This window comes from Bufo bufo, chromosome 6, assembly GCF_905171765.1.
Source record: "Bufo bufo chromosome 6, aBufBuf1.1, whole genome shotgun sequence".
Classification (NCBI taxonomy): Eukaryota; Metazoa; Chordata; class Amphibia; order Anura; family Bufonidae; genus Bufo; species Bufo bufo.
The window spans coordinates 129,773,336-129,845,424 of NC_053394.1; the positions used below are offsets into that span (position 1 = coordinate 129,773,336).

Genomic DNA, 72,089 nt, shown 5'->3' on the forward strand with positions numbered 1-72,089 from the left:
ACCCTTACCCCTGGCCCTGCCTACTTGCCTCGCGAGTCCTAATGACAGGGGACAACTGGACGGCAATCCCTAACTTGGAGTAAGTGCAGGGATGACAGACAGACAAACAACAGGACGTGAACGGACCGAGTCAATAACCAGGAAAGCTGCAAAGTACAAATGGAGCAAGCAGAGAATTGTCAGGAGAAGCCGGGGTCATAAATACCAGGAGAGCAGATAAGTATTCAGCAGTCCAACAAATACCAGGAACCTAGAAATTAACAGGCAACCTGTAGCCAGCAGGCTGCCTGTATTTATAGTGGGGAGTGAGGGTCATGTGACGTGGCCAGCGTCACATGACCGACAGACCAACCAGTCGAGCACCGAGTGATCAGCTCGGCGCTCAAGGCAGACTTAGGAGCAAGGAGCCACCCAGCTAGTAAAGCCGCCCTGGGAATGAGGTCAAACACAGAACCTCATTCCAAAAGCTAAGCAACAGTTCTGCGGGCAATGGGGGACCGAGTGCACCTTCGGAACCCCGTGACAGCTATGTACACATATAAGTACACGGTGGGTGAGATTTATCAGAACTGGCTTAGTTGCCCATAGCAGCCAATCAGAGTCCTCCTTTCATTTTCCAATGAAGCTTGCGGATGCGATTTTTCACGCAGCCCCATTCACTTCTATCGGGCCAGCGTTGCGTGAAAAATCGCAAAATATAGAACATGCTGCGATTTTGATACAACGCAAAAGTGATGCGTAAAAACCACCGCTCATGTACACACACTCATTTAAATGAATGGGTCCGGATTCCGTGCGGGTGCTATGTGTTTGCATCACGCATTTCACCCACGCGGAATTCTCGCTCGTCTGAAAGGGGCCTAATATGTCAGTTTTTTTTAATATATTTTGGTTTTACACAATAAGAGCATTTTTGAAACAAAAAAAATCATGTTTTAGTGTCTCCATTTTCTGAAAGCCATATATTTTTTAATTTTTGGGTGATTGTCTTAGGTAGAGGCTCATTTTTTGCAGGATGAGATGACTGTTTCATTGGTACTATTTTATGGTACATATGACTCTTTTGATCACTTTTTATACCATTTTGTGGAAAGTGCGGCGGGCAAAATTGCAATTCCATCATAGTTTTTCTTTATTTTTTTATGGCGTTCGCCGTGCAGTAAAAGTACATGATCCTTTTATAGATCAGGTCATTACGGACGCTGCGATACCAAACATGTTTAGTGTTTTTTATTTTTTACATTTCTAACCAGTTATATGTGTGGATATAGGAAAAAGTTAATTTTTTTTAACTTTTTTTTTAAACTTTTTTAACTTTTTTTTTTACACTTTTCTGACTCAGACCCACTTGGTTCTTAAAGATCCAGTGGGTCTGATGCCTCTACAATACACTGCAGTACACTGTATAGTGTACTGCAGTGTTTTGTCATTCACAGTAAGCCTGATCAGGCTCAGCTATACCGAGGCAATCCGGATGCCTGTGCCATGGTAACAATCGAAGGAGGGTGATGGCTTGTATGGGGGTGAGGACGGCCATCCTACATGGTGGGGGAAGGGGGCAGGAGAGGAACGTCAGCGGCCCGATGGTTAGCCCCTTCCATACAGCGGTCCCTAAGGACCATGGTTATGTCTGCAGTTTGAAGCAGACTGCCAGCTGTATGTTACAGCTGACAGCAGAGGTCGCAATACATTTTTTTCCAGAAGAGTAAAAATACTTCTCAACAATTTTGAGGAGTATTTTTAGCCGAGGAGGAGTACAAATTTTGCGGTAATTCACATATGTAATGCATAGGCCCACATAACGTTATGAGGCTGATATTTCTGACATTACCAGTCTCCCATGCAGAAATAAATGTAGACAATTTTACATTTATCCAACATCATACACTAAACATAAGACCACTGCTGCCATACACAGGGCCCACCTGACGCTGCCATACACAGGGCCCACCTGACGCTGCCATACACAGGGCCCACCTGACGCTGCCATACACAGGGCCCACCTGATGCTGCCATACACAGGGCCCACCTGACGCTGCCATACACAGGGCCCACCTGACGCTGCCATACACAGGGCCCACCTGACGCTGCCATACACAGGGCCCATCTGACGCTGCTATATACATATTACATACACATGCCCATTGTAGTTTACTACACTGAGCAAAAATATAAACGCAACAATTTTGGCTTTGCTCCAATTTTGCATGAACTGAACTCAAAAATCGGAAACATTTTCTACATACACAAAAGACCCATTACTCTCAAATATTGTTCACAAATCTGTCTAAATCTGTGTTACTGAGCACTTCTCCTTTGCCCAGATAATCCATCCCACTTCACAGGTGTGGCATATCAAGGTGCTGATTAGACAGCATGAATATTGCACAGGTGTGCTTTAGACTTCCGACAATAAAATGCCACTCTGAAATGTGCAGTTTGATCACACAGCACAATGCCACAGATGTTGCAACGTTTGAGGGAGCGTGCAATTGGCATGCTAACTACAGGAATGCCTACCAAAGCTGTTGCCCGTGCAATGAATGTTCATTTCTCTATAAGCCGTCTCCAAAGGTGTTTCAGAGAATTTGACAGTACATCTAACCGGTCTCACAACCGCAGACCACGTGTAACCACACCAGCCCAGGACCTCCATATCCAACATGTTCACCTCCATAGGAAGCACAGCAGGCTGTAGAACAAAAAGGAAAAAAGATAGATAAATAGAACCATTTGGAGAAATGATTTTCTCCACAAAATAAATTAATTAGTGTAAAAAAAATCCATATCCTTTTAAAGTCCATATCCTTTAATGTATTTGATGCCTATTATGGGCTAATGAATAGTGTTGATCAAGCACCAAAGTGCTCGGGTTGAACACCTCTGGATGCTCGGGTGCTCTACCGAGCTTCCGAGCACAATAGAAGTCAATGAGAGAACCCGAGCATTAAACCAGGCACCCCCTGCTCTGAAGAGGGGAGGGTGTCTGGTTCATAGGAAAAGGTCAGAAATTCATGGAAACCTCACCAAAATGGTTTGGGAACAGCATGGTGAGAATGTCTGGATGCATCTTGGACTTCCAAGTCGCTGCTGGGAACGATGTTGTTCGAGTACTACGCCACTTTTACAGACTGACAATAATACGCACAAAACCAAAGATAAAATTGATTTTAGAGGAAAAATTGTTAGGAAACATTCTTTCCTGTATATTTACATGTATATAAAGTGCAAGTGCTGCCAAAAATTACAAGGAAGAGGCACTCCAATACAACCTGTATATCACATAATGGAGGGCCTCATTCACATTGTGGTACAATTGTTCAGGTAGTGGGACTCCTACACTCATGAAGCCTATGCACTAAGTGAAAGGGCTTCCAAAATTACAAGGAACCGACACTCCAATACACCCTTTATTACACATAAAGGAGGGCATCATACACCCTTGAAAAAATTATGACTTATGGCCTGCTGGTGATTATCTAAAACATTAAGTGCGAGGGCCTGATGCTGAGCTGATAATCTAAAACATTAGGCGTGAGGGTCTGCTGCAGAGCTGACTCTCTAAAACATTAGAGTGGAGTGCCTGCTGCTGATCTGAGCATCGAAAAAATTATGGGTGAGTGCCTGCTGCTGAGCTGATCATTGAAAAATTACAGACGAGTGCCTGCTGCTTAGCTAACCATTAAAAAAATTATGTGCGAGGGCCTGCTGATGAGCTGACCCTGTAAAACATTATGGTTGAGGGCCTGATGGTGAGCTGACCCTCAAAAACATTATATGAGAGGGCCTGCAGGTGAGCTGACTCTCTAAAAGATTGTAGGCGAGGGCCTGCTGGTGAGTTGACCCTCTAAAACATTACATGTGAGGGCCTGCAGGTGAGCTGACCCTTTAAAACATGGCTGAGGGTCTGCTGGTGAGCTGACCCTCAAAAACATTATATGCGAGGGCCTGCAGGTGAGCTGACCCTCTAAAAGATTGTAGGTTAGGGCCTGCTGGTGAGCTGACCCTCTAAAACATTATATGCGAGGGCCTGCAGGTGAGCTGGTCCTCTAAAAGATTATAGGCGAGGGCCTGCTGGTGAGATGACCCTCTAAAACATTATATGCGAGGACCTACAGGTGAGCTGACCCTCTAAAACATTACATGCGAGGGCCTGCAGGTCAACTGGCCCTCTAAAAGATTGTAGGTGAGGGCCTGCTGGTGAGCTGACCCTCTAAAACATATGCAAGGGCCTACAGGTGAGCTGACCCTCTAAAAGATTGTAGGTGAGGGCCTGCTGGTGAGCTGACCCTCTAAAACATTACATGCGAAGGCCTACAGGTAAGCTGGCCCTCTAAAAGATTGTAGGTGAGGACCTGCTGGTGAGCTGACCCTCTAAAACATTATATGTGAGGGCCTTCTGGTGAGCTGACCATCTACAACATTAGGAGCGAGGGCAGACTAATAAGCATGTTGATATGATGGAAGAGGAGGAGGACGAGAAAAGAAGATTGAACCATATACCCTTTTTCGTGGTGGAAGGGGTGCATGGGAATACAGTGTATTCAGTACATTATAAAAAATAAATTTAAAGTGCCTTTATGTTCAGCCGCTTTCCTCTGGTGGAGTAGAGAATCCAGGCCTTGTTTCAGTTGACAGGCGGATGCGCTTATCAGTTATAATGCCCCCAGCAGCACTAAATACCCGCTCTGACAAAACGCTGGCGGCAGGGCAGGACAGCACATCCAAGGCGTAGAGCGCCAGTTCATGCCACGTGTCCAGCTTGGACACCCAGTATTTGTAAGGCACAGAGGGATCATTGAGGACGCTGACACGGTCTGCTACGTACTCCTTCACCATCTTCCAAAATATTTCCCTCCTTGTGACACTAGGCCACGCATCACGGTGAGGGTGCTGGCGGGGTCTCATGAAACTGTCCCAGGCTTTGGAGAGTGTTGCCCTGCCTCTGTTGGAACTGCTGTGTGTTCGCCTCGTCTCCCCTTCTCAGTTGCCCAAGGAACTATGTACTCTGCCACCAATATTGTCAGCTGGAAATTTTTGGAGCAATTTTTCCACAAGGACCTTCTGGTATTGCACCATTTTGCTCGTCCTCTCCACCACTGGAATGAGGAAGGAGAAGTTCTCTTTGTAGCGGCGGTTGAGAAGGGTGAACAACCAGTAATCCGTGTTGTCCAAAATGTGTAAAACGTGTTGCTCACGGGAAAGGCAGCCTAACATAAAGTCAGCCATGTGTGCCAGAGTCCCAACAGGCAATACTTCATTGTCGTCATCAGGAGGATGACTCTCAATCTCCTCATCTTCTTCCTCCTCTTCTTCCAATCCACGCTGAACAGATGGAATTAAACTTCCATGGGTACTACCCTCTGTAGCGAAGGCAACCGTCTTCTGCTCCTCCTTATCATCATCCAATTTGCGCTGAGAAGACTAAATGAGGGTGGTCTGGCTATCACCCTGTGAAATGTCTTCCCTCATTTCCACCTCTACCACATGCAAAGCGTCGGCCTTAATTATGAGCAGCGAGCGTTTGAGTAGACACAGAAGTGGGATGGTGCCGCTGATAAAAGTGTTATCGCCACTCACCATCTGTGTTGATTCCCCAAAGTTTCTTCACAGAGGTCAGACATCCATGTCCACTCCTCGCTTGTGAAAAGCAGAAGCTGACTGGAAAGGCGACAACCATGTTGCAGCTGGTATTCCACTACTGCCCTCTGTTCCACACAAAGCCTGGCCAACATGTGAAACATCGAGTTCCAGCACGTGCTCACATCGCACAACAGTCGGTGAGTTGGCAATTGTAAGCGCTGCTGCAGCGTTGACAGACCGACGGAAGCTGTCAATGACTTGCGGAAATGGGCACACACGCAGCGCACCTTCACCAGTAGCTCAGGCAAATTGGGGTAGGTTTTAGGAAACCGGTGAACCACTAAGTTGAGGATGTGGGCTAGGCATGGGATGTGTGTGAGCTTCCCGAGCTCCAAAGCAGCCAACAAGTTACGGCCATTATCAGACACAACAATGCTTGGTTCTAGGTTGAGTGGCGAGAGCCACAGCTCAGTCTGGTCTCTTATCCCCTGCCACAGCTCTGTGTGCTGTTTGTCACCTAAGCAGATCAGCTTAAGCACGGCCTGTTGATGCTTCCCCACTGCAGTGCTACACTGCTTCCAGCTACCAACTGATGGCTGACTGGTGCTGCAATAGGATAATTCTGAGGTGGAAGTGGAGGAGGAGGAGGAGAAGTAGGGGTTGGAGCCACTAACATAGGTGGTGGCGGAAACCCTGATGGAATTAGGGCCCGCAATCCTTGACGTCGGTAGCACCTGTGCCATCCCAGTGTACGACTCGCTCCCGGCCACCATAACGTTCACCCAGTGTGCCGTCAGGGAAATGTAGCGTCCCTGGCCGAAAGCACTTGTCCATGTGTCAGTGGTTAAGTGGACCTTCCCAGTAACTGCGATGGTCAGGGCACGGGTGATGTTACGGAACACATGCTGGTGTATGGCGGCGAGTATGGCACACCGTGAAAAATAGTGGCAGCTGAGGACTGCGTAACGAGGGACGGCCGCCGACATCAGGCTACAGAAGGCCTCAGTGTTCACAAGCCTAAATGGCAACATTTCCAGGGCCAGTAATTTGGAAAGTTGTGCATTTAGTGCTATAACCTGTGGGTGGGTGGCTGGATATTTGCGCTTGCGTTCAAATGCCTGGGGTAAGGACATTTGTACGCTGTGCTGGGACACAGAAGTGGATGTGGTCATTGATGGTTCTTGTGAAGGTGCAGGGCAGGAGGCATCCGGGCCTGCGCCTTCAACAGTGGATTGGCCAGCACGTAACACAGGGGAAGATGAGGCAGTGGTGTGACCCGTAGACACAGATTGTGGACCCAGGCGTTCGACCTACCTATTACGGTGCTTTGATGCCATGTGGTGGGTCATGCTGGTGGTGGTGAGGTTGCTAGCGTTCACGCCCCTGCTCATTTTTGTATGGCACAGGTTACAAATTACAATTCTTTTGTCGTCCGCACTTTCCTTAAAAAAGTGCCAGACTGCAGAACACCTACCCCTTGGCAAGGGAAATTTCCGCAAGGGTGTGCTCCGAAAAACAGTTGCGGGCCTGTTTGGTGTTGCCCGCCTTCTCCCTTTTGCCACCACACTGCCTCTTCCAACCTGTGCTGCGGATTCCTCCCCCTCTGTACTGCTGTCCTCGCTCGGTTTGCTACTTTCCCAGGTTGGGTCAGTGACTTCATCGTCCACCACCTCCTCTTCCACTTCCTCACTCTGCTCATCCTCCTGACTTGTTGACCTAACAACCTCAGTTACTGACAACTGTGTCTCATCCTCATCATCAACCTCTTGAGACACTAATTGCCATTGACTTATTGGCAACTGTGTCTCCTCTTCATCATCCACCTTGTGAAACACTAATTGCCGTTCCCCACCGTCTTCTTCTTGTGACTGTGGATGCTCAAGAGTTTGGGAATCAGGGCACAATATCTATTGTTCCTCTTCAAGCAGGCTTGTCGAGAGGCCCAAATTAAGGAATGGTGCTGAAAAGAGCTCCTCGGAATATCCGAGTGTGGGATCATTTGTTTGGCAAGACTCTCCATGGTGGGAGGAAGGAAGATCAGGGTGAGGATTGTGTTGACCAGACTCTTGGCTACTGAGACTGGACTTAGTGGAAGACAGGGTGGTGCTTAACCGACTGGAAGCATTATCTGCTGCAATCCAACTGACCACCTGGTCGCACTGGTATGACTTTGAGACCGTAGTCCTGCGCCGCCCTGCAAACTGGGACATGAAGCTAGGTATCGTGGATGATTGTTTTTTTTGTGCTCTGGCAGCAGGCACAGTTTCAACGCGCCTAGGGCCACGGCCTCTGCGTGTACCATCAGCATCACGGCCACTTCCCTGTCCATTTCTGCTCGCCTTCTTGATATTAAATGTTATATATGCTTGAAAGTATGTCACACGTACAGTAGCGTAGGATTTGTAAGTGAGGTTGCTGTGTGAAGCAGGGACAGACTGTCACAAAAGTCCTTTTAAGGACTGGTATAGGTGTGCTATCGATAGGTGTGACATACAGAGGGGTGTGATATACTTATAATATACTTTCTAACATAGAAAGTATATTATAGTGCTTTTGTATTGTGCAGCAGTTGTGTGCGGTTCTGCTGCGATACTGCAACTAAATAGAGGGACGAACGCTATTCGAATAACTAATTGCAACTGGTGTGATATACCTGTTCCCCCCCAAAAAAAAGATTAAGGGGTGCGATATACCTGCTTCCACAAAATACTGATTGAGGGGTGTGATACACCGGCTTCCATCTAATATAGATTGAGGCCTGCGATACACCAGCTTCCACCAAAAATTGATTAAGGGGTTTGATATATCAGCTTCCAGCAAATACTCATTATTGGGTTCTATATACCTGTTTCCACAAAATACTTATACAGGGTATTAATATACCGGCTTCAACCAAATATTGATTGAGGCCTGCGATACACCAGCTTCCACCAAATATCGATTAAGGGGTTTGATTTGCCGGCTTCCAGCAAATACTCATTATTAATTTATTAGGATCTATATACCAGTTTCCACAAAATACTGATACAGGGTATTGTTATACCGGCTTCCACCAAATATTGATTGAGGCCTGCGATACATCAGCTTCCACCAAATATTGATTGAGGCCTGCGATACACCAGCTTTTACCAAATATCGATTAAGGGGTTTGTTTTGCCGGCTTCCAGCAAATACTCATTATTGGGTTCTATATACCTGTTTCCAAAAAATACTGATACAGGGTATTGATATACCGGCTTCCACCAAAAATTGATTGAGGCCTGCGATATACCTGCTTCCACAAATACTGCTCTTCTATAGAGACTTTGTCACAGGGTTATTTTAAAAATGACAGGCAGAGGAAGAGGCAGGCCATTTCGCAGGGGTGGTAGGGATCGGGCAGGTGCACCAGGCCAGAGGCTAAGTGGGAAATTGCAGAAGGTGCGTGCGATTACATCAAAGGACGCACCAAACTTGGTTGAGTGGCTCATTCAGCTTTCGCTTTTGCACCCTCCTCATCCTCTCTATCTGCACCCTCTTCACTCTCTGCTGTGTGCACCCCCAAAGACACCACCAATTATTTTCTCATCCATTGCAAGACCATACCGATGTGCAGCCATTCTTGGCATCTGATCAGGAAGAGGAGGTCACCACCCAGCAGTCTGATGACAGTACCCAGATCAGCCCAAGGAGGGTGGTCCCCACTGTTGCTGCCTACTCCGAGATCTCTAATGTCAGCGGTGGTCAAGGTGACGATGATGATGTGTCGATGGACTTCACATGGGTGCCCACAATAGAGGAAGAGGAGGGGAGTTCAGAGGGAGAGACGGAGCAGCAGATAGGGAGGAGAAGCAGGCAGAACTTACAGTGCACAGGAGACAAAAAGCAGACTGCAAATGTATCTGGAGCGAGCCATCCACCATGCACAGTCACATCTGGCACTCCCAGGACGCCAGCACATGACTCCGCAGTGTAGGCTTTTTTAATGTGTCAGCTGCTGACAATAGTGTTGCCATCTGCAGCCTGTGCTGTCAACGCATAAGTCACGGTAAGCCCAACACTCACCTAGGGACGACCGCCTTAAGAAGGCACCTGGCCTTCCATCACCAAGCCCAGTGGGAGCAACACCGTCAGAACCCACAAAGCCACACTCCAGGCGCTCCACGTCCTGCCTCTTCTCCTTCTCCTCTCTCCTCCCATTTGTCCTCCACTCCACCTTCCACCGTGCCGTCGTCGTGTTCATCTGGCAAAAGGCAAGCTTCCGTGGCTAAAATGTTGATGACGCAGGATAACTCTCTTTCCCAACGGCCTTTAGAAAATTTGTGGCCATTGGCACACCACAATGGAAGGTCCCCAGAAGGAAATATTTCTCCTAGAAAGGGAATCCTAGAGCTATATGGCCATGTTCAGCGGCAAGTGACTGTATCTCTGGCACAAAGTGTTGGTGCCCAGATACATCTCACCACAGACACATGGTCTAGCAAACACAGGCAGAGAAGGTACATAACTTTTACTGCCACTTGGTGAACCTTCTGACGGCTGTCAAGTATGCAACCTGTGGCACCTGTGTGGATTTGGTGTTACCTACACGGATTGCATGCAAGCCTGCCTTTTCTGCTCCTCTCCTACTCTATCCTACACTGCTACCGCCTATTCCGCTGCACCCCCCAGCTCCCGAGAACCTATTCGATGTGCCATGTGAGACGTTGCCATGCTGTGCTGCGGCTGTTGTGCCTGGAAGCCAAGAGCCACACCGGTCCTGCACTTTTTTCAGCTCTGCGGTCACATGCCGATCAGTGGCAAACCCCGCTCAATTTGACAGTTGGTAAAGTGGTGTGCAACAACGGTGCCAATCTGCTGAGCGCGCTAAAAGAGGTCAAAATGACACACGTGCCATGTATGGTACACGTCCTGAACTTAGTCGTGCAGCGATTTGTTGCCAAATACCCCAGGGTCCAGGACGTCTTGCGGCAGGCCAGAAAAATCTCTGGCCATTTTAGAAGATCTTACACGGCCATGGCTCGCCTTGCTGACGTTCAGCAGCGACACCACCTGCCCGAGAGATGTTTGATTTGTGACTGCCCGATGCGCTGGAACTCCACCATGTATATGCTTGATAGGCTGCTCCAGCAGAAACATGCCGTTAACGACTACCTGTATGAACTCTGTGGCAGGACAGGTTCTCGGGAGCTTGTTTTTTTGTTCACCGTGCCAGTGGCTGCTCATGTGCGACACATGCAGACTTCTGCGGCCATTTGATGAGATCATCAAACTAGTCAGTCGCAGCCAGGGCGCTATCAATGACATTGTACCTTACGCCTTCTTTCTAGAGCCGTCGAGGAGTAGGAGCAGGAAGATGAGGAAATCGCAATGCTGAATGAATTCCCAGGGGGGGCTACTCCATCTGAGACAAGTCAGCAGGAGTCTGAAGATGAGTCAGAGGAGGATGGTGCCTGGGGGGAGGAGGAGCAAGAAGAGCAGGCTTTAAACTTTTCTGGGATTCCTGGTGTTGTCCATGGATGGGGGGTGGAGACCGAGAACAACATTCTCTTGGGCTATGAGCAGGAGCCAGGGGGGGCCTTTATGCTCCAGTGTTTGAATAGGGACCCCGTATAAAAAGCATAAAGAGCATGTACTGGGTGGCAACGTACTTAGACCCCCGGTACAAACACAAAATGGCATACATGTTACCAGCATCACAGAGGGCTGTCAGAATGCAGAATTTCCAGGCCTTGCTTCGAGAGATGCTGCATTCTACTGTTGCGGGCGCTGGCAGAGGAATTTCCACCCACAGAGAAACAGTTGCGGGTACCAATCCTACAGCGCATGCAAGAAGAGGGCGGTTTGACGATGTGTTGGTCACTTCGGATATGAGATCATTCTTGCAGCCAACCCATTGACAGCCGTCCTCCGGATCCAGCTTCAGGGAACACCTAGACCGGCAGGTGTCCGACTACATCGGGTTAACGGCCAATGTGGACGTTCTGAGAAGCGAGGAACCCCTTGACTACTGGGTGTGCAGGCTTGACCTGTGGCCAGAGCTGGCACAATTTGCCATGGAACTCTTGGCTTGCCCCTCGTCGGGTGTCCTGTCTGAAAGGACGTTCAGCGCAGCAGGGGGGATCGTGACTGATAAGCGCACTTGCCTAGCTCACGACAGTGTGGACTACCTCACATTTCTAAAAATGAATGAGGCATGGATCTCTGAGTAATTCAACACTTGTGACGACCACGTTTAATTGAATTTCCTTATGCCAGCCCACACATATCCGCCACCACCTAGAACAAATAATGGTCCCTGTCTTATGTAAATTTAGGGGCATAAAAGAGGGGGGATTTCGTTAGTCATGTTTTTAATCCAATTTTATATTTTGTTCATATATATATATATATATATATATATATATATAAATGTATTTGACATATATTTGTACTGGCCTGCAGTAAAATAGATATCCAATGACTGTCTAATATACCTCCAGCCACATAATCACTTGATCTTTTATGTACGTTGAATGCATAACTTTTGGGGCCTGTAATCTAACTGGCCAACAGTAAAATTGTTATAGTATGACCACCTAATGTACCTCCAGCTACATAATCAATTGCTTTTTTCTGTACGGTGAATTAATAATTTTTGGGGCCTATAGTCCACTGGCCTACAGTAAAATTTATATCCATTGACCCTATAATATAACCTCCAGCCACATAATCACTTGATCTTTTCTGTCCGGTGAATGAATAATTTTTGTGGCCTATAGTCCACTGGCCTACAGTAAAATTGATATCCTATGACCGTCTAATATACCTTCAGCCACATAATCACTTGATCTTTTCTGTACGGTGAATGCATAATTTTTGTGGCCTGTAATCTAACTGGCCAACTGTAAAATTGTTATACGGTGACCACCTAATGTACCTCCAGCTACATAATCAATTGTTCTTTTCTGTCTGGTGAATGAATAATTTTTGGGGCCTATAGTCCACTGGCCTGCAGTAAAATTGATATCCATCGACCGTCTAATATACCTCCAGCCACATAATCACTTGATCTTTTCTGTACGGTGAATGCATAATGTTTGGGGCCTGTACTCCACTGGCCTGTATTAAAATTGATATCCAATGACCGTCTAATATACCTACAGCCACATAATCACTTGATGTTTTCTGTCTGGTGAATTAATAATTTTTGGGGCCTGTAGTCCACTGGCCAACAGTAAAATTGTTATACGGTGACTGCCTAATGTACCTCCAGCCACATTATCAATTGTTCTTTTCTGTACGGTAAATGCATAATTTTTGGGGCCTGTAGTCCACTGGACTGCAGTAAAATTGATATCCATCGACCGTCTAATATACTTCCAGCTACATAATCACTTTATCTTTTCTGTCCGGTGAATGCATAAATAATTTTTGGGGCCTGTAATCTAACTGGCCAACAGTAAAATTGGTATACGGTGACCGCCTAATGTACCTCCAGCAACATTATCAATTGTTCTTTTCTGTACGGCGAATGAATTTTTTTTTGGGACCTGTAGTCCACTGGCCTGCAGTAAAATTGATATCCATTGACCTTCCAATATACCTTTAGCCACATAATCACTTGATGTTTTCTGTCCGGCGATTGCCTAATATTTGGGGCCTGTACTCCACTAGCCTGCAGTAAAATAGATATCCAATGACCGTCTAATATACCTCCAGCCACATAATCACTTGATGTTTTCTATCCGGTGAATGCCAAATGTTTGGGGCCTGTACTCCCGTGATCTAAAATAACATTTTTATAGGCTTCAGCAGGGCACATTTTTTAGAGTTCCCCTTCAAGACGCATAAAAATGGCCCCTGATTAAAACTGGAATTTTTGCAACTGATCCCCCTCTGGTATGTCACTGTCCATGTTGTGGGACGATTTGTGCACTTCTAGTAAGTATTTGGTGGCTGCAAATATTACAACGTTTTTTCAGGTTCGCCTGCCATTAAAGTGAATGGGGCCCGCCGCGAACTTGCGGTTCGCGAACATTTGTTCGCGTGATCGCGTTCGCGAATCATCCCGGCCGATGTTCGTCCATCACTACTTACAGTTTAAAAAAGCACTCCCACAAATATGTTTATTCTCTGGACTTTTGCAAAGGTACATGATATAAATTATACTAAAGGTAATCTTTTTAGCGATGACCGTATTTGTGCCTTATCTACTTTAGGCTCCATTCACACGTCCGCAAGTGTGGTCCGCATCTGTTCCGCAATTGTGCGAAACGGGTGCGGACCCAATCGTTCTCTATGGGGACGGAATGGATGCGGAGAGCACATTATGTGCTCTCCGCATCCACATTTCTGGAGCGTGGCCCCGAACTTCCGGTCCGCAGCTCCGCAAGAAAATAGAGCATGTCCTAAGAATAGGACTTCTCTATTTAGTGCTGGCCATGTGCGGCCCGGTGTATTGCGGATCCGCAATACACCACGGACGTGTCAATGGACCCTTATTCTGGTCCTCAGCTGTGTCATGTGACCAACAGCCTGATTCCTCAACTGACACAGCATCTTATGCGTGAACAGAAAGTCAGTTTCTCCATTCATTTCTATGACAGCCTCGAGGTCAGTCTTATAGGAATGAATAGAGAAACTGACTTCCTGTCCACACGAAAGACTCTGTGTCAGCTGGGGAATCAGGGTGTCGGTCACATGACACCGCTCAGGATAAGAAGGGAGTGGATATCTCATAACTGAAGCCATCAGTAAAAAGATTCACAGTTTGTATTTACTGGAGGGTTAACACATAGGCTGAAGCATGCTTTCTTTCCACAAAACTACTCACTGTTCTCAGTTTGTCGCTAGAATCTCTTAATTTATTGATCAATTTGTGCAGAGGCGTGATACGTTGCGGAGGGTCAGCGATGTAAAGACCTTCAGTACTCAAAATTGGATTTGCTATTGCTGGAAAGAGAGATCATTAAATTAAGAAATTCTAAAAAAGAACTGTGAACAGCAAGTAGCTTCCGGAAAGAAAGTATGTTTCAGCCTATGTGTTAAATTTGTGATTAATATAAATTGTGGATAATATTGGAGTGGACTCGCAGTATTTGGAATGATTGGTCGAGGTGCATGCTGCTTTATTGGATCATTTAAAAGATAACCTTCACTACAATTTATATCATGATTCAGATAAATGTGGTTGACAGTTGTTACAAGCGCACAGTCTACTGTATACCTAACAAACAGTCAAAAAAAAATATATATTTGAAATGACTGCATCAAGTTGCAATGTCTGGAAGTTTGTTTTTTTATTATATCAAATCTAATATATCCCCAAGTATTGTCTAATATATTACAAAAAAAATGGTATATCAATATATCACAATACAAATCTTTAATAAAAATCATAAAATAATAAATCAAAAAGATAAAACCTAAGACAAATGTATTCCTGGTTCAATCAGCTGCCAGTTTGGGGGTCCACGCACACTATGGCTTTTGTTTTTTAAGAAGGTCAACTCTTTCAGGCTTTTAAATAAGAGGAGGAACACATGAATAACTATGGCTCTTCTCTTCTGTTGTGGTTGGTTGTGTTCTGCCAGAATTAAAGAGTTTGTGCAAGAATTTGGTGGTGGTGTGGGAAGGGGAAGGGGGGGGGGGTGGAACTGACCAACCAGGAAGTCAGTTTTTGTTTTATAAAGAAAAAACTGACTCCCAGGTCCAGGAGCAAAATGGTAAATAAATGGTTGAATTCAGCTGATCAAGTCATACACATATCATTTCGGATGACCATGGCTGAAAATTTCCAACCTAGCCAATTCACATTTTCATCTTTCAAAAGCCTGGATGTTCATGCAAGCTTTTATCTCCTGACACAAGATCAACTTAGATACACTGGGGCACATTTGTTAAGCTTTTTACTATACTTTTGTGGCATAAAAAGTTACAAATTATGGGGCACTCCATAATTGTACCATAATTTGCAAAATGCAACATTTTAAACTCAACACTTTTCAAAAGTGGCAGAAAAATGGGTGGTGCTTAACATGAGGCGGTGTGGCCTGTGCAACCCGTCAGGTTTACTATAATTTACGCCAGCAACTGGCACAAATTATAGTTCAAATCGACGCTAGCTCATTTTGCGCTGACAGACTTTATACTAAGACTGGCATTTATAATATATCTGTCTGACAGTATCACCCAAGACAAGCAATAGTGCAAAACTTTCACATAGAAAAAGTAGCATGTATATTAGCACCCTAAGGCCAGTTAGGTGAGGACCATTGCGTACGTCTGTTTTGGCTGCATTGAAAGTGATGTTAAATGTTTTCCACAAGAGCTATCCCACTGACATCTCTATTTGAAGGTAAATCCTGCTTCTCTGCTGTCTCCCAGTGATTTCATCCATAATTGTAATGATTCTTACCCCGCTCTCCTCCCTGAACCTGTCTTAATCGTATGTTGTCTGCAAATACAAACATCCCCTGTTTCACCATTAGAGACTAATTGGCTGTTGCTGTAACAAAGTGTTTTCCTGCTGCTAGACACAGAAGAATCTCTGCAGGCGTTAAAAGCTTGTGATGATGAAGCTTCTGATTGCTGACGAACATAAAAGAATAAACATGAAACAGTAGAGGAAGTACTATGAATTTAAACAATATAGATGATGTCAATACCTCCCAGAAAGCATGATGTAGGGCCTATGTATAGAGCGTTGTGTCCCAGGGGCATCCACACTATAGCTACCAGCCTTGGACTCCACCAAGCAATGACTCCCTATCCTTGTTTATGATAATGGGCTTCTTATATTCATGACAGTCAGAGAAAAGAAGACAGAGAGATCGGTGGCGCTGCAAGGAGTCTGGAGGAGCACTTGTATGATGAAGAAATCAACTTTATTGAAGTCGTACATGTCACACATGCACTGTTGATGTGTTTACCTGAAGAAGGGATCATCCAACCTCGAAACACGTTGTATCACATCAATAAAGTCAAAATGCTCCTCCACACTCCTTACAGTGCTGCCGATATCGCCGTCTTATTTTCTCTGACTCTCTAGTGTGATCACCGGCACTTCAGTACCGGCAGGAGGGTGTAGAACAGCAACTGTTTGCTTTAATACATGCATGTTTGGCGGTTGTGCCCCCAGCACAACATCGCCAGGTGAGAGGCTTTCTTTTCCCCCTCACCCATTTACACTTTGATCCTACACTACCAGCTCTCTTCTTCTTTATTAGTTCTTGTGATATTCATGACCAGAGGGTCAACTTGGGTATGTGCCCGGAGTGCTGGTTGCCAGGAGGGTGAAACAATAAGGCACATTTCCTGTTCTAGGGTATTTGGATATGGGGTGATGGTAGTGAAATGAACCTTTGCCCTAGGCAAAGGACAGCCTAGTTACATTTCTGTTCATGCCTTAGCCCCATTATTCTTCATGTCTCCAAATTATGGGCCATTATGGCTTGTTTTATTGTAAGAGCACTGTCTGTCTTAATTATGGTAACACTGTACCTGGCTCTTTTATTAAGGTACTAGGTCTGGTACCATTGTAGGGCACTATGGAAACATGGGTGACCTAGTCTGCTAGAACTGTGGCAGTCAAATGGCTGTTGACCTCGGCTGGAGGGGAGATGTACTTATTTTTTCTGTGGGTAAGAGGATCTGTTAATAACTGTTAGGATTTTTTCAGCTTCCAAGTACAAAAAGCCATTTTGCATAATCTGTAATTATGCACTTCAGTGGCTGATGTAATTACTGAATAAATTGTCATTTTTCAGTTATGCATGGTGATAAACAAACCATGCAAAAGGTCATTAAATCTTATAGGTAAAATACAGGATTATACACCCGCTGGAGTCACAAACTGCTGTGCATGATGAAATCTTAAGGAGATATCATACACAGAAATTACTTGTTTTGTATAGTTTTTTAAATCTTTATTCAAATTACAGTAGGTATACATGCCTAAGCCCGGAAGGGGAGAGGATAGTAGTGATGGTAGCAAAAATGGTGGTTGTAGTTACTCACTTTGACACTCCCTTGGACAGTAATGGGAAGAGCACACCTTTATTCCCTTCAGGGCACACCTCAGTATTGGGGATTCTCCTGCGGATGGTGGGTTGGGGTGCCCTTAATGGTGATGAATTGTGAAGTGCAAGACAGGGTCCCCTGCAGCACTGGAGGCAATTGTGAGGCAGATTTGCTGTAGCCCCATCAGCTGCAGTTCTCAGCATGCATGGACTGTCAGTTCTTACACAATGTGCAATATCCAAAGTTCTCAAAGATTACGTGGCTACAGTAACAGTAAATAGGCCAATATGTCTCCTTACAGCAATTTTTCTGACACTGCAGTTTTGTAGCTGACTTTTGCATGCAAAATACGGGTCTAACACTTTTCACTTTGCAGCCAAGGGGTGGACCTCAACGTCAGATTTAGGCTACTTTCACACTAGCGTTTTTTGCGGATCCATCATGGATCTGCAAAAACACTTCAGTTACAATAATACAACCGCATGCATCCGTCATGAACGGATCCGGGTGTATTATGTCTTCTATAGCCATGACGGATCCGTCTTGAACACCATTGGAAGTCAATGGGGGACGGATCAGTTTTCTATTGTGCCAGACTGTGTCAGAGAAAACGGATCCGTCTCCATTGGCTTAAATTGTGTGCCAGGACGGATCCATTTGGCTCCGCTTCGTCAGGCGGACACCAAAGCGCTGCATGCAGTGTTTTGGTGTCCGCCTGCAGAGCAGAATGGTGACTGAATGGAGGAAAACGGATGCATTCTGAGCGGATCCTTTTCTATTCAGAATGCATTAGGGCAAAGCTGATCTGTTTTGGACCGCTTGTGAGAGCCTCTCTCTGTCAGCACAATGTCTGCTATACAGTCTCTAAGCTTCTTGTTAAGCAGTTTATATCCACAGGGCTTCGACTCGCACCTTTTCTTGACACTGGTATACTTTTCAAATATATAACTTCTTTTCTCTTCACTTTAGTTGATGTATAAGCTTTCTTTTGTGAGCTATTTTTTTGTCAGGGCATACATGACACAGACACCCACTGTCTCTACACTAAATGCTTTGACTACTCCTTATAAGGTGAGTGACAAAGCCCAAACCTAGCAACTGGTTGCTGAGGCCTATTAACTCTTAACTGCATGGTACACAGAAAATGCATAAATACACATACATAAATTAAAATTTCAATTTAAACCCATTTGCAGGGAGACCACTGCCTTATTTAACTCCATCTTCATTCTTTTACTGCCCTACCTCTAAAAAAAAAAATCACACATTTTTCCCAATCAATGGGTGTTAATCCAGTGTTCCCACAACTTGTCAAAATTCTTTCTTTGTATAATATATCCTTTTATATTGTAGCAAATTTTTTGTATAGCTGAATTCATGTGGTTTCCATAAACAGACTTGATCGACACCACAGCTTTCCTGTCCTTAGAATGGACTGATGGAGACCCTGTCGCTCGCAGTCTGCAACCTCCAACTTGTCTGCTGCTCTATTCAAACAGGAGAACAAAGACTTCCATTCTATAGTGTGAGATAGAGTATAGGGCAGCTTACTGACTAGTGTTGTTCCTTGCAGCCAGGGCTATCTTTTTGGGGTGTTCTCCCATTGCATCTGTGCAACTCCCACACTATTATAATGTAATGTTGGGTTATTTTGGCTTGCTATGAAGTTAAAGGGGTTTTCCTATCCTCTGAATAGATCATCAGTATCTCACTGGTGAGGGTCCGACACCTGGGACCCCTGGCTATCAGTTGTTTAAGAAGGCACCGTCACTTACAGTAGTGTCATGGATTTCTCTCAGCTCAGGAAGCACAATTCTGTACATTGGCTGTGAGCAGTATCGCAGCTCAGTGTTACGCTGAGTTCTCCGGGTCCCCTGCTGGCCTCGGAGCGCTCACAGCGTATGCCCCCAGGCAGCACTCCAGCGTCTCGGCGTGTGCGTCCTCGCTCTCTAGGGCACGCGCGCGCCGGGACTCTTAGATTCAAAGGACCAGTGCACCAGTGATTGGTGCCTGGTCCAAAGGGGTTATTAAGGGTTAAGGTTGTGAGAGGCAGTGCTGACTTAATTAGGCTGCACCTGTGCACTGCCCATTTATACCTTCTCCTCCCACAGCTTTCTGCCGGATCTTTGTGCCTTGTGCCTCAGAGAAAGCGTTCCCTACGATGTTAGTTTGCCTTACCTGTTGCTGTACCCGTTGCTATCGTCCACTCGCCTTTGAACCTTTGCCGCCTGCCCTGACCGCTGCTACGTCCGACTACGCTCTTACCTTCTCCCTGTGTACCACGCCTTATCAGCTGCTAGAGAGGTCGAGTTGTTACTAGGGGACACGACCTGGTAGTTACCGCCGCGGCAAATCCACCCCGCCTTGCGGCGGGCTCTGGTGAAGACCAGTAACTGCTTAGAACCGGTCCTCTAGTACTACCCGCGCTATCGCCTCTCTGGTCCAGAGGATTCACTACCTGTCCCCCCGGTTCGTGACAGTAAGATCCGGCCATGAATCCCGCTGATGTTCCCCTGCCAAGCCTGGAGGACCTCACCACCATTGTGGCCCAGCAGGGTCAACAGCTGGCCCAGTTGACCGCTATGTTGCAGCAGCTCCTGCCTTCTCTGCAACAGCCAGCTCCTCCGTCTGCTCCTGCTGCATCACCTACCACCGGTTCCAGAATCCGTTTGTCCTTACCAGACAAATATGACGGAGATCCTAAGCAGTGCCGTGGGTTCTTGTCGCCGTGCTCTTTCCACCTCGAGTTTCTGTCCAACCAGTTTCCTTCTGAGCGAGCCAAGGTAGCCTTTATACTCAGTTTACTGTCCGGGAAGGCCCTGGCCTGGGCTACACCACTATGGGACCGCACAGATCCTGCCACCGCTTCCGTCCAGAGCTTCTGCCTAGAGTTCCGGAATGTTTTTGAGGAGCCTGCCCGGGTTACCTCCGCAGAGACTGCCTTACTAAATTTGACCCAAGGAGGTTCTTCCGTGCGTGACTATGCCATTCAGTTCCGCACCCTGGCCTCTGAGCTGAACTGGAACAATGAAGCCCTTTGCGCCACCTTCAAGAAAGGACTTAACAGTGAAGTAAAGGACGTTATGGCTGCACGTGAGCTTCCTTCCACTCTTAGTGACCTCATCTTGCTGGCCACTAGGATAGACAAACGTTTCGCCGAAAGACAAGAGGAACTCCTCCTTGAAAAGGAAAAAGCTCGTCCTAGACGCTTTCCTCGTCTGGCTCCCGTTTTTCCGCATCCACCTCAACCCGCTACTGGGTTTTCCGCCGTGGAAGCCATGCAGGTGGATTGGTCACGCTTGACTCCGCAAGAACGAAGCCGCCGCAGAAATGAGAACCTGTGTCTGTACTGTGCCAGTACCGAGCACTTCCTTAGAGATTGTCCTCTCCGTCCACCGCGTTCGGGAAACGCTCGCACCTAGTAAGCGTGGGAGAGGCGTTGCTAGGTGTGGATTCTTCCTCTCCATGTCTCATCATACCCATGCAGTTGATCATCTCTTCCAAGTCCTCTTTCTCCGCAGCCGCCTTCTTCGATTCCGGTTCAGCTGGCAACTTCATTCACGCCTCCTTGGTTGACAAGTACCGTATTCCAGTAATCCATCTACTCAAGCCGTTTTTCATCTCTACTGTTAACGGTGAGAGACTCTCAGCCACCGTGCAGTTCCGTACCCAGCCTCTGCAGATGGACATCGGAATATTTCATACCGAGACTTTAGAGTTCTTTGTCCTTCCCTTCTGTTCCTCCGAACTCCTCCTGGGTCTGCCGTGGCTTCAACGTCATAGCCCTGTCCTGAATTGGTCCACCGGTGAGATCCTGCGTTGGGGCTCCTCCTGTTCGGACCGCTGTCTCAAGCCTGCTCTGGTCAAACAGAACCCGCAAGTTTCTCCGCCTTCTGGGATGCCCAAGCCATACCATTCCTTCACGGATGTCTTCTGCAAGAAACAAGCTGAGGTTCTTCCTCCTCACCGATCCTATGATTGCCCGATCGACCTGATACTCAGTTCTACTCCACCTCGGGGCAGAATTTATCCTCTCTCACCTCCTGAGACTCTTGCCATGTCCGACTATATACGTGAGAACCTACAGAGAGGATTCATAAGAAAATCTTCTTCTTCTCCTGCTGGGGCCGTTTTTTTCTTCGTAACTAAAAAAGACAGCTCCCTCCGCCCCTGCATTGACTACAGAGGTCTTAATAAAATTACCATCAAGAACCGTTACCATCTGCCTCTAATCTCTGAGCTATTTGATCGTCTCCAAGGGGCTAAGATCTTCACTAAATTGGACCTTCGAGGGGCCTATAATCTGATCCGTATCCATGAGGGAGACGAATGGAAGACCGCCTTTAACACAAGGGACGGCCATTTTGAGTATTTGGTGATGCCCTTCGGCCTCTGCAACGCACCTGCTGTCTTCCAGGAATTCGTCAATGATATTTTCAGGGACTTACTTTACACCTGCGTGGTCGTATACCTGGATGATATCCTCATCTTTTCCTCCAATTTGGATCAACACCGGGTCCATGTGCAACAAGTTCTTACTCGTCTTAGGAGAAATCGCCTGTACGCTGAACTTGAAAAATGTCGTTTTGAACTGACCTCCCTGCCTTTCCTGGGATACATTATCTCAGCCCAAGGACTTCAAATGGACCCAGCCAAACTCTCGGCGGTTCTGGATTGGCCACGTCCCTCTGGTCTCCGAGCCATACAAAGATTTCTGGGCTTTGCGAATTACTACAGGCAATTCATCCCTCACTATTCCACTCTGGTAGCTCCTATCGTGGCCCTCACTAGAAAAGGAGCTAACCCCAAATCCTGGCCTTCCCAAGCCGAGGAAGCTTTCCAGTCCCTGAAATCCGCCTTTGCCTCTGCACCTGTTCTCTCTAGACCAGATTCCACCAAGCCCTTCTCTCTTGAAGTGGATGCCTCCTCGGTGGGAGCCGGAGCTGTCCTCACCCAGAAGTCTTCCCGGGGCAAGACTTCAACTTGTGGCTTCTTTTCTAAAACATTCTCCTCCGCAGAGAGAAATTACTCAATTGGGGACAGGGAACTGCTGGCTATTAAATTGGCACTGGAGGAATGGAGACATTTACTCGAGGGCGCCACACATCCTGTGTACATCTTCACGGACCACAAGAACCTGGCTTATCTCCAGTCTGCTCAGAGATTAAATCCCCGTCAGGCTCGTTGGTCTCAGTTCTTCGCCCGCTTTAACTTTGAGATCCATTTCCGTCCGGCTTGTAAGAACATTAGGGCAGATGCTCTGTCTCGCTCCTCTGATGTGGTGGGCGACGAGTTAACACCTCGATATATTATCCCTCCAGAACGCCTTATTACAGTCGCTCCCGTGGACCTGCGCCTTCTTCCTCCTGGCAAATCCTACGTACCTCCACGTCAGCGGCTGCGAATTCTCAAGTGGGGCCACGCCTCCCCTTTTGCCGGTCATCCAGGGGTGCTAAAGTCTCTCCAACTAATCTCCCAGAAAGATGTCTCGAACTTCGTCCAGGCCTGTACGATTTGTGCCCGGATAAATCGCCTAGCCAGACACCAGCGGGTCTCCTCTTGCCTCTACCTGTTCCTGAAGTTCCCTGGTCTCACATCGCCATGGACTTTATTACTGATCTTCCCTCCTCCCATGGCAAGTCCGTTATTTGGGTCGTGGTGGATCGCTTCTCCAAGATGGCTCACTTTGTACCCCTGCCCGGTCTACCCTCTGCACCCATGTTGGCCAAACAATTTTTCCAACACATCTTCCGTCTCCATGGCCTTCCCAAACATATTGTCTCGGATCGTGGGGTACAATTCGTCTCCAAATTCTGGAGGGCTCTATGTGCTCAGCTCGGGATCAAATTGGACTTTTCTTCTTCGTACCATCCTCAGTCTAACGGCCAAGTAGAACGGGTGAACCAGATTTTGGGTGACTATCTGCGTCACTTTGTATCCTCACGCCATGACGACTGGGCTGATCTACTTCCCTGGGCGGAGTTTTCCTACAACTACAAACAATCCTCTGCCTCTAACAAGTCTCCTTTCCTTGTAGTTTTTGGCCGTCATCCTCTTCCACCTCTGCCGCAGTCTCCCACTCCTTCTTCTGTACCTGCCGTTGACAGTGTTGTACAGGATTTTTCCTCCATCTGGCGAGAAACCCACGCTGCTCTCCTCAGGGCTTCCGCCCGTATGAAGGTTCAAGCTCACAAGAGACGCAGATCTCCACCGGAATTTCGTCCGGGTGACAAGGTGTGGCTCTCCTCTAGGTACATCCGATTTAGGGTCCCAAGTTACAAGTTGGGCCCTCGTTTCTTGGGACCCTATAAAATCAAGAGTCGTATCAATCAAGTTTCTTATCAGCTCCATCTTCCTCCCTCCCTCCGAATCCATAACTCCTTCCATGTCTCCCTTCTTAAACCTGCTGTCTTTAACCATTTTTCTCCCAAGCTTGTTTCTCCCACCCCTGTCGCCGATACCTCCGATATATTCTCTGTCAAGGAGATCTTGGCGACCAAGATCTCTCGGGGTAAAAGATTTTTTTTGGTCGACTGGGAGGGCTGCGGTCCTGAGGAGAGGTCATGGGAGCCGGAGGAGAACATCCTGGACCGCAGTCTCATCCGCAAGTTCTTCGGTACCAAAAAGGGAGGGAGACCAAAGGGGGGGGTACTGTTACGCTGAGCGCTCCGGGTCCCCTGCTGGCCTCGGAGCGCTCACAGCGTATGCCCCCAGGCAGCACTCCAGCGTCTCGGCGTGTGCGTCCTCGCTCTCTAGGGCACGCGCGCGTCGGGACTCTTAGATTCAAAGGACCAGTGCACCAGTGATTGGTGCCTGGTCCAAAGGGGTTATTAAGGGTTAAGGTTGTGAGAGGCAGTGCTGACTTAATTAGGCTGCACCTGTGCACTGCCCATTTATACCTTCTCCTCCCACAGCTTTCTGCCAGATCTTTGTGCCTTGTGCCTCAGAGAAAGCGTTCCCTACGATGTTAGTTTGCCTTACCTGTTACCGTACCCGTTGCTACCGTCCACTCGCCTTTGAACCTTTGCCACCTGCCCTGACGGCTGCTACGTCCGACTACGCTCTTACCTTCTCCCTGTGTACCACGCCTTATCAGCTGCCAGAGAGGTCGAGTTGTTACTAGGGGACACGACCTGGTAGTTACCGCCGCGGCAAATACACCCCGCCTTGCGGCGGGCTCTGGTGAAGACCGGTAACTGCTTAGAACCGGTCCTCTAGTACTACCCGCGCCATCGCCTCTCTGGTCCAGAGGATTCACTACCTGTCCTGCCGGTTCGTGACACTCAGTCCCATTCACATTAATGGGGCTGAGCTATGCCTAGGCCATGTGACAGATGAACGTTACATCACATGGAAAAACTGTTAGCGCCGGTGCCTTCTCAAACAGACGATGGGGGTCCCCGTTGTCAGATCTATACCTATCAGATACTAATGACCTCTAGGATAGATTATCAGTTAGAAAATCTCGGAAAACCCCTTTAAAGATCCGGTGACGTACTGGACTCTCTGTGGGTAAAGCTAGGCATAGGCTTCCGCCTAGCAGTGAGCCCGGTGAGGTCACCGGCACTAATGGGTGGGCTTTAGCACCGCCCTAGCCTGGAAAACGGCTGGGGCATAGCTAGCATTGTAAAATGTAAACAAAAGGCCCTTGCCCTGAGCGATCCAGCGCATGGCAAAGGAGAGCATCAGAGCATGAAATAGGGGGGATGCCTTGGTCAAAATGGGGATATGTCCAGGTTCAGCTCTGAACCCGGACAACCCCTTTAACTCTAGTGTGAGACCGAATTACATCCAAAGCTACAATTAGAATTCTGACAGTTCCTGATTCCCAAAGGTAGTGTAATGGGCCCAGTGACACTGAGCTAAATATCTAGGTTACATGACTCTCTGAAGAATGAATGTAAATTTCTGTGATATTCCACTAGCCACAGCGGAACTGGAAAATTGGCTTTGCTAGTATGTGACTGGAGTACAAACAACTATATATTTGAGTACAAATTAACTGAAACATTTTACATTGTTACTCAGCTTTTATTACTATGCCTACGATTTCTCACTGACAGGTACTGCGATTTATATCCAGATGGATTATGGATCCCTGGCCAATAAACTGTGAAATCCTAAGGCGAGAGATTCTGTCGCACAGACTCCTCTCTAGGATTAAATGCGGTTCCTGTTAATCGGGGACAGCTGAACCTTCCTATTAGCGTTTAATGTGTCAGTACAATAGTTGTTAAATGTACCACATCAGATGACATGCCAGGCTTCCATTTACCAGTAGAAAAGTGAACATAAGGCAGTTGTAATGGTTTTGCTTGTTCTGCTAGGCTTCAGTAAATGTTTTCTTGCAAACGAACAGACAGTAGAAAACACACAGATTCTCATCTGTTAAGGCCTGATCTCTGGTCGTGTGTCGTATCTGTGTTATATAATAACTTTATAAAACACACTCTCCATATCATAACATAGATTTCATATAAGAACACAAATGGGAACTGGAATGGTGCTCATATTAAAGAGGTTTTACAGGGAGGAACTACTGTTAAAAGTAGTTAAAAGGGCCAGACAATGTTAAAAATTACAAAGATGAATTACTCATCTACACCAATGCCCGACCGCTGATGTTCTGATGCTCCTCTGGTCCCCACCGCTCTTCACTTCTTGTCCTATCTCAACACACCAGAAATGACAAGAAAGGCCCTCTCAGCCAATCACTGGCTCAGGTGGGTCACAGCTAAGGCCAGTGGTTGGCTGAATGAGCCTCCGCGGATCTTCACTACCTCACTCTGCACAGTCTATATGCCTCTAATTACACAGGTGTTACTTGCAGCAAACTGGCTGGCCTTTAATCCTGACCTGACTTTTCCACATGTTCTCTTTTGCTCCAGAGAACAGGAGCCAGAAATTGCGAGTAGGCTACCCCTGCTCCAGGCTACTCCTCTCCACTCTAGTGGTCCACTCTTTGTGCCTCCCTGGGTCCTGAGTAGAGATGGCCTTGCGCAGGGGTGGGATTCAAATTTTTAACAGGTTTCCTACTCAACGGCAGACACGCGGCGTCATGACACATGTTTACATATACATACACCACATATATGCAACACACATAAATACACCATATATATGGCACACATGCATAAATACACCATACATACACTACACACACATACCACAAAACTTTTAAAAAGTCTAAGGAGCTAAACTATGGAATGGAAGTACTCATCTCCAGCTGCCGCTGTAATTTTAACAACCGGATCTGGAGAACCTGAGGGAACTGGCTGAATCCCATGCCTGGCCTTGCGGTTCGCCCAGCTGTCGTTTCCCGACGAACTTTGCGTATTCGCGATTTGCCGAACATGCGAACATATGGCGATATTCGCGCCGCCATATTCTTTTACATTGTGAAGAACTTTGACCCATGACACATCCATCAGGGGGTACAGGACAGCCAATTGAGACGTTTCAGCACATGGACACACCCCCTACCTTATAAATAAACCTGATCTGGGCGCCATTTTACATTCAGTCTTTTGCCAGTGTAGGGAGAGGTTACTGTGTGGAGCAGGGACAGACTGTTAGGGACACCAAACGCTAGCTAATAGGGCCACAAAGGTCCTTTTAAGGACTGGTATAGGTGTGCTATCGATAGGTGTGACATACAGAGGGGTGTGATATACTTATAATATACTTTCTAACATAGAAAGTATATTATAGTGCAATTGTATTGTGCAGCAGTTGTGTGCGCTTCTGCTGTGATACTGCAGCCACACAGAGTGCCAAACGCTATTGGAACAAATAATTTCTACTGGTGTGATTAACCAGTTGCCCCCCCAAAAAACTGATTGAAGCAGGGGTTTTATATACCAATAATATACGTTCTATATAGTGCATTTGGGTAGTGCAGCATTTGTCTGCGGTTTTGCTGCGTTACCGCATCTACACAGAGTGAAAAACACTATTTGAAGAAATAATTTCTACTGGTGTGATTTACCAGTTGCCCCCCCAAAAATGTTTTTAAGCAGGGGTGTCATATACCAATAATGTACGTTCTATACAGAGGCGGCTCTAGACTTTGTGAGGCCTTAGGCGAAACTCAAACATGAGGCCCCCACGAACACAAGATATGCAAGCGATAATAAAGATCAACTACAAACAAAAACACTTGGTATAGTATCCTTTGTCTGTCTATTAAATGTGCAATACATTTGTCAGCATTGTTTTAAAGGGAAAATAAATACTCTTACAGCATATGTGTGTATTTAACATGTTTAATATGGCAATTACTATGTAACCAATTTTAAGAATAAATCACCTTTCTTTGGATGAACATGAAAAACAGTAAAACCTAGAAAAATGTAACATAGCATACTGCCTCAACAGTGCATGGAACAGAACAGCTACAAAATGCTAATTTTTTAAAATACCTTAAATAAATAACTCAGTTTCTCCCCTACATCTTATTCTCTTTCTACAGGATAGGAGATAAGATGTCTGATAGTGAGGGGGGGGGGGGGGGGGGGGACGCCCCCCGATCTGCTGCCCAGCACCAAGAACGCCAGCTCTGCTAGGCTTCAGAGCGGCACACCTCATCCATTCATCTCTATGGGAGAGGCAGAGATACAGCTTTAGTGTTTCTCCGACTCTCCCAAAGAGATACATGGAGGGGGCTTGTTGACCACAGCCTCAGGCTGTGGCACCAGGCAGGAGATCACAGGGGTCCCAGCGGTCAGACCCCGTGCGATCATACACTTATATCCTATCCTGTGGATAGGCGATAACAATTAAAGTACCACAGTTTCCTTTAGCAAGAAAGAATATCAATAACTTAAAATACCAAGAATCAAAAAACGCTAAGTTTCAAATTTTCCAGCAGTATAACAAACTTAAATAACAATATACAACAATAAATAACATAAAACGTAAAAGGGGGGAAAATCCCTTTATCACAAAATATGTGCTAAATCACAGTTGGGGCTCATACACAAGCCTCCTTGAGGTGTTAACAGTTGTAAACTTTAAAAGGACCACAAGCTGAATTTTAAAACATTCTCCTACATTTTGCTGTTGTAAATTCATTCATCACATCTCAATTTTGAAGCCAGATCATGTTCAATGGACAAAATTGCCAAGGCAGATAATCTCTCTTGGCTCATAGTTGATCTGAGGTAGGTTTTTATTAATTTTTGTTTTGAAAAGCTCCTCTGCTGATGCAACAGTAACTGGAATTGTTAAGATGACTCTTAATGCTACATAAATGTTTGGATAAACATCAGTTAAGTTATTATCAATGAGGTACGGTATTTTAAAGACAAATTAAAGAGTACACATTCGTAGCTCTTCGTACAATTCTAGACCCCCTACATCAGAATCAGAAGAATTGGGTAAAGTAAGTTGTGTTTCCAGCTCTTTGCAGTTTTGTAAAAGGTCTTCATATTAAAGCATTTAAAGCAGCCAACCTATTGGATGAGCCAGAAATAATGTGTACAGTCGTTGCAAAACCCCCAAAAATAGTTTTGCTTTTGAACAAGATGATGCTGCATCGCCAAGTACCAAATTCCAAATTCCAACTGTGACATCCACAGGGTGTAAAAAAGTCTAAAGGATTTATATTTAATATCCTTGTTTTGACACCACTCCTCTTCTCTCCCCGCATGTTAGCATCATTATCATATCCCTGCCCTCTACAGTTTTTGATGTCCAAACCAGATTGTTCAATTTCCAGGAGTATGGTTTTTGTCAACTCTTCAGCTGTAGTTTTTTCCACTGGTATAAATCCAATGAAATGTTCTTCAATGTCTCCTGACTTTGCATCAACATGGCACAATATCACAGTCATCTGTTCAATGTGACTGATGTCTCTAGTGCAATCAAGAATGATTGAGTAATATTTTGCCTGGAGAATCTTTTCAATAACTGTTTGCTTGACAAGTTTGGCCATTAGTGCAATTAATTCATTTTGGATGTTTTTGCCCAAGTAATGGTTGTGTACACGCTTATCGTCTATCCTCTGTAAGTGCTCACGAAGAACAGGATCAAATCTTGCACAATGTTTAATTAGATCTATAAAATTTCCACTTCTCTCTTCTTCTAAATTATCCCTGTGACCTCTAAATGATAAGTTGTGGCCACTCCACTGCACTGTGGCCAGAAGCCTTTCTAGAATTTCCCGCCAACGCTGTTTTTCAAGAAGTATTAGCTTCTGTATTGATGCATCAATAGTTTTCCCACATCTTAATCTTTTTTCAGCTTCCATCCATTTAAGAATGTTCTCTAAATGGTCAGAACTATTTTCATGACGACTCAGTCGACTGCTGAGGTTCTTCCAGTCACTGCAGCCATCAGACACAAAAGCTTTCCGTGATACTGAGAATAGTCGACAGGGAAAACAGAAAACACATGAGTGGGTTATTGGCTATTCACTCGGGGGCCCCTATTGTACTGCTTTGACCACACATTACCCTAACTCTCCCAATAAGACACAGAGACCAGAGTTGGATAATAATGGCCACAGCAGCCGTTTATTAACATAAATACAACAAACCATAAATCATATTACAGTTTCTTACCCATGACGAGGGAGGTCCTTGAAGCCCCAAATTCGTTAAAACACAAGTCACCAAAAAACTGGCACATCCGTCTTGCCTCCAGCCGTAAAGCACCAGCTCGGAGACCACCTGACGGACGCCTTTTATCCGAGCCAACTGTCCAACCATGGGAGTCCAGCCCCACCATTGAGGCCCTCCCATTCACCTGAAGCATCCTTACCACCAACTTCGAGGACCTCCCACCGCCACGACTGCCGCGACATAACATACACGTACAACACATAACAACCCATGCGCCAACCCAAAACGCCACCTTTCCCCTAAGGCCTTCACCAAGGGAGGGAGGGTGGGAGTTTGCTTCTTCTCCTAGATTTTAAAATCTAAAATGGCTCCTACACTCCTCCCCTTAATATAACCTCCCTATACCACCCCCTTCTAACTCCACCCACCGTAATTCCTACAGCTACTTAACCTTATCACCGCTGGCCCCCTCCTGCCAAAACCCCTCATGACGGCCTCCCCTAACTGTCGCCCAGTACGGCCTCACTTGAGTGGGTTATTGGCTATTCACTCGGGGGCCCCTATTGTACTGCTTTGACCACACATTACCCTAACTCTCCCAATAAGACACAGAGACCAGAGTTGGATAATAATGGCCACAGCAGCCGTTTATTAACATAAATACAACAAACCATAAATCATATTACAGTTTCTTACCCATGACGAGGGAGGTCCTTGAAGCCCCAAATTCGTTAAAACACAAGTCACCAAAAAACTGGCACATCCGTCTTGCCTCCAGCCGTAAAGCACCAGCTCGGAGACCACCTGACGGACGTCTTTTATCCGAGCCAACTGTCCAACCATGGGAGTCCAGCCCCACCATTGAGGCCCTCCCATTCACCTGAAGCATCCTTACCACCAACTTCGAGGACCTCCCACCGCCAACAACGCGCAACCTGACTCAACACCCTCAGAATTGCGCGTTCCTCCACACACCCAATGCTCGCTCGATTCCTCCTTGAAGCCCCAATGACCACAAATCAATACCAACGGCATTCAAATGGACACCATCGGCCCTCCAAAACGCCCCCACTCCAGGCTCCAGCTCCGAATGCCGCACTGCCACTGCCCCATTCCTGGCCATAAACTTACCCAATGCCCTATTAACCTTTATCCTTGCCTTATTGAGTCTCTCAACTGAACGCGCCCCACGCCATACCTGCCTAGGCACGATGTCTGACCACACCGTGACCATGCCCGGGCATGGGCGTCCGCAGGGGGGGGCAAGAGGGGGCAAGTGCCCCCCCCTGGCGCCGCAACTAACCCAGTACTATTAAGAAAGTTGCTACTAATTAGTTGCGGGGCGGCCGCCGGCCGGCTAACAACAGCTGACAGCACACTGACTGAGCGCACGCCCTGCCTGAAAGAGTGAGCCGCTCTGAGCTCTGCTGCCTGGCCTGCCTGTCTAGACTCTAGACTCAGACAGTGGCTGCTGGAGCAGCTGCCGCACAGCACAGGCACTGAACGTGATGTTGCCAGTGAGCTCCGCCCCCAGAAGAGAGCTGCCTGCCTGTCAATGACCCTGAGCCGAGTTCAGTAACGGCTCCAACAAGTTCCAAGACAAGAGAAGAAGTTTCCTATTCCAACTCTCCAACAGTCACAGAAGTAGTAAGTGAACATTATTACAGCCTTTATATTGTACAAAGAAAAAGAAAGATAAATCAGATTCACAACATAAGTACATCACAACAAGTGGATGGATGATGGATCATGATGACATGGTGGATGATGGCAGTGTCAGCAGCACATCTCCCCCCCCCCCCAGGCACATTTCTCCCACTCCATCTCATGGGCCAGACCAGTGGCAGACATGGGATCCATGATGGATCCCATGTCTGCCACTGGTCTGGCCCATGTGATGGAGTGTGGGAGAAATGTGCCGGGGGGGGGGGGGGGGGAGAGATGTGCTGCTGACACTGGCCCATGGAGGGGCCCGAGCCTGAGGGGGAGAAATGTGCCTGGGGTGGGGGGGGGGAGATGTGCTGCTGACACTGGCCCATGGAGGGGCCCGAGCCTGAGGGGGAGAAATGTGCCTGGGGGGGGGGAGAGATGTGCTGCTGACACTGGCCCATGGAGGGGCCCGAGCCTGAGGGGGAGAAATGTGCCATGGAGAGGAAGGGGTGGGGGGGGGGGGGTTTGTGGAGGGTCACGGGTGGGAAGTGTGCTGCCATGATGGAGAGGGGGAGAAATAATGTGACGTGACATGGAGGGGGAGAAATGTGACATTAAGGCCGGGGCCTGGGGGGGCATCATTGGGGGCACTTTTTACTGGCACATTATTAGGTTGCACTATGGGGTCACTTCTTACTGGCACATTATTGGGGGGCACTATGGGGGCACTTCTTGCCAACACATTATTGGTGGGCACTATAGGGGCATCTACTGAGGGCGAAGCTACAAAGAAGTGGTATGTTATATGGAGGGCTCTGTACAGTATAGTATTTTATACTGGGACACATTATGGTGGGTACTATGGGGAAGGGGGAGAGGAATACTATGGGGTCATCTACGGGGGGCACTAAGAAGGGGTATTTTATGCTTGCAAATTATGTGGGACACTAAGGGGCATCTACTGGGGCACTATATATGGGGCATTTTATACTGGTACATTATGGGGGCACTAGGAGGAAGGGGGGAGAGGAGCACTATGCAGCATTTACTGGGGGCACTATATAGGGGTATTTTATACTGGTACATTATGGGGGCACTATGGGGACATTAGCTCAACTGGGGGCATTACAAGGGGGTATTTTTGCACTGTCACATTATAAGGAGAATTAGTTCTACTGGGGGGGGGGGGGGCATTATGGTGGGCTTTATTACTCCCACATGGTATGACCCCCTAGTAGCAGCACCAGCCTCTCCCTGCTCTGCTATCCCTCTGCCCCTTCTCCAAATCCTTATTATGAAATCTTTCTCATTAGGATAAAACCCATCAGCTCCGCCGAGCCCCCGGCCAAAGTGTGGAAGTGGCGTCCGAGATCCCCAAGGGCCAAGTCAAGTAACTGTAAGTTTTCATGTAAAATATATTTATGTTATACACATACAGCCTACACTGTGCCACACAATATACAGTTTCTTCTGTATGAACGTCCACAAATTAAATCTCCAGACTTATTGATGAACCAGATGTGTGGGCCTGCCACGATTAAACCTATTATTGTTTTTATTGATGACAGTACTCCCTGAGTGTTAGGTGTGGGGTGACCAGGCGGTATATGAAGGGGCAATACTGGTATTATATGGACAGCAGATATGGCATCCTCTGGGCAGTACTGTCTATGGTCAATTCATCCTTCAGAAGCTCCCTGACTGCCACCTGCTTGGCTATCAGTGAGTGACAGTCAGTCAGTGTCACAGTGTGACTACTGAATCACTCCCTGACCCTGAGTGTTAGGTGTGGGGTGAGTCACTGATAGCCAAGCAGCAGGCAGTGAAGTGCCATGAGAGCCAGGCCAAGCAGGTGGCAGTCAGGGTGCTGGTGAAGGATGACCATAGACAGTACTGCCCAGAGGATGCCATCTCTGCTGTCCATATACCAGGCAGTATTGCCCCTTCAATCATATACCGCCTGCCCGCCTGGTCATGGTGACCAGGCAGGCAGGCGGTAGTACTGGTGGTAAGCCTGGAAGCGTTCAGGTACAGAACACAACATTTCATTTGTTGGCGACAAAATGCAAATGAACATATTGCTGAGACTATAACAAAGGGTGCAAAAATAATATAGAATTAATAGACATTCAAGTGAAATAAGAAGAATTGGTCTTTCCTTTTGTGGTGGCTTCCTATTTTAAAGTTTAGTCCCTGTACACAAACGGGGTTCCATTCCACCCTCTTATATCTGCAGTTAGGCTTCATACACGTGCCCGTTTCAATGTCAATAAAATTATGCCCCCCCCTGGAAAAATTTTTGCGGACGCCCATGTGCCCGGGAATAACGACCACAAACGTAACAGGTCAAACTTAATATCCCTTAACAGCTCACTAACGGGCCGCCCCCCCAAATCATTCCCACCCACATGTAGCACCAACACATCCGGCGCTCTACTCAAACGTACATAACGATGGACGTCCCTTAACACCCCTTGCCACAACATACCTCTCATCCCCAACCATCTGATAACCGCGACGTCCCTGTCAAACCCCAGCTGCCGACCCTCATGACGAACATCGGCCCTCAAAGCACCCCAGAACACGAATGAGTGCCCCATGATCCAAACCAACGCGGAACCGGAATCTGAAAAATAAGACAAGGCAAACACAAGACACATCAGTCAATGCCCTCTTACAACATTCCCACCCGCACATAGGACCTAAACCTAACAGATTCCCATCTACCAATCCTCTTGATTACCTCGTCACTCATGCCCCACCTGGCCGCCTCCGTAGCCGCCCCTATCCTGAACGAGTGCCCTGCAAAGTCCCCCGCTGTAATACCCAACTCCTGCAAACAACGCCTGAACACTGCCAGAAATTGGTACCGGGACAAATACGAACCATCCCTGTGCCTCAACAGCGGACCTAATTCAGCGCCACCCAAAGCTGTATACTCCCCAACACACCGAACCGGACACATCGCACAACCAGGCACCTCAAACAACCTCACAAAGCTCCCCTTACCTAACTTGTCAGTCTTAGACCTACGAATTTTTATCACCACCCTATCATCCAACAACCCCACATCCTCCTTCAGCAGCCCGCCACCAACAGCCCGCACACTTTGACATACCAACTCGCCAATCCGAAACGCTCCAAAAAACGCCAAAGAAAAAGCTGCCCTAAACAGCTTCACCTCCCAACCTGAACTACCAACCAATTCCAACTGCGTGCCTAATCTTAATAACAGATCAAACGAGACTGGCCTCCTTTTATCTCTGACCTTCTGACCGCGCCGCCAACCCCTCAACACCTGCCTCACTAAAAACGTCTTGGTCACATCTGCCAAACCCCTCAATTTGAAACCAAAGGCCAGCCCAGCAATCCATTTATTCAACTTTGACACCGACCACTCCAGCTCCCTCACATGCCCCAAAAACAACAATAACGGAATATCCCCCTCATCAACGTGCGCCCCCAACTCCCCACACCAATCCAGCCACTCCCCCCACACTTTACCGTATGCCAACCATGTTCCGGTACTCATTGAGTCCCGAAGGAGACCGTCTATGATACCTCCAACATCTCCCACATGGACTCCGGACATTCCACTCCCTCGGCATCCGCTCCTGGCGCCAGTTGCCGAAACCGCTCCAGCTGAGAACGAGAAAGGGCATCCGCAATATTATTAAAAATACCTGGCACATGTACTGCTACCACCCAAACATTACGCGACAAACAGACCAAAACCAAATGCTGTAACAATCGAATAACCGGCGGCGAAGACGCCGTCATACCATTAATGGCCTGAACCACCCCCAAATTATCACAGTGAAAACGGATTTTTTTATCCCTAAACCGATCCCCCCACAACACCATGGCTAATACAATTGGAAAAAGCTCTAACAATGCCAAATTCCGAACCCATCCCCTCTCCACCCAGCTAATCGGCCACCTACCCGCACACCATTGCCCATGGCAGTACACACCAAATCCCGAACCGCCCGCCGCATCCGAAAACAACTCAAAGTCAAAATTATCCACAGCTGCCCCCAAAACCAAAGTCCGACCGTTAAACCGCTGCAAAAATTCCCCCCACACCGCCAAATCCCCTTTTAATTCCTTCCCCAACCTTATAAAATGATGCGGGGCCGTAACGCCTGCAGTAGCCCCCGCCAACCGACGACAAAAAATTCTCCCCATTGGCATAATCCGACATGCAAAATTGAGTTTCCCAAGCAGCGATTGCAAGTCCCTCAACCTGATCTTAGTCGATATCCTAGCCCTCTCCACCACTAAACGTAAATCCTGCAATTTATCCTCAGGCAACCGACATTCCATCCTTTCCGTGTTGATAACAATACCCAGAAAACTCAATTCCGTAGTGGGACCCACCGTTTTTTCCTCAGCCAACGGGACCCCAAATAAACCAAAAACCGACTCCAAAGTGCTAAGTAACAACGAACAGACCCTAGACCCCGCTGGACCCAAACAAAGAAAATCATCCAAATAATGAATAATGGATGAACAACCCGAAACGTCCCTAACCACCCACTCCAAAAAGGAACTGAATGCTTCAAAATATGCGCATGACACTGAACACCCCATTGGTAAACACCTATCCACGAAATAACCCCCTTCCCAATAACAACCCAACAAATGCAAGCTGTCCGGATTAACAGGCAACAACCGAAACGCAGCCTCAATATCCGTTTTTGCCAACAACGCCCCCACCCCCAGTTTTTTCACCCACTCTACAGCCGCATCAAATGAAGTATAAACCACTGAACATAATTCAGGGTCAATACCTTCATTGACCGACGCACCTTTAGGATAGGACAAATGATGAATTAACCGAAACTTGTTCGGCTCCTTCTTGGGTACAATCCCCAAAGGTGATATCCTCAAATTGACCAAAGGTGGACTCAAAAAGGGGCCATCCATGCGCCCCAAAGATACCTCCTTCGCCAATTTTTCAGACACCACCCCGGGATGCTCAAGTGCCGAACGCAAATTTTTTCTCCCTGCAACCACCGGTACTGGAAACGAGGGGATACTAATACCTTCCGTAAAACCGACCCTCAAAAATTCCGCCATCCCTTGATCCGGATATCTATTTAGGAAGGGGCCCATCTCTGCTACCCGCACCGGTGTCAGCCCCTTTTCCACCCGCCTCACCCCCCTTTTGCCTACCCCCTCTGAAACAACGACTGAATCCATGATTCCCGCCGCATGCGGAACATTCATGTTTAAAACGACACTTTGCCCCAAACCTGCAGTTGCCCTCGTTAAAGAGGAAGCAAAGCCCTTTTGCCGACGCCGCTGAAAAAGCTGCCTGTCCTGATCCCCCCGACTCCCCCCGAAAGGACTGCACCGCACGCACCGGAGCCATCACCCGCATCCATAACCCTATGTCCTTATGATCCCATCTAATTGTACTACGCACCGCCATCCTCTGCCAGAACTGCTCGTCGTACCGCAACCAACCCGTCCCCCCGTACACACGAAACGCTTCCCCAATCGCATCCATATAGCAGAAAAGCGCCGAACAACACTCCGGCTTCTTTTCTCCTACCACACTGGCTAAAATAGCAAATGCCTGCAGCCAATTAGAAAATGTCCGTGGAATAAGACGAAACCTCCGTTTCTCCTCCTCCTCCTTCTTACCCTCCTCCTTCTTACCCCTATCTAAATTAAACCTCTCCAGGGGGAGCAAGGAAAATATTTCCACATACTCCCCCTTCCAAATGCGCTCCCGCACTTCCATTTTTAAGTGCGCCCCCAAAGGACCCTCAAAGCAGACATACACTTCCCCCGCGCTGTGTCGTCCACTTTTGACCTATCATCCTCCCCCCCAACCTGCGTCTGAACGGACACCGAATCTCCCACCCTGCTCGTTACACTGGCCGGACCACCACTAACCCCAGCTCCCACTCCCCATGCAGGCACAGGTGACATTCCTGCCCCCCCAAAACCAGCCACCCACCCCGCCAAACTCTGAAAAAGCTGCCCCAATCCCTTACCCAAATCACCTTGTGGCCCCCCACCTCCCCCTTGGCCACCCGTCCACGCATTAATGATACCACAGTTAGCCTCACCAAGCTGCCGGGGGGCTGTGAACCCCGCAGCCGAAGGTCCTGCTTCCTGATGATCTTCCTCCTCAGCACGAACCTCTTCTTCTTGCGCCACCAACATCCCAGCACCTGGCCTGCTGGATGTGCCCTGGTCTTCTCCCCTCACACGATGGGCGGAGCCTCCGCCATGTCGCCCAACAGTCTCCTGTGGCCTGTGCGCAACCGCCATCTCACTGCCCACAGCCACGACCGCCTGCTCATCTCTCCCACGCCGGGCGGCCTCCCCCGGACTGGGGGCACCCGCCGCACCTGGTCCCGCATCCACCGCTCTTACTGCCGGAGGCGGGGGAGGGATCAGCCCGCCTGTTCTAGGGCTCCGCCGTGCATATTGATTCCTCCCACGTCGGGAGGGTCTGGCAGCAGGCACACCACCGCCCTCCCTCAGTGAAGGGTCCCCGAGGGGGCTCTGCACCCGGCGCCGAGCTCTGGGGGTCGCCTCAGGACTAAGGCGCGCCGGCGGCCGTACCCGCCGCGGCCGTCTACCAGTTGGCGGTGAGCTGACACTACTCACCGCCGCCCCCTGCAACACACCAGCCACCTGGTCCTGCAGCCATTCGGGTCCCCGGGTCTCCGCCGCTGCCCGCAACTGCTCAATCAAAGCCTCAACCTCCATCACGCTAGTTTGCTTCTTCTCCTAGATTTTAAAATCTAAAATGGCTCCTACACTCCTCCCCTTAATATAACCTCCCTATACCACCCCCTTCTAACTCCACCCACCGCAATTCCTACAGCTACTTAACCTTATCACCGCTGGCCCCCTCCTGCCAAAACCCCTCATGACGGCCTCCCCTAACTGTCGCCCAGTACGGCCTCACTGTCCTTCTGTTTAGAGTAAACCAGCCAGCGCCTGTCTTGGGTTTCCTTGTTTCTAAGAATACGAAGGTAATGAAAGTTGGAAAAATGTATTTTTGTACTGTCTAATGGGAAAGTTACATTTTCTTCCCTGATTGGTCCTTTTTGGATCTAACATATCGGCTTTATCGTCCACTGGGAAATTCCATTCCCCAGGATCATAACTAGAAGGCTGATGACTAGACTCTGAATGGTCAGAACCAGAATCCTGAGGATTTTATGCAACTTCTTCCTCAGTGCTACACAAAATGTTCAGTCTGACCAGAAGTGCTTGGCTGTGAATCATCTTTCTCAGCCAAACCGGATTCCACCTGTTCATGTTCAGGTACCTCTTCAACTGCAGTTATCTTCCCTGTCTTTAAAAATGTATGCATAGAGCCATGTAATTCTTCTTTGCATTCCTCAAAAGCAATATTCTTTTTTTCTTTTTTGTGACCCGATTCAAATTTTCGTCCCCTGTCACGCTCTCTCCCACTTTTATGCATATTTGTCTTCTATCCTATAATGTTAAACAAACATAAATTCGGCTAAATATTAACCCCTTAAGGACGGACCCATTTTTTACCTTAATAACCATGTTTTTTTTATTTTTATTTGACTTGGTCTATTTAAATGGTAATAACTTTAGAACGCTTTTTATGAGAAAAGCGATTCTGAGTGTTTTTGTGACATATTGTACTTTATATAAGTGGTGCATTTTTGTTGACACATGCTGAATTTTTTTTGAAAAACTCCAAAATATGGTGAATAGGATAGGAAATGATAGGAGACAAGTGTCTAAACGCTGGAATGCCCGTGATCTCCCGTACGGCGCCCCGACTCAGTCCTCAAGAAATAAGCTGTGGCAACCACCGCACGGAGCGGAGGTGTGGTCAACACTCCCCCTCCATGTATCTCTATGGAAGAGTCGGAGATACAAAAGTGCTGTATCTGCGGCTCTCCAGATACATGGAGGGGGAATGTTGACCACCTCTCCGGGCACAAGGAGATCCGGAGTACCATACAGGAGGAGATCATGGGGGATCCCATCGGCTGCCAACCCCCCACTCCCCCCACGATCAGACACTTATCTCCTATCCTTTGGATAGGGGATTTATTTTCGTATCCCGGAGTACCCCTTTAATATGCAGTGATATCACAGTAAAGGGTTAATATGCACAATGCATATTAACACTTTGATTTAACCCTGGCTATACTGAGATGTCACAGTGCATATTAACCCTGGCTGTACTGTACGTGACATCACTGTGCATATTAACCCTGTACTGTGACTAACAATAGAGGGTTAACATGCACAGTGAGTGACATCATAGTACAGGGTATACACAGTGATGTCACAGTCAGGGTTAAGCAGTTGCATGCTTGCAGCACATAGTAAAGGAAAGGGACGTGTATTTTGTGTGGCACAGTGTATGCTATATGTGTTAAGCAAACATATTTCACAGGAAAACTTCCAATTACTTGGCTTGGTCCTTGGGGATCTCGGACGCCACTTCAACACTTTGGCCGGGGGCTCGGCGGAGATGATGTTGTGCTTTATCCTAATGAGAAAGATTTCATAATAAGGATTTGGAGAAATGGCAGAGGGATAGCAGAGCAGGGAGAGGCTGGTGCTGCTACTAGGGGGTCATACCATGGGGGAGTAATAAAACAGAAAGGAGGGGGTACTCCTGCGCTGCCGCTAATCTATGCAACCTACGTACCGTATCTGATATTGCCCTAGGAATAATTCCGGGGGCCACTGCTGGGTTCCGATAGAAAGCCCTGCCTGGACTTAACATTTAAAATCTAAAATAGAAACTATAAGGTTAATTGAATCCTGCGCTGTAAAAAAGACACTTCCCTTGGATACTACAAAAGATATGACCTGATGTAACAATCCTGTTATATGCAGCGTTCTCACCTGCAATAGAATGCTGCCAGTTACCTCCAAGTTCCCCGTGATGTAAGTGGGATGCGAGTACTGTCCCAAGTCCCTTTTTCCTCTCTCTATTCTTCATTTTTCTTTACCTCGTGGTAGTTAACATGCTCTGTCCTCTCGACTCCCCTCTCCTGTGCGCGCCGGCCGGTAGCTGGCGTGAGCGCGGGGAAACCAAAGAAAGTAAGTCCAAGAACTGTTCCTGTGTGACGTCACACCTGTCGGTATGGGTGCCTTTGGAAGGAAAAAAAAAAACATAAGTAATAAAGCCCACCATAATGCCCCCCCCAGTAGAAATAATTATCGTTATAAAGTGACAGTGCAAAAAATACCCCCTTGTAATGCCCCCAGTTGAGCTAATGTTTCCATAGTGCCCCCATAATGTGCCAGTATAAAATACCCCTATATAGTGCCCCCAGTAAATGCCCACATAGTGCTCCTCTCCCCCCTTCTTCCTAGTGCCCCCCATAATGTGCCAGTATAAAATACCCCTTCTTAGTGCCCCCCAGAGATGACCCCATAGTGCTCCTCTCCCCCCTTCCTCCTAGTGCCCCCATAATGCACCAGTATAAAATACCCCTTCTTAGTGCCCCCCGGAGATGACCCCATAGTACTCCTCTCCCCCCTTTCCCATAGTACCGTACCCACCATAATGTGCCCCAGTAAAAAAAAAAATACCCCCCCCCATAAAACATACCCCTTCTTTGTGGCCGCAGTAGATGCCCCTATAGTGCCACCTAATGTGCCAGTAAAAAGTGTCCCCCAATGGCTGGCAGTGTCACATCTTAACCCCCCCCCCATGGCACATTTCTCAGTCCCCCTCCATGAGGCTGGCAGCACATCTTACCACCCCCCCCCTTCCCACCCGCTCAATTGCACATTTCTCAGTCCCCCTCCATGAGGCTGGCAGAACATCTTACCCCCCACCCCCCTCAATTGCACATTTCTCAGTCCCCCTCCATGAGGCTGGCAGCACATCTTACCCCACCCCCCTTTAATTACACATTTCTCAGTCCCCTAAACCCCCTCCATGAGGCTGGCACTGGCAGCACATCTTAACCCCCCCACCCCCCTCAATTGCACATTTCTCAGACAGTCCCCCTCCACATTGGGCACATTACTGGCTCTGGGCACCAGTCAGTAAGTTACTCTCTCTTAATATCAGATCAGGCCACAGCAAGGGAGGGGGGGTACAGCAGCCAGCAGGACAAGGACACACACCTGACCACATGGGAGGATTTTTCTTCGGTTCGGTGGCACCAATCCATACTCCAGTCCACAGTGACAGTCCACCACCACTGATACTGTCTTCAGGGCGGAGCTGGCGGCAGCCAGACACGGTCGGGACGAGTCACCGGACAGTCCACACAGCCGGTGAGGTGAGCAGGGACCTGGAGGCTGGCTTTCCTTCTCTCTCTGAGGGCGGGGCGGGTCTGCCGTTGCATTTAGAGACGTGCCTGTGCGGCAGCATTCTCCGAGCCCCAGCAACCTCTGCTCTCTTAAAGAGGCAGAGAGCAGAGGGGCTCTAGCGGCCTGGCCGCGGAGCCTCTTAGAAGTTACTTATGTCTTTACTTATAGCACACACTAGCACTAGGTCCGGAGGCAGACAATTAAATTGCAATGGTGTCAGGTGCTGGTGGGAGCCAGAGAGAGGCCCCCACCAGCGCGAGGCCTTAGGCGGCGGCCTAAGTGGCCTAATAGAAGAGCCGCCTCTGGTTCTATATAGTGCATTTAGGTAGTGCAGCATTTGTCTGTGGTTTTGCTGCGCTACCGCATCTACACAGAGTTAAAAAACACTATTTGAAGAAATAGTTTCTACTGGTGTGATTTACCAGTTGCCCCCCCAAAAAACTGATTGAAGCAGGGATTTTATATACCAATAATATAAATTCTATATAGTGCATTTAGGTAGTGCAGCATTTGTCTGCGGTTTTGCTGCGTTACAACATCTACAGAGTGACAAACACTATTTCAAGAAATAATTTCTACTGGTGTGATTAACCAGTTGCCCCCCAAAAAAACTGATTGAAGCAGGGGTGTTATATACCAATAATATACGTTCTATATAGTGCATTTAGGTAGTGCAGCATTTGTCTGCGGTTTTGGTGCGCTACCGCATCTACACAGAGTGAAAAACACTATTTGAAGAAATAATTTCTACTGGTGTGATTTACCAGTTGCCCCCCAAAAAACTGAATCAGGGATTTTATATACCAATAATATAAGTACTATATAGTGCATTTAGGTAGTGCAGCAATTGTCTGGGGTTTTGCTGTGCTACAGCATCTACAGAGTGACAAACACTATTTAAAGAAATTATTTCTACTGGTGTGATTTACCAGTTGCCCCCCCCCAAAAAAAATAACTGATTGAAGCAGGGATTTTATATACCAATAATATACGTTCTATATAGTGCATTTAGGTAGTGCAGCATTTGTCTGCGGTTTTGCTGCGCTACCGCATCTACAGTGAAAAACACTATTGGAACCAATAATTTCTACTGGTGTGATTTACCAGTTGCCCCCCCAAAAAACTGATTGAGGCAGGGGTGTGATATACCTTCTTCCACAAATACTGCTCTTCTATAGAGACTTTTGAAAATGACAGGCAGAGGAAGAGGCAGGCCATTCTGCAGGGGTGGTAGGGGTTGGGCAGGTGCACCAGGCCGGAGCCTAAGTGGGAAGTTTCAGAAGGTGCGTGCGATTACGTCAAAGGACGCACCAGACTTGGTTGATTGGTTCACTCAGTCTTCTGCTTCTGCACCCTCCTCATCCTCTCTATCTGCACCCTCTTCACTCTCTGTTGTGTCCACTCCCAAAGACACCACCACCACCATATCCCCTCCTCTCGAATCAGAGGAATTATTTTCCAAGACCTTACCGATGCGCAGCCATTCTTGGCATCGGATCAGGAAAAGGAGGTATCAACGGTTGCCACCCAGCAGTCTGACAACAGTACCCAGATCAGCCCAAGGAGAGTGGTCCCCGCTGTTGCTGCCTACTCAGATCTCTAATGTCAGTGGTGGTGAAGGTGACGCATCCAATGATGACGTGTCGATGGACGTCACGTGGGTTCCCACAAGAGAGAAAGAGGAAGAGACGGAGAAGCAGATAGGGAGGAGAAGCAGGCAGAACTTACAGTGCATAGGAGGCAAAAAGCAGACTGCTAATGTATCTGGAACGAGCCATCCACCATGTACGGTCACATCTGGTGCTCTCAGGACGCCGGCACATGGCTCCGCATTGTGGGCTTTTTTTAACCACTTCCCGCAACTGTAACGCCGAAAGGCGTCATTGCGGCGGCTCCCCCAGGCTACGCTAACGCCAATAGGCGTCATCTCGCGTGAGCCGAGATTTCCTGTGAACGCGCGCACACAGGCGCGCGCGCTCACAGGAACGGAAGGTAAGAGAGTTGATCTCCAGCCTGCCAGCGGCGATCGTTCGCTGGCAGGCTGGAGATGTGTTTTTTTTAACCCCTAACAGGTATATTAGACGCTGTTTTGATAACAGCGTCTAATATACCTGCTACCTGGTCCTCTGGTGGTCCCCTTTGTTTGGATCGACCACCAGAGGACACAGGTAGCTCAGTAAAGTAGCACCAAGCACCACTACACTACACTACACCCCCCCCCCCCCGTCACTTATTAACCCCTTATTAGCCCCTGATCATCCCTGATCACCCCATATAGACTCCCTGATCACCCCCCTGTCATTGATCACCCCCCTGTCATTGATCACCCCCCTGTAAAGCTCCATTCAGACGTCCGCATGATTTTTACGGATCCACTGATAGATGGATCGGATCCGCAAAACGCATCCGGACGTCTGAATGAAGCCTTACAGGGGCATGATCAATGATTGTGGTGATCACCCCATATAGACTCCCTGATCACCCCCCTGTCATTGATTACACCCCTGTCATTGATCACCCCCCTGTAAAGCTCCATTCAGATGTCCGCATGATTTTTACGGATGCACTGATAGATGGATCGGATCCGCAAAACGCATACGGACGTCTGAATGAAGCCTTACAGGGGCATGATCAATGACTGTGGTGATCACCCCCCTGTCATTGATTACCCCCCTGTAAAGCTCCATTCAGATGTCCGCATGATTTTTACGGATGCACTGATAGATGGATCGGATCCGCAAAACGCATCCGGACGTCTGAATGAAGCCTTACAGGGGCATGATCAATGACTGTGGTGATCACCCCCCTGTCATTGATTACCCCCCTGTAAAGCTCCATTCAGATGTCCGCATGATTTTTACGGATGCACTGATAGATGGATCGGATCCGCAAAACGCATCCGGACGTCTGAATGAAGCCTTACAGGGGCGTGATCAATGACTGTGGTGATCACCCCATATAGACTCCCTGATCACCCCCCTGTCATTGATTACCCTCCTGTCATTGATTACCCCCCTGTAAAGCTCCATTCAGACGTCCGCATGATTTTTACAGATCCACTGATAGATGGATCGGATCCGCAAAACGCATCCGGACGTCTGAATGAAGCCTTACAGGGGCATGATCAATGACTGTGGTGATCACCCCATATAGACTCCCTGATCACCCCCCTGTCATTGATTACCCCCCTGTAAAGCTCCATTCAGATGTCCGCATGATTTTTACGGATGCACTGATAGATGGATCGGATCCGCAAAACGCATACGGACGTCTGAATGAAGCCTTACACGGGCGTGATCAATGACTGTGGTTATCACCCCATATAGACTCCCTGATCACCCCCCTGTCATTGATTACCCTCCTGTCATTGATTACCCCCCTGTAAAGCTCCATTCAGACGTCCGCATGATTTTTACGGATCCACTGATAGATGGATCGGATCCGCAAAACGCATCCGGACGTCTGAATGAAGCCTTACAGGGGCATGATCAATGACTGTGGTGATCACCCCATATAGACTCCCTGATCACCCCCCTGTCATTGATTACCCCCCTGTAAAGCTCCATTCAGATGTCCGCATGATTTTTACGGATGCACTGATAGATGGATCGGATCCGCAAAACGCATACGGACGTCTGAATGAAGCCTTACAGGGGCGTGATCAATGACTGTGGTTATCACCCCATATAGACTCCCTGATCACCCCCCTGTCATTGATCACCCCCCCTGTCATTGATCACCCCCCCTGTCATTGATCACCCCCCCTGTCATTGATCACCCCTCTGTAAGGCTCCATTCAGACATTTTTTTGGCCCAAGTTAGCGGAATTATTATTTTTTTTTCTTACAAAGTCTCATATTCCACTAACTTGTGTCAAAAAATAAAATCTCACATGAACTCACCATACCCCTCATGGAAACCAAATGCGTAAAAATTTTTAGACATTTATATTCCAGACTTCTTCTCACGCTTTAGGGCCCCTAGAATGCCAGGGCAGTATAAATACCCCACATGTGACCCCATTTCGGAAAGAAGACACCCCCAGGTATTCCGTGAGGGGCATATTGAGTCCATGAAAGATTGAAATTTTTGTCCCAAGTTAGCGGAACGGGAGACTTTGTGAGAAAAAAATTAAAAATATCAATTTCCGCTAACTTGTGCCAAAAAAAAAAAATTTCTATGAACTCGCCATGCCCCTCATTGAATACCTTGGGGTGTCTTCTTTCCAAAATGGGGTCACATGTGGGGTATTTATACTGCCCTGGCATTCTAGGGGCCCCAAAGCGTGAGAAGAAGTCTGGTATCCAAATGTCTAAAAATGCCCTCCTAAAAGGAATTTGGGCACCTTTGCGCATCTAGGCTGCAATAAAGTGTCACACATCTGGTATCGCCGTACTCAGGAGAAGTTGGGGAATGTGTTTTGGGGTGTCATTTTACATATACCCATGCTGGGTGAGAGAAATATCTTGGTCAAATGCCAACTTTGTATAAAAAAATGGGAAAAGTTGTCTTTTGCCAAGATATTTCTCTCACCCAGCAAGGGTATATGTAAAATGACACCCCAAAACACATTCCCCAACTTCTCCTGAATACGGCGATACCACATGTGTGACACTTTTTTGCAGCCTAGGTGGGCAAAGGGGCCCATATTCCAAAGAGCACCTTTAGGATTTCACAGGTCATTTACCTACTTACCACACATTAGGGCCCCTGGAAAATGCCAGGGCAGTATAACTACCCAACAAGTGACCCCATTTTGGAAAGAAGACACCCCAAGGTATTCCGTGAGGGGCATGGCAAGTTCCTAGAATCTTTTATTTTTTGTCACAAGTTAGTGGAAAATGCAGATTTTTTTATTTTTTTTTTTTTTCATACAAAGTCTCATATTCCACTAACTTGTGACAAAAAATAAAAACTTCCATGAACTCACTATGCCCATCAGCGAATACCTTGGGGTCTCTTCTTTCCAAAATGGGGTCACTTGTGGGGTAGTTATACTGCCCTGGCATTCTAGGGGCCCAAATGTGTGGTAAGGAGTTTGAAATCAAATTCTGTAAAAAATGACGAGTGAAATCCGAAAGGTGCTCTTTGGAATATGGGCCCCTTTGCCCACCTAGGCTGCAAAAAAGTGTCACACATCTGGTATCCCCGTACTCAGGAGAAGGTGGGGAATGTGTTTTGGGGTGTCATTTTACATATACCCATGCTGGGTGAGAGAAATATCTTGGCAAAAGACAACTTTTCCCATTTTTTTATACAAAGTTGGCATTTGACCAAGATATTTATCTCACCCAGCATGGGTATATGTAAAAAGACACCCCAAAACACATTCCTCAACTTCTCCTGAATACAGAGATACCAGATGTGTGACACTTTTTTGCAGCCTAGGTGGGCAAAGGGGCCCATATTCCAAAGAGCACCTTTCGGATTTCACAGGTCATTTTTTACAGAATTTGATTTCAAACTCCTTACCACACATTTGGGCCCCTAGAATGCCAGGGCAGTATAACTACCCCACAAGTGACCCCATTTTGGAAAGAAGAGACCCCATGGTATTTCGTGATGGGCATAGTGAGTTCATAGAAGTTTTTATTTTTTGTCACAAGTTAGTGGAATATGAGACTTTGTAGGAAAAAAAAATAAATAAAAAAAAATCATCATTTTCCGCTAACTTGTGACAAAAAATAAAAAGTTCTATGAACTCACTATGCCCATCAGCGAATACCTTAGGGTGTGTACTTTCCGAAATGGGGTCATTTGTGGGGTGTTTGTACTGTCTGGGCATTGTAGAACCTCAGGAAACATGACAGGTGCTCAGAAAGTCAGAGCTGCTTCAAAAAGCGGAAATTCACATTTTTGTACCATAGTTTGTAAACGCTATAACTTTTACCCAAACCATTTTTTTTTTACCCAAACATTTTTTTTTTATCAAAGACATGTAGAACTATAAATTTAGAGCAAAATTTCTATATGGATCTCGTTTTTTTTGCAAAATTTTACAACTGAAAGTGAAAAATGTCATTTTTTTGCAAAAAAATCGTTAAATTTCGATTAATAACAAAAAAAGTAAAAATGTCAGCAGCAATGAAATACCACCAAATGAAAGCTCTATTAGTGAGAAGAAAAGGAGGTAAAATTCATTTGGGTGGTAAGTTGCATGACCGAGCAATAAACGGTGAAAGTAGTGTAGTGCCGATTTGTAAAAAAGGGCCTGGTCTTTAGGGGGGTATAAACCTGTGGTCCTTAAGTGGTTAATGTGTCAGCTGCTGACAATAGTGTTGCCATCTGCAGCCTGTGCTGTCAACGCATAAGTCACGGTAAGCCCAACACTCACCTAGGGATGACCGCCTTAAGAAGGCACCTGGCCTCCCATCACCGAGCCCAGTAAGAGCAACACCGTCAGAACCCACAAAGCCACACTCCCGGCGCTCACCGTCCTGCCTCTTCTCCTTCTCCTCTCTCCTCCCAGTTATCCTCTACTCCACCTTCCACCATATCATCGTCGCGTTCATCTGGCAAAAGGCAGGCTTCCTTGCCCCAAATGTTCGAGTGAAAAAAGATGATGACACCGGATAACCCTCTTGCCCAACGGCTGACCGCTGGCTTGTTGGAACAGCTAGCCCGCCAACTACTGCCATATAAACTGGTGGACTCGGAGGCCTTTAGAAAATTTGTGGCCATTGGAACACCGCAATGGAAGGTCCCTGGAAGGAAATATTTCTCCCAGAAGGGCATCCCAGAGCTATATGGCCACGTTCAGTGGCAAGTGAATGTATCTCTGGCACACAGTGTCAGTGCCAAGATACATCTGACCTTAGACACGTGGTCTAGCAAACACGCGAAGGGAATGTACATAACTTTTACTGCCCATTGGGTTAACCTTCTGACGGCCATCAAGCATGCAACCCGTGGCTCCCGTGTAAATTTGGTGTTACCGCCACGGATTGCATGCAGGCCTGCCTCTTCTTCTCCTCCTCATACTCCATCATTCCTCTCCTCCTCAGCTGACTCCTCCTTTTCCGCTCTTCCGCTGCTCCCCCCAAGATCCCTAGAACCTATTTGATGTGCCAGGTGAGACGTTACCATGGTGTGCTGCGTCTGTTGTGCCTGGAAGCCAAGAGCCACACCGGTCCTGCACTCCTTTGAGCTTTGCGGTCACAAGCAGATCAGTGGCTAACCCTGCTCAATTTGACAGTTGGTAAAGTGGTGTGCGACAACGGTGCCAATCTGCAGAGCGTGCTGAAACAGGGCAAAATGACACATGTGCCATGTATGGCACAGGTCCTGAACTTAGTCGTGCAGCGATTCATTGCCAAATACCCCGGGGTCCAGGATGTCTTGCGGCAGGCCAGGAAAAACTCTGGCCATTTCAGAGGATCTTACACGGCCATGGCTCGCCTTGCTGACATTCAGTGGCGACACCACCTGCCCGTCAGACGTCTGATTTGTGACTGCCCGACGCGATGGAACTCCACCTTGTATATGCTTGATATGCTGCTCCAGTAGAAACGTGCAGTTGATGACTACCTGTACGAACTCTGCGGCAGAATAGGTTCTAGGGAGATTGTTTTTTTTTTTCTTGATGAGATCACCAAACTGGTCAGTCGCAGCCAGGGCACCATCAGTGACATCGTACCTTACGCCTTCTTTCTGGAGCGTGCATTGCATCGTGTCGATGATCAAGCCGTCGAGGAGCAGGAGCAGGAAGATGAGGAAGTCGCAATGCTGGATGAATTCCCAGGGGGGGGCTACTCCATCTGAGACAAGTCAACAACAGGAATCTGTAGAGAAGTCAGAGGAGGATGGTGCCGGAGCGGAGGAGGAGCAAGAAGAGCATGCTTTAAACATTTCTGGGATCCCTGGTGTTGTCCGTGGATGGGGGGAGGAGAACAAGGATGACATTATCCTGGATGATGAGCAGGAGCCAGGCCACTCCACGGCTTCCAGTTTAGTGCAAATGGGGGCTTTTATGCTCCAGTGTTTGAAGAGGGACCCCGGTATAAAAAGCATAAAGGGCAAGGACCAGTACTGGGTGGCAACGTACTTAGACCCCTGGTACAAACACAAAATGGTGGAAATGTTACCACCATCACAGAGGGCTGTCAGAATGCAACATTTCCAGGCCTTGCTTCGAGAAATGCTGCATTCTGCTTTTGCAAGCGCTGGCAAAGGAATTTCCTCTCATAGAGAAACAGTTGCTGGTACTAATCCAACAGCGCATGGAAGAAGAGGGCGGTTTGAAGATGTGTTGGTCACTTCGGATATGAGATCATTCTTGCAGCCAACCAATCGACAGTCGTACTCCGGATCCAGCCTCAGGGAACACCTAGACCGACAGGTGTCCGACTACATCGGGTTAACGTCCGATGTGGACGCTCTGAGAAGCGATGAACCCCTGGACTACTGGGTGTGCAGGCTTGACCTGTGGCCAGAGCTGGCACAATTTGCCATGGAACTGTTGGCTTGCCCCTTGTCCAGTATCCTGTCCAAAAGGACTTTCAGCGCAGCAGGGGGGATCGTGACCGATAAGCGCACTCGCCTAGCTCACGACAGTGTGGACTACCTCACATTTCTAAAAATAAATGAGGCATGGATCTCGGAGTGACGAGTCGACCATGTTTGATTGAAATTCCTCATGACAGCCCACAAATATCCGCCACCACCCAGAACAAATCATGTTCCCTGTCTTAGGTAAATACAGTGGCATAAAAGGCTTTTTATGTCCGTTGAATGCCTAATTTTTGGGGCCTGTACTGGCCGACAGTTACATGTTTATCCTGTGACCGCCTAATGTACCTCCAGCCACAGAATCCCAAATTCTTTGCTGTCAGGGGAATGCCTATTGGCTAATTTTTGGGGCCTGTACTGGCCGACAGTTACACATTTATCATGTGAACGTCTAATGTACCTCCAGCCACAGAATCCAAAGTTCTTTGCTGTCAGGTGAATGCCTATTGGCTAATTCTTGGGGCCTGTACTGGAGTGGCAAGTTCTCACAACAATACTTAGTGCACCAATCACTAATATCTCATGAGACCTTATAAAATGTGAAGTTGTGTGTACCCCGAAAAAATAAATCGCATCATTAGGGATTTTCGCAATGGTGCTTTTTTCAAACACTCGATCTGCATATACAGCGATTGTTATAACATGGATGTGAAATGTCATCAAATACACTGCTTTAATGTCAAATTACTTACAGGGATCAGAAATTCTTCCTCACCATGGTGAAAATTGTTGCCAACCATCTTTTCTGAAAGCATCCAACTTTGGTCTGGTGGAAACCCAGTTGCTGCAGTAGGCCGCGCATATTTTACGCATGCGAAAATTACTTTGCCGTTATTTCGCATTGAAAAAAATTATGAATGGAGATCGCAAATTTGAATAATACATCTGGTATGTCACTGTCCATGTTGTGGGACGATTTGTGCACTTCTTGCAAATATTTGGTGGCTGCAAAGGGCGAACATATGGCGATATTTGCGCCCGCCAAATTCTTTTACATTGTGAAAAACTTTGACCCATGACACATCCATCAGGTGGTACATGGGTCAAAATTTTCTAGCCTCCGACAGGGTACATTTCTGAGAATTTCCCTTTAAGATGCATAAAAATGTCCCCTGATTAAGATACATATTTTTTGTTGGAATTTTTGTCATTGATCCCCCTCTAGTCACTGCCCATGTTGTGGGACTATTTGTGCACTTCTACTAAGTATTTGGTGGCTGCAAATATGAGCTGAAGGTTTTTCAGGTTAACCTGCCATTAAAGTAAATGAGGCCCGTCACGATCTTGCGGTCTCGCGAACATTTGATCGCGTTCGCGAACCGTCCCGGCCGATGTCCGTCCATCACTAGCTGTAACCTGAATCCCATAGTCAACTCTAAGGCTGGGTTCAGACCTGAGCGTTTTACAGCGCGTTCCTACGCGCTGTAAAACGCTCAACAGGCAAAAACCAATGTTTCCCTATGGGCATGGTTCTCACCTGAGCGTTTTACAGCGCGTACGAACGCGCTGTAAAACGTCCTACACCTCAAGAAGTACAGGAGCTTCTTTGTGGCGTATTGTCGCACGTTCCCGCCCATAGACTTCAGCGGCAACGCGCCTAAATGGGCGTTTGCTTGTTTCTGCCATTAAAAACGCCCAATACAAACGCCCGATAAAAACTACTATAAAAAGCGCGTATCGAATACGCTCAGGTCTGAACTCAGCCTTAGTTTACATGCACATGACAGCGAAAAGAAAGTCAGTGAAAAACAGACACACTGTCAGTTTTTCATGGACATTTTTTAACCATTTGTGCTCCAATTTTGGCCATTTTGCATCAGTTTTTCATGGCCATTAAAAATGGTCATGAAAAATGATGAATTTCATTGGCTTTTTTTTTTTATAAAGATCCCAACCCCTGCAGTTCCTCAGTGCACATAATGGCTCCTATTTGTAATAATGTCCTTCATAATGGCCCCAGCAGTAATAATTTCCCCCATATTGGCGCCGGCAGTAATAATGTCTCCCATAGTGGCCCTAAGAATTATTAATGTCCCCCATAGTGGCTCCCAGCTTAAGTAATGTCTCACATAGTGGCCCTAAGAACTAGTAATGTCTCCCATAGTGGCCCATAATGTCCCCTGTACTTAGTGGCCCCCAAGCTGTAATGTTTTGCTTTATAACAAAAAAAACTTTATCCACTTGCACAGGCAGAGGCAGTTGCTCTTCTCTTAATTGACAAGGACCTGCTGAAGGATCTGCGCTCATCACGCTTAGCGCAGGTCCTTCAGCAGGTCCTTTTCCATCAAGAAAGGAGTAACTGCCGCTGTGCATGCAAGTGGATGAGGCATTTTTTATTTGTTTAACCCTTAAAAGACCATATTGTTTTAGTGTACCTGTTTTTAATGGCCTTTTGACAGATGCACTCCTATCAGCAGCTGTTAAAAAACGGTCCCATTGATTTCAATGTGGTCTGTCTGGCCGTGAAAATAGCCAAAATCGGACATGTCCTATTTTTGACGGTTGTTATTCACTGGCCATTAAAACGGCCATGTGAATAGCCCCATAGACTTTCATTGGTGCTAAAAATGGCAGTCACATGGCCATTTTTAACTGTCGTGTGTATGTGGCCTAAGGCTGGAGGTACATGGCAATCTTGGCCATGACACCTCTCAACCAAAGATTGCTGTCTAGCAGAGTAGTTATTGAAATGAATGGGTTTGCAGGGCAACTCGCAAGTTGTCACCACCCCAGAATTATTTTAAAAATCCAACACTGCTGCATTTTTTGTGATTCTGGTCTTGTGGTCGTAGCAATATCTCTTGTGGTTCAAAAGTTATTAACACAGAAAGTTGCAACAACAACCGGAGATGTTACCTGTGATGCACAGCTATTTGACGTGTTCAGTATGTTGTCCCCGGTGCTAAACACCGAACTTTGAAGTTTTGAACTTTCTGCATTGATAATGTTTGGACCAGAAGAGATATTGCAAATCTGATTGCAGCATACGATTTCTGGTTTTCTTTGATATCCTACTGTAATGACCGGCGTCACGCACAGGGAGGGAAAAGGGAAAGCCCTGCCCAAGGGAGAGGGAAAGGTGGTGACCCCTGACTCACCTTGCGGCTGGCACCTGACTGCCCTGACGTCCCTAGACGGGTTCCTCACCCGTGCGGCGATCACGTGCCTAAACCCTGGCTTTCCCTAAAATGAGCCCTAGATAGTGAACGGGCCGGTGGGATCGCTAGTCCGCACCACTGACACTAAGAGGGAAACACCAGAGAGAGGACAGACAATACAGACAAACACATACACCCAGGTGGGCGACCACAGCAGACCACAAAGGTCCAACAGGGATCCGGAGGGTAGCGTTCTGGACCAACAACCAGAGAACGCAGCAACACAGCTCCAGAGGGTCAGAATAGATGTCCAGGCAGGAAGCTCTATATCTGGCAACCAGAGAAGTGTGAGAGGGGAATATAAGGAGGTTGGGAGTGCTGGACAAGGAACAGCTGAGGAGAAAGAGCTAAGGATCCCTGAGTGAGCCAAAAGGGTTTGCAAAGCAAACCCAGAAAGCTACCATAAGGAAACAGCCCTATCTTACATAGAGCGCGCAGCCAACCGCTGCGACTTCCTGACCCCGGGTATAACGGAGTCAGGCGTGGTTCTTGACACCCTCGTGACACCTACATGACCCCTTCCCATTCGAAAAATGTGACCTTGATTCAATATGGCGGCTTTCAAGATGGCAGCCATGTTATGAACATGAGCTAAAAGATAGCCCCCCCCCTCACCCATGACTTGCTGGGGTATTCAGATATTTCAACTTCCCTTTCGTTCCTGAAATAAAAGGGTATCCTGCAACTTTTGACTCATCTTGTATTACAATGTTGCTTATATTCACTTGCACTATTGATTTTCGCAAAGTTTGTGTAAAGCAGCTCCGTCAACAATATTTACCCTATTAAACCAGACATGCTGCCTGGTATGGCTCATCATGCTGATTAAAACAATACCTTTCATTTGTCTGTAGGCTAAACAGCTTCAGAGATATCTGCATTTTTATTCATATGTAAATTAGCATGTCCAAACACCAGGAGGTGGGGCTGGATCATTTGAGCACTGCTTTGTAACACCCCCTGTGCTCTGCACACTCCCCCCTCCCCTTGATTGACAGGGCTAGACATCAGCATGCTGATGACAGATCTGTGTCCTAGTATCTACATATCATATACTCTATGTACTATAGCTTCACCACATTGCGATCTGCCCATGAAGCTAATATACATATTAATGCTTTGTTCACAAGCACAATATATGATTAGAAATACACCAGTAATATGTACTAGCTTATAAGCATTAGTGTTGATCACGAATATTCGAATTGCAAATTTTTATTGCGAATATCGCCACTTCGAGAATTCGCGAATATTTAGAATATAGTGATATATATTTGTAATTTTGAATATTCGAGATTTTTTTTAATCAGTACACATGATGCCTCCCTGCTTCTAGCTTGTGGGCCAATGAGAAGGCTGCAATATCTTTGACTTTAGGAGTAGTGTTGATTGCGAATTTTCATAATGCAAATTTTTATCGCAAATTTTTCAATTGCCGAATTCTGCAATCAAGAAAATAATGACTGGAGATAACGAATTCTCGAATTCGCTAATATATGGCGAATATTCGCCCAAATATTCGCGAGATATCACAAATTCAAATATTGCTCCTGCCGCTCATCACTAATAAGCATAGAAAAACATGTATCCCTATGTGGTAATGCCATAGCTTGGTGATAAGTGCTTGGTTTTGCACGTGGGGATCCCAGGTTTGAATCCTGGAAAAGACTGCCATTTTTTTTTCACATTTAACCCATGTTAAAAATATGTATCCTTATCATATTCAGAATTATGTTTTTAGGCTTAAAAAGCTAATAAATATTGCTGGTTTCTTTATTATATAAACAAATAATAGTTTTCTGGTTTCTGAGCAAAAAAAAATCAAACAAAACAAAACCCACTATTCTCAATATAGTAAGCGCTTTTATTGTTATTATATGAGTATATATTATTTATTATAGTAATTATTTTAGTATAGCCTTTTATTATAGCTTAAATAAGAGAAAAAAATACCAGAAAAAAAAGTTTATGTAAGTCTCTCCCAGAACTCAAACCTGAGAACTCTCCATGCAAAACCAAGCACTTATCACCAAGCTATAGCATTACCACACGGAGAAGCCTGTTTTTTCTATGTTTAGAAAATAACATATATTACTGGTGTCTTTATAATCACAAATTGTGCTTGTGAATAATGCAGTAATGTGTAGATTAGCTTTCTGAGCAGATCTTAATGTGGTGAAGCTATAGTTCATAGAGTATATGTCATGTAGATGATAAGATACAGCTCTGCCCTCAACATGCTAATGTCTACCCCTATCAATCAAGGGGAGGGGGAGAGTGCAGAGCACAGGAGTGTCACAAAGCAGTGTTCCAAGGATTCAGCCCCGTTGGTGCTCCAACTCGCTTAGTTACATATGAATAAAATGCAGATTTATCTGCAGCTGTTTAGCATACAGGCAAAAGAAAGGTACAGTATAGTTTTAATCAGCATGATGAGCCCTACCAGCAAGTATGCCTGATTTAATAGGGTTGATCCTGGTGACGGATTTAACGTGAAATACAGCACAAAGTGATAGAAAAGGAGGGTTTCAAGTACAACCAAGCTTCATTCTTTACATAGCCTTTAGTCCCCTATCTCTTTAATTTTGTTGTCCTCAGAGTACCACACCACATTGTGACATATTGTGGCCAAGTGAAGAAAAACAGAACACATATAATTCCATACTTTGCCTATATTTAGCCAAATCGTCCCAAGAGTGGAGGTCAGATCAAATTGGGTGCACTTACTCTTGCTCTGTGTTTTTTCCCCCTAACCTTACAAATATATTGGGAATGTAATATTAATGCACTTTGGGGGCTTGTTGTAATTAAATTTTAAACTACAGTGAATATTAAAGAATAATGAAAATTGTACTGTGCAATCATGCAGAGGAAAATACAATTTCAGATTCCCTGTGGATGTCCTATCAGCCCTTCAGTAGAGACAAGCCCTTTTATGTCAGAAACAGGCTGTTAACTAATGGAAACCAAGCAAGTCACTTTCTGTCTGGGTCACATACTTTCAGTAAATCCAGCTTGTATTAAATGTTGAGTAGCTTTACAAATACTGACCTTTACTTAAAGGGGTTCTCCGGGAATTACGAAAATTTAAAATACTTAAATAATATTTTGTTATAAATATATTCCCAAATACCTTTAATTAGTTATAATGGCTTACTTTGTTTGGGGAGCAATCATTAGGAGAAATAAAATGGCCGCCATCCTATTAGTATACACAAAACCTGTCCTAATCACACAGGAGGACAAGTTACTTGAAAACACTAAGCTAAAGAGCTGCCTCGTCCTTTCTGCTCTGCTTGTCAGGGATTATGATCCTGAATACAGATAATAAGATCTTCAGCTGAATCTCTATAGGAATGGAGTTCATGAGGAGACATGAAGTACAGAGAGGATGGACAGGACAGACTGTGGTAATGGAGACTGCACACAAGAGCTGCTGCTCTTTACCCCCACCTCTTACTTCATGTCTCCTCAAGAACTCCATTCCTACAGAGATTCAGCTGAAGATCTTATTAAACTGTATTCAGTACCATAATTCCTGATAAGCAGAGCAGAGAGGATGATGAGGTAGCTCTTTTCCTCAGTGTTGTGAATTTACTTGTCCTGCTGTGTGATTAGGACAGGTTTTGTGTGGACTAATAGGACGGCAGCCATTTTATTTCTCCTAATAATTGCTCCCCAGACGAAATGAGCCATTATACCTAATGAAAGGTGTTTGGGAATATATTTATAATAAAGTAATATTTTAAGTATTTTCATTTTCTTAATTCCCGGAGAACCCCTTTAAGTAAAACCCTACAAGACCAATTACTATTAGTCATTTAAATATTTTTAGGGAAAAGGTCCAGAGAATCTTTAAATCTCTATATAGCAGAAGCTCCTTGTGTATAACACACGTTCCTTAACATGGCCTGATATTTTCTTTTCCATCCCCCCAAATTTCTCTTTCTCTAATCCAAAACCTTCTAGCCAAAAAATAATAATCCCCTGTGATTTGATGACCTCAAGATCCTTGTAAAGTTTGAAAAACAACATGGGTTTACTTCAGGGAGATCATGTCAAACAAATCTTATAGATTTTTTTGACTGGGTGACTAAAATAATGGACGGTGGAGGTGCAGTAGACATCGCATATCTAGATTTTAGTAAGGCTTTTGACACTGTCCCACATAGAAGACTTATCAATAAACTGCAGTCATTGAGCATGGACTCCTATATTGTTGAGTGGATTAGGCAGTGGCTGTCACGGCTGAGGATGGGGAAAACCCTCAGCCGTGCGATGAACAGAGATGATGGTCGCTGCTCGACCAGGATGACAGGATTAGGGAGCAGGTCACCTCCTACAGCGTCCCGAACCTAACCCTGACTCCTAGCTACATGAGCCGACCTTGATGGTAGGAGGGCTCATGCTCCGGAACCTAGAAGTCCCTGCTAGCCCTCAAGATGGCCCTCACCTAGGAGCAGGGTAAAACGACCTGTTCCTTCTGGACACGAAGGAACAGGAGTCTCACTGGCCAAGCTGCTGGGAAAAAGGGGAACACAAACAGTCCTATGGATATGGCAGGTAATGTGAACTAGTTCCACTTACCTGCCACAGCCGTGCTGACTGGATCCCTGTGCAGGCAAGCTGAAGTCCACACAACATACAATGAACCCAGCAAACACACAACCACACACAGGAACCCAGATCCATAGCTGCACCAATATACAACAGGAAAATATCAACTGAACATCACAACATGGTGTATCACAATTTATGACCACAAGGGTGGCCCTCACTGGCAGATGGAAATGTGACCAGGAGAGTTCCTCCAGCTTACAACAAGGCTGGAGTACCCCTCAGACATAATGTCTTAACTGAGGCTTTATAGCCCATGCAGCCACACCCACAAACGGACACACCCAGTGCACACACACACTAGGAAGGAAGTTAACCCTTCCAACACCAGAGAAGGGAAACACACACTAACACACACTTAAAGGAGAAGTGTCCAAAACACGAAACACACTGTGGCTGTTGCCGCAGGCAACGACATGGGTGGCACTCATGTCCTGGGAGTCAGCCCGAAGGCCCGGACACTGCCACCACATGTACACACTACAAACGTTGCCACGGGCAACCACAGTGCAGGAACGATGTCCATGCACACCACACATAAGACAGAGTGCACACAGACATACATAAGTGCATACATACACGCACACAACTCCAAGGAAACCGCACACATAGCTGTTGTCCGCGGCAACCGCACATGAGGCAAACAACATTATACCTCCAGCTGCGGTTGACACTACAACCCAAACCGCGGGCAACTGTATGCGGCTCCCAAGGAGTCACGACCAAAACCGTGGCCGTGACAGTGGCTGAGTGACAGACAGCAGAGGGTTGTAGTCAATGGAGAACATTCAAAACAAGGTCATGTTACCAGTGGGGTTCCACAGGGATCTGTACTGGGACCAATTTTGTTTAATATCTTCATAAGTGATATTGCAAAAGGCCTCGATGGTAAGGTTTGTCTTTTTGCTGATGACACAAAGATATGTAACAGGGTTGATGTTCCTGGAGGGAAACGCCAAATGGAAAAGGATTTAGGAAAACTAGAGGAATGGTCAGAACTCTGGCAACTGAAATTTAATGTGGATAAGTGCAAGATAATGCACCTGGGGCGTAAAAACCCAAGGGCAGAATATAGAATATTTGACACAGTCCTGACCTCAGTATCTGAGGAAAGGGATTTAGGAGTAATTATTTCAGAAGACTTAAAGGTGGGAAGACAATGTAATAGGGCAGCACGAAATGCCAGCAGAATGCTTGGATGTATAGGGAGAGGTATAAGCAGTAGAAAGAGTGAAGTGCTTATGCCGCTGTACAGAACACTGGTGAGACCTCACTTGGAGTATTGTGCGCAGTACTGGAGGCCATATCTCCAGAAGGATATAGATACTCTAGAGAGAGTTCAGAGAAGAGCTACTAAACTAGTACATGGATTGCAGGATAAAACTTACCAGGAAAGGTTAAAGGACCTTAATATGTATAGCTTGGAAGAAAGACGAGACAGAGGGGATATGATAGAAACTTTTAAATACATAAAGGGAATCAACTCGGTAAAGGAGGAGAGCATATTTAAAAGAAGAAAAACTACCACAAGAGGACACAGTTTTAAATTAGAGGGGCATAGGTTTAAAAGTAATATAAGGAAGTATTACTTTACTGAGAGAGTAGTGGATGCATGGAATAGCCTTTCTGCAGAAGTGGTAGCTGCAAATACAGTGAAGGAGTTTAAGCATGCATGGGATAGGCATAAGGCCATCCTTCATATAAGATAGGGCCAGGGGCTATCCATAGTACTCAGTATATTGGGCAGACTAGATGGGCCAAATGGTTCTTATCTGCTGACACATTCTATGTTTCTATGTTTCTATGATGAATTTAACTGCCGATGGTCTCTCATGGCCCATCACACGTTGAGTGCAGCTCAGGATGCAATCCCTACAGCAGGGCTCGGCAAATCAGCACAAATCAGTTACAATATGGTGGCAACTGGCAATAATTTTTAACCTCTGGGCATTTCCAGAAGGAATGGATCAGGTTGGCTTTTTTCCAGCCACACTTTGACATTCTTGTTTGAAATTTAGATAGAACGTCCCTATTGCAACATTTTTAGCTATTTTTTTTTACTTATTTGTATAGTGCTAACATATTTCTCAGAGCTCTACACAGATTGACATTGGTACCTGTCCCCATTGTGGCTTGCGACCTAAATTCTGTTTTTGTCAGGAAATACTATGGTCCTAGTCAAAGCCAGATAACTCAGAACCGACTTACCGTTTTTCTTAAACACTCTAGGTGGTAGGAAAGGCTACTCTAGACATCCAGTGCATGAATGCTTATAATAGGATCAAGAAGGCAATCCAAAGTGTTCCAGCAGAGTTAACCCTTTTAAAACGTAACTTTTAATCTTAGATAATTAATACACAAAACCCACCACAGTGGTTCACCAGTGTGATCTGTGAAGGAAACTCAGATACAAAAAAGATAATTATAGATACCTACATAGGGTACCCAACCCTTGAGGCAGTCATACAAGTAGACGTAACCGTGGCACAAATTGGGGAGTGTCAGATGTCTCACCTATCCCTGTGTTCACCCTGAATTTAGACCTCAGCCCAGGGACGTCTCCTAATGGTGGGGACTCCCTGTCCTCGAATCTAAACTGGCTGCCCTTAGTGCACCCTACTGCTAGAAAGATAAAAGGGTACCCTATGGTAAGACAAAAACTGTGTCACAGGTTCACACTGTCACCCGTGATTCACAGCAACCCATATAGATAAATCAATCAAAGTGGTGCTGGGGTGTGGATCTCACCTACAGCAACAAGAACAAGCCCCTAACAGGGCCCAAGGTAACTAATACCTCCCTCGGCTTTGTACACTCAACCCCGACGCGTTTCCCCTATTCATAGGTTCATCAGGGGGTGGTATAAAACCAATAAAGGGTTAAAAACGGTAAATTTATCATTGAATGAGATATACTCAGATATAAACGGAGGATCCACGGCCAGATAACGTGGATTCAGGTGTGGACACAGGACCAAGAGGGGCAACAGATAAGTCCCACTTAGCTCAGAGCATAGGGTAAATTAAACCCGAGGCCCACAAGGATAAGGGGCCAACAGTCTGCCCAAAAGATACCTCGTATTCTAATGCCGTCCTACTCCTCCTGATCTAATAAAGGGTTAAAGACTGTCAATACATGATTGAATAAGATATACTCAGATATAGACGGAGGATCCGCAGCCAGATAGCGAGGATACTGGGGTGGACACAGGACCAAGGGGAACAACAGATAAGTCCCACCTGTAAATCATAAATACACATGTATCAGGGGGAGAGATTGAAAATGATTACCATTAATTACCCCAGTGCAACACTTACTTAGCTCAGAACATAGGGTAAATTAAACCAGAAGCCCACTGGGATAGGGGGCCAACAGTCTGCCCGAAGCTGTAAAGGAATAATGAATCATTGCATTGTCAATATAGAGATACACCTAGCCAGGGCCGTCTTTAATATTGATTGGACCCTGGGCAAGAATTTACTTGGGCCCCCTGGATCCCGCCCCCCCCCCCGCACTTTGCTGTACTTGCTATACAGCAGCACTTACCGGTCACGTCCAGGGCCTCCAGATGACGTCTCCTCTCTGTCATCATCTTCTCTGTAGATCTTCTCTCTCATCATCTTCTCCACTCGGTCTGGACAACTTCTCTCAGCCGCCTCGTCTCTGCAGAGTGTGACACACAGACATCTTAGCTTCCTCACATTCTATCATTATCCCCCAACTGGAGTCCCCACAGTGTTATCCTGCTGCTTGCTGTGCCCCCCCCCCCCCCCAGGGGTGTAGCTATAGGGGGTGCAGAGGTAGCAGTCGCTACCGGGCCCAGGAGCCTGAAGGGGCCCAAAGACACTTGTGCCGCATAAGAAGACACACAAAGCACTGAGGGAAGGAGGCCCAAGCTGAACTCTTGCACCGGAGCCCCTGCCCCCCCCCCCCCCCAATACCCCCAAATACTATCCTGAAGAAACATTACTGCCCCCCATAGTAATAGTGCTCCTCATAGTCCCACCAATAGTAATTCCCTTCTAGAATTCCCCACTTAGTAACACTGCCCCAACCGTGATAATGCTCCTCAACAATGCCCCCATTATTAGAAGAGCCCTCCCATATTAATAATACCCTCACAGAGTCCCCAGTAGAAATAAGGCCCCCTATTGTTCCCCCAGTGGTAATAAAGCTCCCTACAGACCCCTCAGTAGTAATAAGGCCCCCATAGTGCGCTTAGTACAAAAAAGGCGGATCTATAAGACCCTCCTATAGAGCCCCCAGTAGTAATAAGACCACCTATAATGTCCCCTGGATCTGCAGTGCCCCCTGCAGTTATAATCCTCCCTCCACCATACAGTCCCATGTAAATAACATCACCTCCTCCCCAGCCGCCTCCAACGCACAATCCAATGTAAACATCACCCCCTAAGGCTACTTTCACACTTGCGTTCGTGCGGATCTGTCCTGTACTTGTACAGGACGGATCCGCACCGATAATACAAACTAATGCATCCGTTCAGGACCGATTCGTTTGTATTAGATTAGAATTTCTAAGTCCCAATACAGATCCGTCCTGACTTACATTGAAAGTCAATGGGGGACGGATCCGTTTACAATTGCACCATTTTGTGTCAATGCAAAGGGATCCGTCCCCATTTACTTACATTTAAGTCAGGACGGATCCGTTTGGCTGCGCAAGGCCATGCGGACACAAAAACGCTGCTTGCAGCATTTTGGGGTCCGCCTCCAAAACGGAACGGGGGGCTGTACGGAGTCGAACGAATGCATTCTGAATGGATCAGCATCCATTCAGAATGCATTGGGGTTAAACTGATGCATTTGGGGCTGCTTGTGAGAGCCTTGAAACGGATCTCACAAGCTGATCCCCAAACGCAAGTGTGAACGTAGCCTAAACAATAAGTCCCATGTACATAAACATCATTCCCCCCCCACCATCCACTTTCAACATACAGTCCCATGTAAATAACATCACTCCCTCCCCCAGTCACCTCAAGCACACAGTTCCATGTCAATAACATCCCTCCCTTCAGTCCTAACATACATCCCAGTTAAATAACTACAACTCCCAGCATTGCTCTGCCTCTCCCTTAACTTACCTCTCCTCATGTACAGACATCAGTATTAGGCTCCTTCTCCTTTTTACTCCGGCCCAATCCTGCACTGGTCACATGATGGTGACATCATCCAGGTCATCCTATCACAGCCTGTTTTGCTGATCACATGACCTGTGATGTCACCACAGGTCCTTCACCTCTTCCCAGACAGTGTATATTAGATTCAATTGTATTGCCGTTCTGTGTACGGCAATACAGTTGTATCTAGCAGGCAGGCAGGACATTCGGGGCATGGGACAAAACATCAGGGGCCCAGGCCCCGAATGTTTTAACCTAGTGAATGGGAGTCGGGAAACTGAGCTCCCTTGGGCCCCCAGGAGCAACAGGGCCCGGGGCAGCTGCCCCTTTTGCCCTGCGGCAAAGACGGCCCTGCACCTAGCTATAGATAGTGAATGTCCAGTACTCACGGTGCCTCGTATTCTAATGCCATCCTAATCCTCCTGATCGTCACACATTATACTACCTACTCAGGACCCTATAAATACCTCCGGTGTCCAGATATTCATTCTGCGCGCGCTTAAGATGCCGGAAGGATAATTTCCGGTCACGTGGTATCCACCGAGTACGTCACTTCCGGTCTATGAAACACATATGTTCATCACATCCGGTCTGTGGAACGCAGACCGAATATGACGATACCTGCTGTTATTCTCGTTACTTTGAATACGGCAACGTTATTTCTGGTTCACGATATCACGATAGCACACTGTTCACGATAGCACAAGACTCAGCTATAGGTTAATCACCACACTGCCGCGATGCATCGCGATCTGCGCTAATATGTCCCAGCACATTCATATGAAGGGACATGCCGTCGCAGTGAACAACCAGCAGTATACAGACTTATAACTAATGACACCAAGAATAAGGTAAAGAGTATGACCCCCACAATTGTGAGAATCTCCTACACAGAATTTCATTGCGGTGCAAGCCTCAAATCATAGGCAGCACCAGGCGTCTATGATATAACCAACGCCAATCAGTCAAGATTCAGATACTTCCCGTATCCAGTCAATTACCTAGACTCTACATAATTACCAGGCCGACTAATCTTGAAACAGAGTGACCATGTTGAGTTCATTCAAGCCCCGAGACTATAAAAAACAGGAGAAAGTAAGTCTCTCGTTAATACCAAGGGGTGCCTGGGATTTAAGCCGATGAATCCAAACTGATTCTTTCTGAAGGATTTTACGGTCCCAGTCACCACCCCTTGGAGAAGATGGAATAGTCTCAAGGATTGAAAACTTCAAACACCTTGGGCCTCCACCATGAATCTCATTTACATGCGACACGTGTGATGTTCTTTTTCACAACGTCATTGACATGCTCGCATATTCTCCGCCTAACTTCCCTGATTGTCTTTCCTATGTAATCCATAGGGCACGGACACTGACAGACATATACCGCTCCTCTACTCCTGCAGTTGAACTCAACCTGGTCACTCTGTTTCAAGATTAGCCGGCCTGGTAATTATGTAGAGTCTATGTTATTGACTGGATACGGGAAGTATCCGAATTTTGATATGTAGAGTCTACGTTATTGACTGGATACGGGAAGTATCCGAATTTTGACTGATTGGCGTTGGTTATATCATAGACGCCTGGTGCTGCCTATGATTTGAGGCTTGCACCACAATGAAATTCTGTGTAGGTGTCACGCTGGACCGGATACAAGATACAACAGAAATCCACAAACAAGTGTCTAGGCCAGAAGCTGGGGATAATGGTCACCTCCTAACAAATCCCTACCAGCTCTCCCTAGACTTCTGTGCCCATGTTCAGACCCTAGAGGTGGGAATAAACGTGCCCCCATTCCTAAGGCTGAAGATACCCTAAAATCCCTAAGATGGTGACAGGGGGAAAGAGACCGCTTGCTTCCTCAGACTTGGAGGAGGCAGGCGTCTCTCTAACAGCCTAGACAGAACAAACACAAGAAAACAAAACCAACTTATCTTGTCACAGAGCAGATATAGCAAATCCTTCTTTCCTTTCTTCTTTCCACTGAGCAAGATAAAAGCTATAACCCGCACAGGACACTGGGAAGGGGCGTAATTTAAACTCATACAAATGACCCCACCCAGTGCACCTGAAGGGAGGCGGATACAGCTCAACTCCAAAACAAAAACAAAAAACTACACACGTGCTGCTAACCTGGCAGACCTCCGCACATAACCTGAGCAGGGCATGACAGTAGGAGATTCTCACTATTGTGCGGGTCATACTCTTTAACTACCTTATTCTTGGTGTCATTAGTTATAAGTCTGTATACTGCTGGTTGTTCACTGCGACGGTATGTCCCTTGATATGAATGTGCTGGGACATATTAGCGCAGATCACGATGCATCGCTGCAGTGTGGTGATTTACCTATACCTGAGTCTTGTGCTTCAGTGACTGAGCGTGACGCACTGAGTGATATCGTGAACCGGAAAGGACGTCACCGTCGTCAGAGTAACGAGAATAACAGCAGGTATCGTCATATCCGGTCTGCGTTCCACAGACCGGATGTGATGAACATATGCGTCTCCTAGATCGGAAGTGACATACTCGGTGGATACCACGTGACCGGAAATGATCCTTCCGGCGTCTTAAGCGCACGCAGAATACATATCTGGACACCGGAGGTATTTATAGGGTCCTGAGTAGGTAGTATAATGTGTGACGATCAGGAGGATTAGGACGGCATTAGAATACGAGGCACCGTGAGTACTGGACATTCACTATCTATAGCTAGCTAGGTGTATCTCATGTTGACAGTGCAATGATTCATTATTCCTTTACAGCTTCGGGCAGACTGTTGGCCCCCTATCCCAGTGGGCTTCTGGTTTAATTTACCCTATGTTCTGAGCTAAGTAAGTGTTGCACTGGGGGTAATTAATGGTAATCATTTTCAACCTCTCCCCCTGATACATGTGTATTTATGATTTACAGGTGGGACTTATCTGTTGTTCCCCTTGGTCCTGTGTCCACACCAGTATCCTCGCTATCTGGCCGCGGATCCTCCGTCTATACCTGAGTATATCTTATTCAATCATGTATTGACAGTCTTTAACTCTTTATTAGATCAGGAGGAGTAGGACGGCATTAGAATACGAGGTATCTTTTGGGCAGACTGTTGGCCCCTTATCCTTGTGGGCCTCTGGTTTAATTTACCCTATGCTCTGAGCTAAGTGGGACTTATCTATTGCCCCTCTTGGTCCTGTGTCCACACCTGAATCCTCGTTATCTGGCCAAGGATCCTCTGTTTATATCTGAGTATATCTCATTCAATCATATATTGACAGTTTTTAACCCTTTATTGGTTTTATACCACCCCCTGATGAACCTATGAATAGGGGAAACGCGTCGGGGTTGAGTGTACAAAGCCAAGGGAGGTATTAGTTACCTTGGTGCCCTGTTAGGGGCTTGTTCTTGTTGCTGTAGGTGAGATCCACACCCCAGCACCATTTTGATTGATTTATCTATATGGGTTGCTATGAATCATGGGTGACAGTGTGAACCTGTGACACCGTTTTTGTCTTACCATAGGGTACCCTTTTATCTTTCTAGCAGTAGGGTGTACTAAGGGCAGTCAGTTTAGGTTCGAGGACAGGGAGTCCCCACCATCAGGAGACGTCCCTGGGCTAAGGTCTAAATTCAGGGTGAACACAGGGATAGGTGAGACATCTGACACTCCCCAATTTGTGCCACGGTTACGTCTACTTGTATGACTGCCTCAAGGGTTGGGTAACCTATGTAGGTATCTATAATTATCTTTTTTGTATCTGAGTTTCCTTCACAGATCACACTGGTGAACCACTGTGGTGGGTTTTGTGTATTAATTATCTAAGATTAAAAGTTACGTTTTAAAAGGGTCAACTCTGCTGGAACATTAAGGCTACTCTAGGCTCTTTATCAGAGCCTGTGGCTGAGTAGGTAGCAGAAAATGCAAGCTTAAGTAGGCCTGTCAGAATGACCTAGGTGCAAAGAACAGTAGACAAGGGTCAGAACCAAGAAAGGTGGATAGTGGAAAACAGTGCATGCATTGTTATTCCAGAAACTAGCCAAAGTCAGAATACCAGGAGAATCAGTAGAAGCTAAAGCAGCAGAAGAGGGATTAATTCAGAGACGAGGCAAAGTCAGATTACAGGAGTTCATATGCAGTAGTAATGAGTAGCACAATGTGCTGGAGCCTAGATCAACAACTGGCAATCACAAAAAAACAAAACTGCCTGACAGGGAGAGTGGCTTTGAAGCATAATAGGTGTGACTTAGGCATGTGTCTATGCACCAAAACATTTTGGCACATTTTGGAGTAAAACTATTGATAGTGTAAACTTAGAATAGACAGTTAACTTTATCTTACTAGTATTAGTTAATCTGCCCCAGTGTGCTGCAATGTTCTCTCTGGTTTTCAGCTCTGATAAATGGGAAATCACTCGGAAAGAGCTATTCTCAGATGAGAACTGGCAGGGGAGATACCATGATCACTAAGGTGCTTCTCTAAAAAGTTAGTTTAAGAACTATGTAAGCTATCATCACAAAGAAACCACAAGAAAAAGATTGATGAGAAGAAGGTATGCAAATGAGCTCTTAGCAAGCTCAGCCTCTGATGTCACCAGATGTGAACGTTTGATAGAGTTGAGCGGACACCTGGCTGTTCGGGTTCAGCCGAACTTCACAAAAAAGTTTGTGTTTGGGACCCGAACTTGACCCCGAACCCCATTGAAGTCAATGGGGACCTGAACTTTTGAGCACTAAAATGGCTCTAAAAAAGTCATGGAAAGAGCTAGAGGGCTGCAAAAGGAAGCAAAATGTGGTTAAGAGCATGGCAAGTGCTCTGCAAACAAATGTGGATAGGGAAATGACTTAAAATAACATAAAATTCGTAAAATAAAAAAATAATAATCTTGATCTAGGAGGAGGAGGTCCATATGGAGTAGGAGGTTGAGGAGGCAGTGGATGTGGCGGTGTAGGTGGAAGCTGTGGTGGAGGAGGAGGAGGTAGCCAACACTCGTTTTTGGTTTTGTTTTTTTATTTTATTTGTTTTTTTTGTTTAACTTTGGGTAGACCCCAAAACATTGGGAAATATAAAAAATAAAACAAAGAGAAAGTGCACTGGAGTACAACAATGGCTGGGTGAGGCTGGTATACATGTCTATTCTGCACAAGGTATGGACAAGTCCTGTGGGAAACTGCCTGCTTCATTTTAATGAACGTGAGCTTGTCCACATTGGCTGAGGACAGGCGGACGCGCTTGTCTGTGATAACCCCCTCCTTTTCAAGGAGGCATAGAAGTGGGATAGTAACGCTGAGAACGGCGTCATCGGCACTGGCCATGTTGGTGGAGTACTCGAAACAGCGCAACAAGGCACACAGGTCTCGCATGAAGGCTCACTCATTGGTGGTAAAGTGGTGCTGTTCAGCAGAGCGACTCACCCGTGCATTGCAGCTGAAACTCCACTATCACCTGCTGCTGCTCGCACAGTCTGGCCAGCATGTGCAAGGTGGAGTTCCACCTTGTGGGCACGTCGCATATGAGGCGGTGAGCGGGAAGGCCGAAGTTACGCTGCAGCGCTGACCGGATGAGGAGGCGCTAGAGGATGAGGAAGCGGAGTAGGAGGAGGAAGCAACAGGAGGCAAACTGAAGCGCCTTGCAATCCTCGGTGGTGGAAGGACATGCGCCAAACTGCTATCCGCCTCAGGCCCAGCCGCCTCTGCACTTACCCAGTGTGCTGTTATGGAGATATAACGTCCCTGACCGTGCTTACTGGTCCATGTATCCGTAGTTAGGTGGACCTTGCCACAGATGACATTGCGCAGTGCACACCTGATTTTGTCCCCCACTTGGTTGTGCAGGGAAGGGATGGCTCGCCTTGAAAAGTAGTCGCGGCTGGGCACGCCGTACTGTGGGACAGCCACCGCCATAAGGCTTTTAAAACTCTCTGTCTCCACCAGACGGAATTACAGTATTTCAAAGGCCAGTAGGGCTCGCAGGTGGGTAGGGGGGTACTTCCTCTTTCGCTCCAGTGTTTGGGAGATAGAGAGTTGAACGCTTCCATGGGACATTGTGCAGATCCTTGGTGACCCAGGTAGTGGCGTTGCTGGCAGATCCTCTGTTTGCGGGGTGGCAGGTGCCACTGTCACTCCATAGGTGTATGAAGAGGCCGCGACTGCAGCAGAAGAGGAAGCAGGTGGAGCCAGAGACCTTTCTTTGTTTTTGAGGTGTCCAGGGAATGCAGGTCAGCATGCACGCCAAGCACACTCTGCTTTTAACCCCGTCCGGTGCCATTACAGCTTTCATCGGATCCAGGGATGCAAGTACCAACATGCACGCTGAGCCCACCACATACTTGTCCTGGAGCCAAATGGCTACTGGTAGGTTCTATATAAGCAGACTCAGTTTTATACTGACTTTAAAACCAGCCTCCAGGACAGATTGACTGGTCAGGTGTGCATGACTCCAAGGAGATCGCCACGCCTCCAATCCCCCACATTTTTTCTTTGTACTATATATTGGAGGCGTGGCGATCTCCTTGGAGTCATGCACACCTGACCAGTCAATCTGTCCTGGAGGCTGGTTTTAAAGTCAGTATAAAACTGAGTCTGCTTATATAGAACCTACCAGTAGCCATTTGGCTCCAGGAGAAGTATGTGGTGGTCTCAGCGTGCATGTTGGTACTTGCATCCCTGGATCCGATGAAAGCTGTAATGGCACCGGGCGGGGTTAAAAGCAGAGTGTGCTTGGCGTGCATGCTGACCTGCATTCCCTGGACTTTGTGTGGCTGTCATGGCCCATGAACAGGTAGGAACTAGTGTTAGGGACCACTCAATAGAGGCGACCTTGACGTGGTGAGTGGCTTATTACGCTTTGGCCAAAATGTACACCAATGCCTCATCCAGCATGGAGGCAGGGCAGAATGCTGGATGCAGAGTGCTATCACATTTGTATTTTCCGCTTGTATCAACTCTATGTTCCTGTCTCAGGCTATCCAGGAAGCCTGGCACCTTATGAACTGTTTTAAGGATTCTCTTTTGCTTGCCAGGAAATTCCTGGTTATGAACTGGGAGATAATGTCCACCCAGGACTGCCACAGGCTGGTTTAAAGCCTGCTCAGAAACTATTCCATCATGGACTGTCTGGACGTCGGTGAAGATGAGGACTGAAACCCCTCTCCCCTTGGTGTGTCAGTCTATCAATAAAGCTTCTGACCTTTGACTCCTCTCCCTTTTCCCCTTCCCCTATGCCTTGTGTTTTTGTTTTATTAGAATCTCAATGTGGTGCAGTCCATAATGTATAGAATAGAATCAGTGTCTGTGCTGTACATTGCGCTCATGCACTCCAACTTGTATATATAGTATTTATTGCACTGTGTTCCAGCCTGTGCTTCATTGCAGTATACCTTATGTGTGCATTCTGATTCTAAGTAATTCTATTTTCATTCACTTTCCAATTTTTCCACATTTTGAATAGAATTTAGAGATCTCTTCTATTTACTAAACTTTCTGCTATCAACAGTATTTCTGTCTCCATTTGTATCCTTTTCCTGATCTATGAAATAGTGGGTGCTTCTCCTTTCTATATAGCGAGGCTTTCAAAGTCCTTTGAGCCATTCCTCTTGAGTCTGCTTGATACCCATTCTAACTTACATTGATGGATTGCCAGTTAATTAATATTATCACTGCACCTTCCTGCTGACAGGTAGAAAGGATCACTGTATATCTATAAATACTAGAATCCCACTAGTCTGGACAGTTTATCGTTGTATGGAAGTCATCTGGATTTACTGACCTTTTGAAATGTAAATTGTAAGAGGGTAGACTGGCGATTGATTAAATGTACAGAGAGTGTCTGACTCACTGAGCAAATACAAATTAAATCCTCACTTGATACCTGCTTCCACATGACCAGCCTCACATCCCAGAAACTATCTCCACTGATTGACAGAAGGATATTCAGCTATGGCTAATTTTATGTCATGACCCTTAGACATGTCAGAAACAGACAGTGATAAGACTCCTGGGGCTTGGTCGCCCCAACTTTGCCAAGAAATAAATGAGCTTTGCACTCCTTCAAGCTAGTAAAGAATCCAACATCTTTCTGTACACACGATAGCACACTAATGTGTGATTAGTGGAGGTCTAATGCCCAAGACCCTACAATTGGCAGAATAGAGGGGCCTGAATGTGGCTAAAATGTAGTCACTGGCACAATAACACATATGAGCCAATGAACCTGGAATTATCTTGAAAGGGCTATGAAGCTCACTGGAGGCATTTTTGGAGGTTGGGAGTGGGACCCATACGGCCAATCCAAAGGATAGATCATCACTGGGTTTGATCAGAAAGCCTCTTTAAGGGCTGCTGCATCAACTGAAATGGATGGTTAATGATATTAAGGATATGATCTACAGTCAGGTCCATAAATATTTTTGGCTCTATACACCAACACAATGGATTTGAAATGAAACGAACAAGATGTGCTTTAACTGCACACTACCAACTATGTATCAACTGACCTCACAGTACATGTCAACGTTTACTGTTTTAGCGAGCCAATTGATGGTCCAACTGGACCTAATTACGTCTTTGGATCATGTACTGTTTTTATTAGCTAAAACTTTACTTTTATA

At 46.6% G+C, this 72,089-nt stretch overlaps 1 long non-coding RNA gene across 1 annotated transcript; it reads left to right on the forward strand.

The window, feature by feature from the left end:
* Positions 1-5,800: 5,800 nt before the first annotated feature.
* Positions 5,801-26,744, forward strand: LOC121006003. The gene is made up of 3 exons (XR_005780005.1): positions 5,801-5,811; positions 14,549-14,551; positions 26,569-26,744. It is a non-coding gene; the product is annotated as an uncharacterized LOC121006003 (long non-coding RNA).
* Positions 26,745-72,089: the final 45,345 nt, after the last annotated feature.